Raw genomic sequence first — 71,679 nt, 5'->3', positions numbered from 1 at the left:
GGATCTTATTATATTCAGTGGCATCTGAATACTCACCATATCCAGCAACTCAGGGCCTTGATTAGGTCAGTGTTCCCAAACCTGACTGCTCACTGGAATTCTTTAGGGAGCTTTTAAAAGTTAGGCTCTCCCATTTCCACCTGGACCTAGTTGAAGAACACTGGCCTATAGATCTGCATTTTCTTTACATGCTCCAAGTGGTTCCCTCCTGCTCAGAAGAATCAATGCACCTTCTCTGCAGCTAAGTTACTATCAGAAAGAGATTTGGATGGTAAAGAAAATAAAGCACATGTGTGTTGAGTTTCCAACTTTACAACTGATGCAGTTTTCCTGATAGCAACCCTAAGGCATTCAGTAATGAGACAGTAGGAGTTTGTTTCTTTTTTATACTTACAGTCTATTCATGCATTATTATTAATAGGTCTTATCTCAGAGGGATACATTTTTTCATGCTATGTGAGCTCAATATTAGAAGAGAGATAGGAGTAATTTTTCAAAGTGCCAACCTAGCACTACATTACTATAAGAGATGGCCCCACAATTGTATTCTGGGCAACATACCCTGTATGAAAAAAAATAGTTAACTTTATTTTAATTAGCATTCTCCTTATCATAAGACACATAAAAATAGGTCCCATCCCTCCATGATTGGAGAGAAAATAGTGATTATATTTTCAACCAACTGGATGGGTAATTAACTAGCTATATGCCACACACAAAAGTCAACTTACTCATTTCTTATATTTTCTCCTTATTTATCCCCATTTTTCTACATTTTTCCTTCCATATTTTGCTACTTTTGTTACAGGACATAGATCCAGATATAAATGTATATTCCCTACAGTGACTACACAGATTCAGGTCTAGCTTCCAATGAATAATAGGGTATTAGAGCTGGAAGGGAACCCAGCAGTCATTCAAAATAACAGACTGATTTATTATTAAAAAATGGAAGCCCAGAAGTTAAGTGATTTACCAGAGCCCATAAGAAAGCCAGAATGAAATTAACAGTAGCTGAGCATTCTTCCCACTCACCATTCCATTTATTTGATGCATACAACAAAGCGAACCACAGTATGTGTGAGGAAAATAGAATTCTCCAGAGAAATAGAACCATAGTGCACATATATATATATGTAATATGTGTGTGTATATATATTTTATATATATATTCCTAGTAGATGTAGTATACACAGTAGTACACACAGATGTGTGAGTGTGTTGGGGAGGCAGAGGAGAGAGCAGAGATGTATTGGAAGTGGCTCCACGTAATCATGGAGGCTGAGAAGTTCCACCATCTGCCCTATGCAAGCTGGAGAATCAGGAAAGTGATTTATTCTGTTCAAAGGCCCAAGAACCAGAAGCTCCAATGTTGAAGAGCAGGAGAAGATGGATTCTCAGCTGAGAGAGAGAGAGAGAGATAATTCACCCTTCCTCCACCTTTTTGTTCTTTTGGGTCCTCAGTGGATGGGGTGATGGCTACTCAGATGTTCTTTACTCAGTCTACTGAGGAAAATGCTAATCTCTTTCAGAAATGCCCTCACAGGTAAACCCAGAAATAATTTTACCACCTATGTGGACATCCCTTAGCCCAGTCAACTTAACATACAATGAACCATCACAGTGAGGGTATTTTTTAAATTACTACACACCCACATTTTATTTATTTATTTATTTGAGACAGAGTCTTACTCTGTCATCCTGGCTGGAGTACAGTGTTGTGATCTCAGCTCACTGCAAACTCTGCCTCCGGGGTTCAACTGATTCTCCTGCCTCAGCCTCCCAAGTAGCAGGGATTACAGGTGCATGCCGCCGTGCCTGGCTGAGTTTTGTATTTTTTTTTTTTTTTTTTTAGTAGGGACAGGATTTCACAGGTTGAACACACTGGTCTGGAATGCCTGACCTCATGATCTGCCCACCTTGGCCTCCCAAAGTGCTGGGATTATAGGAGTGAGTCACTGCACCTGGGCCACACCCATATTTTTAGATAACACCTTTATTGAAATATAATTTCGCATATCACAAACTGACCCATTTAAAGTGTGTAGTTCCAAGGTTTCTAGGATTTTTGCAAAGTTGTGCAACAATCACAGTCTCATTTTAGAATTTTCATCACCCCCCAAAGAAACTCTGTACCTACCAGTAGTCATTCCCAATTTGCAGCCCCAATCACCACTAATCTATGATCTGTTTATAGATTTGCCTTTTTTGCACATTTCATGTAAGTGGAGTCACACAATCTGTGGTCCTTTGTGACTACCCTTTTTGACTTAACATAATGTTTACAAGGCTTTTCCATGTTGTAGCATGCGTCAGTACTTCATCTCGTCTTCTTGCCAAATAATGTTCCAGTACATGAATGTACCACATTTTAAAAATTCATTCACCTCTGGCTAGGCACGGTGGCTCATGCCTATAATCCTAGCACCTGGGAGGCCAAGGTGGGCAGATCACTTGAGCCCAGGAGTTCAAGACTAACCTGGCCAACATGGTGAAACCTTGTCTCTACACAAAATATAAAACTTAGTAGAACATGGTGTTGCACACCTGCAGTCCCACCTACTTAGGAGCCTGTGGCAGGAGAATTGCTTGAACTCGGGAGGCAGAGTTTGCAGTTAGCCAAGATCATACCACTGTACTCCAGCCTGGGCAATAGGAGTGAAACCCTGGCTCAAAAAATAAAAATAAAAGTTTATTCACCACTTGATGAAAATTTGTGTTTTTTCTACTCTGGATATTACAAATAACAATGTCTTGAGAATTAATGTAAAAGTTTTTGCATTGACATATGTTTTCATTTCTCCTGGGTATATACCTAGGAGTGAAATTGCTAGGTTATATGTTAACTCTACATTTAACATTTTTTAAAACTGCCAAAAGGTTATTATTATTATTATTTTTTGAAATGGTGCCTTGCCCTATCACCCAGGCTGAAGTGCAGTGGTGCGATCGTGGCTCACCACAACCTCCGCCTCCCAGGTTCAAGTGATTTTCTTGTCTCAGCCTCCAGAGTAGCTGGGATTACAGGCATGCGCCACCATGCCCAGCTGATTTTTGTACTTTTATTAGAGGTGAGGTTTCACCATGTTGGTCAGGCTGGTCTTGAACTCCTAACCTGAGGTGATCCACCCACCTTGGCCTCCCAAAGTGCTGGGATTACAGGCGTAAGCCACCAAGCTGGCCTGCCAAAAAGTTTTCCAAAGCAAATGCACCATTTTACATTCTCACTATTAATGTGTAAGGGCTCCATTTTCCACAACTCATTGACACTTGTTATTGTCTTTTTTCATTATAGCCATCCTAGTGGGGGTAAAGTGGTATTTCACTGTGATTTTCATTTGCATTTCCCTACTGATGAATGATGTGCAGCATCTTTACATGTGCTTATCAGCCATTTGTATATCTTCTTTGGAAAATGTCTATGCAGATCCTTTACCCATATTTAAATTGGTCTATTTGTCTTTTTATTATTCCATTGCGAGAATTCTGTAGGTATTCTAGATGTTAGTCTTTTATTACATTGCTACAGTTTGGATGTTTGTCCCCTCCAAAACTCATGTTCACATGTGGTCTCCAATGTGGGAGGAGGGATCTAGTGGGAGATGTGCGTCATGGGGTTGATCCCTCATGAATGGCTTGGTGCCTTCCTTGTGGTAATGAGTGAGTATTCCCTCTATAAATTCCTGTGTGATCTGATTAAAAAGAATTGGGGACCTCCCCACTCTCTCTCTTGCTCCTTTTCTCACCATGTAATGTACCTGCTCCCCCATTGCTTTCTACCATGAATAAAACTTCCTGAGATTCTGACCAGAAACTGATGCTAGCACCATGCTTGCCAGCACCATGCTTGTACAGCCTGTAGAACCATAAGCCAAAATAAATCTCTTTTCTTTTTATAAATTACCCAGTCTCGGGTATTCCTTTATACCAGAGCAAAATGGACTAATACACACGTATATGATTTGCAAAACAATTCTGTGGGTTTTCTCTTAATTTTTCTGATAGTATTCTTTGAAGCACAAAATTTAAAAAATTTATCCTTTTTTTTCTTTTGTTGCTTGTGCTTTTGGTGGCATATCTAAGAAGATACTGTCTCACCCAAGATTACAAAGACTTATGCCTATGTTTTCTACTAGATTTTAGTTTTAGCTTTTGTTAGGTCTATGGTCCCTTTTGAGTTAATTTTTGTATAAGGTGTGAGAGAGGCATCTAAATTCCTTCTTTTGCTGGATCCAGTTGTCTCAGTACCATCTATTGAAAAGGCTATTCAAAAAAAAAAAAGACTATTCCTTTTTTATTTTACTGTCTTAGCACTCCTGTTGGAAATCAATTGGCCATAAATGTGAGGGCTTATTTCTGGACTCTAAATTGTATTCCACTGATTTATAGATCTGTTCTTATGTTGTTACCACACTGTCTTGATTACTGTAGCTTTGTAGTACATTTTAAGATCAAGAAATGTGATTCCTCACACTTTGATCTTCCTCTCCGAGATTATTTTGGTCACTCTGTCTGTGTTAAATTTTCATGTGAATTTTAGCTTCAGATTGGCTATTTATACCAAGAAGCCAGCTGGAATTTTGATAAGGATTGCAACAAAGTTGCAGATCAATATGGAGAGTATATCATAACAGTATTAAGTTCTCTGATACATAAACATGGGATGTGTTTACATTTATTTAGGTGTTCTTTAATTTCTTTCAAAAATATTTCTAGAGTATATGTCTTGAACCTCTTTTGTTAAATTTATCCCTAATAATTTTACTCCTTTATGTGCTATTTTCGATATAACCATTTTCCTAATTTCATTTTCAGGTTGTTCTTCGCTAGTCTATAAAAATCAATTGTTTTTATATCTTGATCTTATAGCCTGTAATTTTCCTACTCATGTATTAGTTCTAATAGTTTTTTGTGGAGACCTTGGGATTTTTTACAAGCAAGATTATGCCATCTGCAAATAGAGATAGTTTAAGTTCTTCTTTTCCATACGGATGTTTTCTTTTACTTGCCTAATTGTCCTAGCTAGAGCCCCAATAAAATGTTGAAAAAAAACTAATGAAAGCAGAATGTTGAATAGACATGATGAAAACAGACATCATTATCTTTTCCTGATCTCAGAGAGAAAGCTTTCAGTCTTTCCTCATTGATGGTATCTGCAGATTTTTATTGATAATGTTTATCAGGCTGAGGCAGTTCCCTTCTATTCTTAGTTTGTTGCATGTATTTATCATGAAGGGGAGTTAAATTTTGTCAAATGCTTTTTCTGATTCTATTTAGTCATATGATTTTGTCCTTTGTCATACTTACATATGTTAAAGCAACCTTACATTCCTCGGATACAATCCACTTGGCTGTAGTATACAATTATTTAATATGTTGCTGGATTCAGTTTGTTTGTATTCCGTTGAGAGTTTTTGTGTCTATAGTCATAAGAGGTATTGATTTCTTGTTTTCTTATGATGTCTAAATCTGATTTTGGTATCAGGGTAATATTGACCTCACAGAATGGGTTGGGATGTGATATGGTTTGGCTATGCTCCCACCAAATCTCATCTTGAATTATAGCTTACATAATTCCCTCATGTTGTGGGAGGGACCCAGTGGGAGATAATTGAATCATGGGGGCAATTTCCCTCACACTGTTCTGGTGGTAGTGAATAAGTCTAACAAGATCTGATGGTTTTATAAAGGAAAACCCCTTTCGCTTGGCTATCATTCTCTTCTCTTGTCTGCTGCCATGTGAGATATGCCTTTTGTCTTCCAAGGGGATTGTGAGGCCCCCTCAGCTACATGGAACCGTGAGTCCATTAAACCTCTTTCTTTTGTAAATTGCCAAGTCTCGGTTGTGTCTTTATCAGCAGCATGAAAACAGACAAATACAGGATGTATTCCATCTTCTATTTTTTGGAAGAGTTTGTAGAGGACTGGTATTAATTCTTTTTTAAGCGTTTGGAAGGATTTAACAGTGAAGTTAAGTAGGCTGTGTCTTAACTTTGTAGGAAAATTTGAAATTACTAATTCAGTCTCTTGCTTCTTAAGGTTTGATTTGGCTTTTCTATTTCATCTTGAGTTAATTTACCTAATTTGTTTCCCTAGAAATTTGTATATTCCATTAGGTCATCTAATTTGTTGGCATACAATTGATATATAATCTTTTTTGTTTCTGTAGGTTTGTAATAACATTCCTTCTTTCCGTCTTGTTTTAGTAATTTGATTCCTCTTTTTCTTGGTCAGCCTAGGAAAAGGTGTATCAATCTTCTTGATCTTTTCAAAAAACCAGCTTTTTGTTAGTTGATTTTCTCTATTTTTCTATTTTCTCTTTCATTTGTTTCTACTCTACTCTTCATTATTTTCTTTCTTCATCTTGCTTTGAGTTTAGCTTGCTATTCTTTTTACAGTTTCTTAAGGTAAAAGATTAGGTTCGATTTGAGATTTTTTTTCTTTTTAAAAATTGACATTGACAGCTATAGATTTCTGAGCTTTCAGTACATTCCAATACATTGTGGTATGTTGTGCTTTCATTTTCATTCATCTGAAAGTATTTTCTAATGATATGGCTTAGCTCTGTCCCCACCCAAATCTTATCTTGAATTCCCACATGTTATGGGAGGGACCCAGTGGGAGGTAATTGAATCATGGGGGCAAGTCTTTCCCGTGCTGTTCTCCTGATAGTGAATAAGTCTCATGAGATCTGATGGTTTTATAAAGAGGAGTTCCCCTGCATAATTTTCTCTCTTTGCCTGCTGCCATCCATTAAAGATGGGACTTACTCCTCCCTGCCTTCTGTCACGTGAGGCCTCCCAGCCATGTGGAACTATAAGTCCATTAAACCTCTTTCTTTTGTAAATTGACCAGTGTTGGGTATGTCCCTATTAGCAGCATGAAAACAAACTAATATACATCTAATTTTACTTGTGATTTATTTGACCCATTGGTTATTTACGTGTGTTATTTGATTTCTACATTATTTGTAAACTTCCTAGACTTCCTGCTGTTGTTAATTTATTAACAAGTTTAATTTCATTTTGGTTAAAGAATATACTTTGTATGATTTTAATTTTTAAAACTCTACTGGAGCTTATTTTACAGATTAGCCTATAGCATACATATCAGGATAAATGTTCTATGTGTCCTTGAGAAGAATGTATATTTTACTGTTATTGGGTGGAGTATTCTACAGATGTGCATTAGATCTGATTTTTATAGATGAGCAAAATGAGACCCAGATGGGAGTAATGGATTAATTTAATGTCACATACCAAGCTGGTCAGGGGTCACATGAATTACCGGGGTGAATCATGTGAAACTGCCACTTGAACATCAAAAACTGTTAAAAACCAACAAATTCCTATAGTTCAACATCATAAAACACAAGCCTCCTGACTTTCAGTCCAGTATTTTCTTTTTATTTATTTATTTTTTTAGTTTTGGCGTATGTCAAATAGTCCAGTGTTTTCATCACTGAACTGGCATGCTGTATTAAGGCAGGCTGTGCTATGTAAATCATATGTCCTGAACTATCCTTGGCTTAAAACAATAGGTATCAACTACCTGCTCATCACATTCCATGAGAATAATGCAACTTTCCTCCAAATGGTGATGCCGGGATCACAGCTGCTTTCATCTTGTGCATCCACCTTCTAGAACACATGGCACACATCAGAGAAAGAAAACTTCAGGATCACAGGCATGTTCTTAAGGGTGAGCCCTATGGGTGGCTTAGATCACATCTGTGCACATCTCATTGGCCAGAACGCAGTTGCATCCCCAAACCAACTCTGTAGTGTCACCTTACTTAAAGCATAATTTTGTATCCTTAGCCAATTACATTGGGAATGCAGCATAACTTGACAGTGGGAGTTGTCTGTGATCTCACCTCAAGAATTCAGCACTTCTTAAAATTTTCCCATTTTGGTAAGGTTTAAAATATATTTTCAGGAATTTAAAATGTAGGTCTTGGCAGGGCATGGTGGCTCACTCCTGTAATCTCAGCACTTTGGGAAGCCAAGGCAGGAAGATGGCTGGAAGCCAGCTGTTCAAGGTCAGCCTGGGCAACAAAGCAAAACCTCATCTCTATGGAAAATAAAAATTAAGTGTAGGTATTGAAAATGTCTCTTCGGCTTAAAATACAAAATAATTCCTCTTGTTGAATTTTTCCAAATGTGCAGCCCTATTATGTTTTAGATAATCTAGAATTTCTTAACAAGGCAAAACAGCTCCCCATTAAGACCATAATAAACACACCAAAGGTTGCCAAGGACTAGAGCATGGAATCCAGCTTGTTTCATTCAACCTTCTCCTAGTTAAAAACATAAAGTCTTTGAACTGCATTGCCATCTATAAATAGGAAAGGGAAATCAACTTGTGCAGGTTTGTAATCCCTGCCTCTAACACTCCGTCTACTGAAAACAGCCCCCTCTGGCTGAACATTTCTCAGTTATGGTACAACACAGAAATGCCTGTGGCCACTACAGTTCTCCTACAGCTTTATCCTGGACAGAGTTTCATTTAAACTCTGGTAAGTTTTGCTATACCCACCAAGAAAGCCAAATGGAAATTTTCAACGTGCTCAGAGAAAGGAACCAGGATATGTATCCTCTGCAATTTTATATTCCCTTTACTGCCAAGAATGGCCAAGAAGTCATTTCCAAACCCACTTCTTAAAGGAACCCCAAGAAAGCCTGAGTGACCGGTAGCCACTGTGCATACTGAGAGGAGAGTTCAGGACTAAGAGGGCCAGGATTCTAGGAATTGTCCCCTCCCCTGGCTGACACAGAAATGGCAGGAGCTTCTCTGTGGCAGAGCTAGGAGCTGGGGAAGAGGCCAGAGGGAAAACAAGATCAGATTCTAGCACCCAGCACGAAAGGACCCTGAGTTCATACATGTTCAACCCAAAATGAAGAATAGGGAAGATTGGTCAAATCTTCATAGAATGCTCAAGGAAACTGAGAAATTCCTACCTATGGGAGATGGTTCTCCACATGATCCCATCCCTGTAAGAGGCATCTTGTTTTTTCTTAGATGCATCTGTTCTATTATTCCACTTTCAGGAAGTGCGTTGGTTTGGTTCAAAACAGATGGCAGTAGGTCTTGGTTGGCGGTTAACTTGTGTCATTCCCCATTATCACCTCAAGCACAGCTACTTCCAGCCTTGACTTTAGAAATATTCACTTCATGGTGGGTGGGTTGAGAGTAGGGGGTTGTTAAAGAACCTGGTATATTTTCCCTTTACTATGAAGAATTTGGGTTTCTTTGAGAACAGAAGTTTTCATTTTGGCCTGAGAACCCATTTATATTCTTAAAAAGTATCAAGGAACACAAAGAGCTTTTGTTAATCTGGACTATATCCATCTATACTTACGAGAAATTAAAACTGAGAAATTAAAAACCTTTATTTACTATTTTAGAAAATGAATATTCCCATTACATATTACTTTAAATAGCATACTTTAGGGAAAATAGCTATGTTTTTCAAAACAAAACAAAAATGTGGCATTTTTTTCCAAATCTCTTTAATGTCTGGCTTAATAGTAGACAATCAGAATTATATACTTCCCTCTGCACTCAATCTGTTGCAATGTTTTCGTCAAAGAATATGAAGAAACTCCTTCCTTGTACAGATAAGTACAAAAAGGAAGAAATATTTTAATCTTTTCAGATAATTTGGGGGTATTTTGAGTTTCTACACCCAAACCCAACAAGTGGTAGCTGTTTAAAGGTTAGTACAATGTGGAATCCAAAACCCTATCAATGAATATTTTATATTCGGTGACATTAAAATTCATCAGTTTTGTATGTTTTCCAACACCAACAACCATTTCTCTGATTCTCCACACACCAGTTGGCTGTCTTATAATTCACTTTAATCCTGGCACTAACTACCTGGAGTTAGAGTCAGACCCCACAGGTTCAGGACTCAGTCTCAGAAGACTTCCATCACTTCAGATGCCAGTTTTAAGAACTGGGTCCCCAGGTCACCCCCACTTCTCTCCAGCTTGGCTATAAATTGGGGGTTCCATGACTCCCTCCCTCCTGTTTTGGTAATTTGATAGAATAGCTCACAGAACTTGGGAAGACAGTTTATGTCCTATTATGGGTTTATTATAAAGGATACAACTCAGGAACAGCCAGATGGCAGAAATGCATGGGGCAAATTAAGTGGAAAGGGTGCAGACTTCCATGCTGTTGCTGGAAGTAGCGTGTCACTACTCTCCCAGCATCTGAATGTGTTCACCAACCTGGAAACTCTCTGAACTGTGTGGTCTAGGGGTTTTCATGGAGGCTTCATCATGCAGATATGATCCATTATTAACTTAATCTCCAGCCCCTCTCGTCTCCCTAGAGGATGGGGTATAGGGCTGAAAGTTCCAGGCTTCTACACAAGGCCTGGTTTTTCCAGTGACCAGGCCCCATCTGAAACTATCTAGGGGCCCAGCAAGAGTTGATTCACTAGAATAAAAGACCCAGGAAATTCCAAGGGATTTAGGTGCTTTATGTCACTATATTAGTCCAATTTTTTTTTTCTTGAAGTGACAAGCTCATGTCATTCATTTTGGAGGAAATGTCTACTAAATACCCAAATCTGAGTTTGTCAGTCTGCTTTCAAGTAAAAATGGCATTCCATTAAAAGGCACAGCAGCTTGTGCATTGCAGACCATTGCTGAAGGACATGACCTTCAGCAACCATTATTCTTGGGATACAGTAGGAGTGTTTCTGTGCATTTCCCACTCTGAGGGGCATGACTGCTTCACAGGGGACATTCTTCAGTGACACTTTGTGTTTGTTTTTACTGAAAGTGCATGGTGGAGAAGGATGCAGTTACTATTGATTTGGTGTTGTCCCACTGCTGGGATTCATGCTTACTTTTTGCACTATCAGAGCAAATGTCTACATTGTAAAGAGGACAAACAACGTCCTCATACAACTCAGAAAACAGTTTTGTCATTGCAGATCCTCTAACAGGATCTTGGAGACTCCTAAAGATCCACTTCTTGAAGATCACTTTTTGAGAACTGCTATTTTAGAAACTATCCTCTTGCTACAAAGACTAAATACTGGACTCACACTGTAACTGCAGTTTCTTGGGAGGCCAAGACAGGCAGATCACTTGAGGTGAGGAGTTTGAGACTAGCCTGGCCAACATGGTAAAACCCCGTCTCTACTAAAAATACAAAAATTAGCCTAGCGTGGTGACATGTGCGTTAATCCCAGCTACTTGGGAGGCTGAGGCAGGAGAATCCCTTGAACCCAGGAGGCAGAGGTTACAGTGAGCTGGGATGGCGCCACTCCACTCTAGCCTGGGAAAAAAAACCAAACCCAAAAAAAAAAAAAAAAAAAAAAAAAAAAAAGCCTAAATACTAACACTTTCCTAGAAGTTCATTTATAGGAAACAAAAAAGAGGAACTAGAATAATTTGGAAATTGCATGTGTTTGTTGCAATGTTTACTACTGGGGGAGGACTGTGCTTTGTACTTTAAATGCATCCTCTCCAATATTCTTTAGTACCACATTCTTTAAGATGAGGAGACTAGGAAACAGAGAGATAAGACTGTGACAAGGTCACAGCTATATGTGGTGATTCCACGTGATCTGAAGGCTCTGAATCCATGTGGTCTGATTCCAAGAGCCTTTACCCTTAAACCCTGCATAATATGCTGCACCACATCTAAGCTCCACATTTACTTACTTCTTTTCTCCCATGCACATGCATCGGTTCAAATCCTCAAAGGGAAATTCAATGTCTCATCTCAACCAAAGGGCCCAAAAAAAGGACTCAGTAAATATCTTCTGCATGAGGGACAGGACCTTTAAACCATGATTAGTAATGGTGCTAGAAGTGAAATACTCAAACAGCCAGCTCCTTCAATATTATTAACTCAAGGAGGGAACCAACAGAAAAGAAAAAAAAAGTATTGTTCCTTGAAAGCCTTGATGAAAATGTTATGTGTGTGTGCGTGCGTCTGTGTGTGTGTGTATGAGTATCTAAAACAGACACAATTATCTATTTTACCTGTTTGCTAAATAGAGTCAGGTAGTTAACAAACATGCAGGTTGTATAAAAATAAAACTAGTTTATTTTTTGGGGGGGCAATAAATCCCTAGTGCCTTTGAGGTTGACTCAGGCATTATCCATTTCTGCAGGTTAAGAAGTTACGACTCTGCAGGTCTGTAAACTGTTCAGGCCGTCATCATTGTCCTCTGTTAATTCACTATTCCTGGAAAACAGTTACATCCCCAAGACAGGCAGCCAAGGGGGTTCTTTAAAGAACAGAAGGTCCCGCTTTTATTAAGTAGGCTTATTAGAAAATGCTGGAAGTTACCTTTAATGTAAGCAAGTGGCCTTTTTCCAAGTTGAGGATTTAAAAAAATCACTTATCTATTTTTTGCATTTTTCCAAGGTGGTTTTTTTGTGTGTGTTGGGGGGGTTGTTGTTGTTTTGGTTTGCTTTTTGCCTTTTTCCAAGTTTGGGATTTCTTTTGTTCTCAAAAGCAAACCTGTTTCCTGGATGGAGGCCCGGAGAGACTTCTGGCCACACGTCTCGGTCAGAAAGACGGGTTTTGCAGCGGCAGGAGGAGAGGCGCGGGATCCGGGCCTGGGGTCCCCCAGCCGGGCCCCTCCCAACTTCCCGCGGCCCGCCGGAGCGCGCACGGCCAGGGACGGCGGCGGGGACGCGCGCGGGCAGGCGGCGCGGGCAGGTGGCGCGCACGGCCCGGCAGGCGCGCGGGGGCCGCGTGGGGCGGCGGCGGCCTGGCCCCCAGAGCCAGTCTCGCGCGCGGGCCGTCTTCTTTCCTCACGCCGCCGTCGCCGCCGCCGCCACCACATCCCGGGACCCGGCGGGCTGCGACGCGGAGGCCTCGGGGCAAGGCAGGGCGGCCCTCCCGTGCTCTCGGGACGTCGGGACCCGAGCACTTCGCCCACAGGCCCGGCAAGGCCTGAGCCGCGCTGCGCCCCTGGGCCAGGGGAGGAGCCTGGGGACCCGAACTGGCGCCGCTCCAGCAGGGTGAGCTCGGGGACGCGCAGGCGGGTGGATTTCAGCGCCCGGGCCCATGCCCTCGCCGCGGGGCGCGCAGAAACACCGGAGAACCGGGGGTTTTGTCCTGGCGAGCCACATCCCGGTGTGTTTTGGCGACTTGAAGACCTCCCCAGTTCGCGGGAGTAGCGCGAGGAGCCTTCCTCGCGTTAATTATGCAATAAGAAGGCGTCCTTGTGCGGGATGCTGTGAGACGAGGAAATATTGATACTTGGGCGAGCCTACAATTTACTTCTTTCATCCTTGGCTGAGAATTTGCGTTTGTAATTGGCGATGGAGAGAGGAAGAAAGGGTTCCGCTCGGGTCCAAGGAGCATGCAGAGGAGGGCAGGGCAGAAGGAGCATGTGCAGCCCCGGTGCGAGGGGAAGCAGGGGTGGGAATGCACGTTCCCTGCTGAGGGGCTCGGGGATGCCCTGAGCCTTTGATCTTCACTATTAGGAGGCCTGGTGAAGTTGGAGGTTGAGGCATGCAGTTCTGTACTTCTGGCTTGGAAGGTGAACCAGGTTTTCCAAAAACAGTCATTTTTGCTTTCCACGTCTGGGGCAGGAAAGGGCTGGGCAGTGAATGAAAAGCATTGCAGCCAGGTTCTGGTTAGCCCAGCAGCAGGACTGTCATAAAGGCGTTTTGTTTTTTAAAAATATTTATTTATTCATTCATTCATTCATTCATTCATGTCGTCTGAAAAGTAGAGTCTGGGGCTTTGGGCCATGGAGTTGGGTTATTTCATTGCTCAGTTTAAACTGCCAGAGTGAGAAATGTCTCAGACGCTGTTAAAATTAGGCAGCTCAGTTTAGCTCTGGCACCCTGATCACCAACCATCTCCTCCTTCACTCTTCAGTGACTGGGTTCAAAAGAAAAGACACAGAGAGAAGTGGTCTTTGCCCTTCCCTCCCCATTAGAATTAGAGTTTAGTCCATCTTGGCTCAGAATTGGAATTCTGAATTCAGAATTTTTCTTGACCCTGAAGAATACAATCTCAAAGAAATACCTGAGCGGAAAATGCATTCCTTTGTTGGAATGAAAATCGGAGTGCTTGGGAAACCGAGAAAGGAAAGGAAATAATTTGTAAATATCACAGGCAACTTGCAGTTATAGTCAGATCATTTTTCAATGTTTGAGGAGTTTATCCAATAAAAATGTGAGAGAGAGCCAGGAATAGAAACGGGAGAGAGGTGATTGCAGGACCTTAGAGATTGCAGAAACTCAGGAGTTCTTTTTTTTTTTTTCATACATGCCTGGAAAACCTGGATGTGAGGACCATCAAATGCCGTATATGATGTTTCTGACAATGATGGACCACATATGCAACAGTGGTCCGATAAGACTATACTACCTTATTTTTACTCTGCCTTGTCTAATTTTAGATACACAGATACTTACTGTTGTATTACAGATGCTTACAGTATTCGGTACAGTACCAGCAGTACAGGCTAGTATCGCAGGAGCAGTAGACTATTCCATATAGCCTAGGTGTGTATGAGGACACTCTGATGTTTGCAGAAGAACATCACCAAACGACACATTTCTCAGAAAGTATCCCTGTTGTTAAGTGATGAATGACTGTATGTAAAGCTTAATCTTTCTATCGACATAATGGGAAATTGCTTTTAATTTTAGCATTGAGCTCTTAAAAGGAAGCAGAGATAGACCGTGCTGCATGTGTCCCAGTCAGCTGGGGCGGTACTGTATGTTAACTGAGTTGTATGCTTATTTTGCTAGCTCTCCTAAATCCATGATCTCTTTAATTCCATGAATTTGGCTTGTTTCCAGTTATTTATGATATGATATTTGGCTAGAATTTCCCAGGTGCTGAAGGTGTAAGGAATACAAAATCCAGAGAACATTTTGCATTGGAAGAATTGATTATTTTATATAGGAATCTTTTACCTATTTCAAATATGTGAAACAGGCATAATTGGATTTGATTATTTTTGCTACAAAAAAATGATTCCTTTTTCACACTAAGTTACATGGAGGAGTCTTTTAAACAGCTAGTGATTTTGGTACATTTAGAATATTCATTCACCAAGAAATCCAAATATAACCTGTCTCTGTAGGAGACGCATTCTACCAAATATATTTGAATCATCAACGTGATTAACTATTTCTCAAGTATAAACCAAGTTGTGTTAAGTAAGTTGATCTTGTAATTTTCTTTTCTTTTTTTTTTTTTTTTTTTTTTTTTTTTTAGTTTTCTTATCCAGTGATGAGGAACCAAGAACCTCAGTTCGGGGAAACAGCAAGGAAATGTGAGCCCCAGGCCACAGAAGGTACGTGAAGGAGAATGTGAGCTCACCAGTTACTTGAGCATGCCATTCAGTATTGTTACTGCCTTTTTTCTTGCCTGTGCAGATTTTAAACTGTTGATTAGGTCTATGTAAATGTGTGCTTAGAAACGTTTCCTTAAATATGATAATAGGTGCATGCTCTGAGGCTGGAATTACATGAGTTAGTACCTGCTGAGAACTATGCATAGCACACAGTGAGCCCCATACCAGGTGTTTGCTGTGTATTATTATTATTATTGCTCATGAAAATCTGTCTTAAGTGCTGATATATTTCTCACTGGACAGTTAGGAATATGTTTTCATTCTCCTAAGGATGGTTAATCATTCCAAGGCAGTAAATCATAAGTATGACAACAGAGAAAACAAAGGAAATTTCTGAATGCAGATTGAGAGAAGCCTTTATGATGAATTTGAAAATCTCAGTGGCATGCAGAGAACTTTATAGACACTCTGCATTGTGAAGTTGTAATTTAGTGATTCTATTGGTAGGGTCATGCGTTGCAGTTCAGAACATGCTCAGGGTGACGGTGAAATGTCCCTGTTGCTGCAGCCCTGGTCTGTCTAGTTCCCATTTCTTCTATCGTTCTCCTGAAAGGTTACCGGTTCCTTGTACATTGCCAGGTTGTTTTCTGTGTGAAGCTTCTAGAGTCTGGGTGTGTTTTAAAAGTTGAGCCCTGGAGACGTGATCCCCGGTGTGTGTATGAAGTGGTGGTGTCAGTAAAGGGCCATAGACAGGCCTCCTTATCTGACCCACTCCTGTCCCAGCTTGCCCGCTCTGCGTGGGGAATACCGGCCTTCTTGCCACTTTTGGAATTCTGGGACCTAGACCGCAGTCTTTGCCCAGAGGTCTGCATGGCTTGCTCCCACACTGTGTCCTGCCTTTTCTCAACATCCTGCCCATGCCCTTGTTGATTAGCCACTGCACCTGTCACCTGGCTTGATCCTATACATTGATTACTTGATTTGTTTATGGCCCATGATTATCTGTTAAAAAGACGCACTGTGAGAGCAGGGAATGTGTGTTGCTGTCTCCCCAGGGCGTAGAACAGCCCCGGCTTGGAGGAGGACTTTGGTAAATATTGCTGAATGAAAGAACATCTGGAAAAAGGCTGGTTAAACAGTGAAGTGGGCTTATTTACCATGAGGCTTTTCAGAACCTTTAATAAGTGAATACGTGTATTAGAAGTGGGGCCTGGCAGGTGGGAGGCAAACTTGTCAGTAGTGTAAGAAAGGCGCTGTGCTTCTGGATGACAACTCAGACTTGGGGAAAAGCTGCTGGCAGGAATGGTATTGGCAGCTGAGCAAAATGAATTCACAAGTTTCCTTTTCAAAATGCAGGGGAGGAAGGATTTGCATCAAGAGATGGTAATAGTAGCATTTCCATTGTTAGTAATTACAAACATGTAAAATGTGTGCTGTTTTTCTTTTATTTTAGAAGTGGGGAAGGGGGAAGATTAGGGCTTCTTGTAGATTCTTCCTTCCCTGACCCTGCTTTCCCCATCAGGCCTTTAGTTCTTCAGCTGCCAATTTGGCCTTGTGGGTTGAATTGAGGAACCAAACCCTCTGGCTTAGTTTCAGATCCTGACATCTTGACTCGTGAAAATCCCATTGAATGACTGGAAGTAGGAAAGTTCTGAAGATGGATGTGCAGATTCCAGGGGTTAGGGAGGCTCTGTTCAGGGCCTGCGCCATGACTGGAGGGTGTGCGGGGATGGGGGGGTTGGTGGAGCTCGGGTTCACTCCCACCATTAGCTCAACAGGCACTTTGGGAGTTGGCTCCTTGAGCAAAGGGGAGTTAATTACAGAAAATATCAGGCTTTTTTTTTTTTTTTTTTTTTTTTTAGTGATGGTTCTGGGCAGTGGTGGGGGGTGTCTCCATGTTGGCCAGGCTGGTCTCGAACTTCTGACCTCAGGTAATCCGCCCACCTCGGCCTCCCAAAGTGCTGGGATTACAGGCATGAGCCACTATGCCCGGCCTACTAATGTCAGGCTTTTTAAAGGCCATTTGTCACCTGGCTATAGGGAGAGCAGCAGCCCCTGGCAGAGCCCTGAGGAAGTACTCTTCATGTCAGGCCCCAGTCCTCTTATAGACAGAAATAGTGAGCCTTGGCGGTGCCATCCTCAGACAGGAGGCAAACCCCATGCGAACTTCGGTATTCAAGGAAACAGTGCAGAAAATGGGGCAGTCTTAGAAGAGCTGGGGCAAAGTGAATTTGGAATGCCTCTCTTTAAAAAAAAAAGGGGGGGAGGCAGAGTTTTGTGTTGTTTTCCAAAGTCAGACAAAGCCTAATTTTACAGAGTCCAGTTACCCGTAGATGGGGGAGCTGGAAAGGAGAGGAAGCTGAAGGCAGTGATGGAAGGTCCTAGATTCTAATTAAACCTCTTAACTGTGTATTTGGAATGCTCGTAATTCAGAGCATCAATAGACTCTCGTTGATTAGATGCTTTTTTGCTGCCAATTTTCCTTCTTAAGATGGAAGGAGTTGGTGGGAGAATGGCATTTTTGCCAGAATGCCTAGAGTCTGCATTTTAACAAGATCCCCAGGGGGATTCATGTGGGCATTAAAATGTAAAAGGGCTGAGGTCCTGGACCAGCAGTTCTCACTCCCAGCTGCTCATTAGAGTCACGAACAGAGCTTTTAAAAAAATGCCTAGGTACCACCTCCAGATATTTGTGTTGTCTTGGCTGGGGTGTTCTTGGGGCCAGGGTGTCACTCAGTTTCTTCAAAGTTTCTCAGGTGTCCAGCCAGGGCTGTGATCCACTGCCCTGGACATAAAGCCAGACACCATCACGTAGATGTCTAGATTCAGAACCCATGTAATTGCGAAGCAAATGACACCACACTTAGCTGGGCACACCGCTCAAAACCCATCACACCAGGTAATGTGGATCCTTCTAGCTCATCTGCTGGCTTCTAGAGCCAGAGCCAGAGATGATGGGGTGTGGAGCACCTAGCTGGGGTTGCTTGTGCCTGATTAGAATTCTCCCTCCTCCATGAATGAAAATGACCTTGAGACCAGGCAGTTGTTGAGTGGACATTTGCTTTTTGCACCTTTGACTCTGCTGCCGAAGAAATTGTTTCAAAATTTAAATCAGGTCATGACATCACCACCTGTCTTCATGTAACACTCTCTTCAGGAGCTCCCATTGCTTGCAAGGAAAAGACCATAATTGCTCTGGATGGCCCCATATTGTCTGGCCTGCATCTGCCTCTGCCTGTGCCCTGGAACTCCAGCCACATGAGCCTGCCTTTAGTTACTCAGGGGCTGTTCCCTTGGCCTGGAACCCCGCCCTTCACCTTAGGTAACTGCTGGCCTGGGCTGCTCTGCCCAAGATACATCCCCTTTTTTCTTCTCCCCACAGCACCTTGTGCCTCTCACTTCATCAAGAACCTCTCCTCAGATAGATTCTTTCCTTCCTGTGGGCCTGTTAGACAACAAGCTCCGTAAGGACAAGATCTGTGTATGTGTTTGGTTAGGGATGCAGGGTCCTATCGTTGGCAGCTGTTTTACAGGATGAATGAATACACTGGATATGGATAATGAATAATGAGCTTGAAGTCATTATTTTTAGGTTATTTTGTCCTTAAATGTGTACGCACATACACACTACTCACATTTGAGCACTGTATTTTGTAAACTGTAGAGATATTGGACCTGGGGGAAGGAGGTGTTTTGAGAGAGGACCGGGCTGTAGTCTCACCGGTTCTGATTGGCTCATGTAGGGTGTGACTTGCAGAACAAGTGCCAGTTTTCTAAATTTTTAACTAGGCCGGGTGCGGTGGCTCACTCCAGTAATCCCAGCACTTTGGGAGGCCAAGGCAGGTGGATCACTTGAGGTCAGGAGTTCAAGACCAGCCTGGCCAACATGGTGAAACCCCATCTCTACTAAAAATACAAAACTTAGCTGGGCGTGGGGGCACATGTCTGTAATCCCACCCACTTGAGAGGTTGAGGCGGGAGAATTGCTTGAACCCAGGGTGCGGAGGTTGCAGTGAGCCAAGATCTCACCACTGTACTCCATCCAGCCTGGGTGACAGAGAGAGACCCTGCCTCAAAAAAAATGCTTATTGAAAATATTTTAAATATGAATTGTATAAAGTACAAAAAGACCTCTTTCCATCCTCTCATGATTTTATTTTATGTATTGCATATATGTATGTTTGTATGTGTGTGTAATCGTATATATTTTACACATACATGATTTTTATAACAAATGGGATGAAACATTCCATCCTGCAGCGTGTCTTTTTTGTTTACTGGTATATCTTGACACTTTGGATATGGATCTATGTAATTGGCCTGCCTTTCAGCATAGCGTTTTATTGAAAATGAAAATGTATTTTGGACTTTAGCATGATTTCCTAACCCCCCAGTCAATGTGTTTTAAATAGTAAGTGTATCCGAATGTATATACATGCTGTGGTTTATATCATTTTGTTTACAAGCAATACTGAAGTCCTTGTAGCATTTGGTTGTTTTGTAGTCTCAGTTAATGGATATTAAATATGGAACTGCTTGTGGAGATTAGAGAAATATTCTGAGGTTGAAAGGGGGCTTCATACTTGAAAAAGACTGGAGACCCTCGGAGAGGATTGGGCAGCCTGCCTCCTGAAGTAACTTCTATAAGGAAAGTTAGCTGTTGCTGGAATGAGAGTGTGTCTTGTTTTTTTCTCTCTTCTTGGGGCAGACCACACTGAGAAGGGTGTAGATTAAGCTGGAAAATCACAGAGAATGCCAAGGGTTTGGTCAGTTTATGATTACTGGGGGTCTGCAATAAGGCCAGGCAGGTACTGGTTTTTTGTCTGGTTTTTGTCTACATTTAATCCTCATGGGCACCCTGGGAGGAGGAGGGCCTTCTGTTAGAGATGGGACATTGAAGTTTAGAGAGGTTAAGTGACTTGCGGAGTCACAGAGCTAACGGGTGTGAGCAGGGATTTGAACCAAATCTGGGGCTCTTTACTTTGTGCTGCTCTGACAAGTAGTGGCAGAAGCCAGGAGACAGGACAGCTGGCTTCCAAGGAATTTGGCATGCCCCCTGCTGGGCGGTGGTGCTGATAAACCACAGTACGCTCCTATCGAGAACCAGCTAGGTCAGGAGACCCTCACCCAAGGGTGCTGAAGGTATTTGAGAGGCAGACACACAGATAGTACAACAGAGTGGATCTATCCAGAGGACCAGCACCCTGAGAGCCTGCAGGGCTGATAGCTCTCCAGACTGAAGGCCCTGAGCAGACGTTCATCCACGTATTTATTTGCTCTTAAACAAGTGATTCTCATTAATACACAGGTGGTTTATATTTACACATAACTCAAGATTCTACCAAGTAGGCAGCTATTACCTGCCTACCACTGATTACAAACTAAAAGATATCCTCCACAAAGGAGCCATGAGGGCAGGGAAAACTTAATGTTTCTCAACACACTCGGTTAAATCTGAAGTTCAGAAAACAACACATAGGTTTTGTTTTGTTTTTTTAGTATAAGTATATCCCATGCAATATTTAGGACATACTTTATACTAAAGATTAACTGAAATTAAACCTAACTGGGTATCCTGTATTTTTATTTGTCCAACCCGACTTGGGGAACCTAGGAAGCACACTAGGCCTAGTATGTGGGCACAAAATACCGCTTTTGGAGGGGAGTATAAGTATGTCTCATGTAATATTTGGGTTATACTAAAAAAGTTACATATTGTTTATCTTAAATTTAATCTTAACTTGGGGGATGTGCTGTATTTTTATTTGTCTAATCAGGCAACCCTATTGGTGACCCCAGGAAACACACTAAGTCTTTTTTTTTTTTTTTTTTTTTTTTTTTTTTTTTTTTTTTCACTGTTCAAGGTTTATTGGGGGTAATTTTAGTTGGTGTAACACTTGGATAGTTGGTTGCATTGTTTATATGTAGATCTTTTTACATTGCATGGTAATGTACACTACTGATATATATAGTTCACAAAATTAGATCCTTTGGAACAAGACATGCGATATTGGATCTATACACCGAATGCCAGGACGTGACTGACTGGGAAAAAATGTTGGACTAGGCATGTTCAGTGAAGGAGCCAGGAAGTTATATAACACACTAAGTCTTTTACATGGCACCTGAGGGTGGCTCAGGAGCCATTTGGAAAAGGCCCAGGTGGCTTGGCAGGTGGTGAGCTCCCCACTGCAGGCTATATTCAGGTGTGGCCGGGTAACCACATGGTGGGTGTGTCATGGAGGGTATTTGCATTTCAGATGCCTGGTTCCAGTGAGATTCTAGGATGTAAATGTTGAAACAAGGAGGAGAGTGATTTACCTGGGTCTTCATGGAGCTCAGATCTACACGGGGTTAGGAAATTATTTGCCATCAGCACCGTGTTGAGGGGACCACTTCTCCCTCCACGAAGAAGTAAAGGATGGCCTCAGTCAGCTGGTGGGAACCAGCTCAGCCCAGGGTCGGGTCTGTTCGTGAAGCGCTTTGGCTTGAAGAAGCACTGTGTTAAAGATGAAATGAAACACACATCCTTGTGTCACCTGCCAAGAACTGACAGTGACTTCCTGGTTCTTTCTGTGCTCCCTGCAGGAGAGTGTGGCTTCTGTGCCAGGCTGAGGACTGACGTGCCCCGTGTTGCTCCCAGGCTGTGATAGCATGAAAAACACCCCCCTCAGTGTTCTGCCCAGGCCCTTGCTGGTGAGTGGGCAGAGGTGAGAAGCGTGAGTGTTCATTCCTTTCCTTTTTTAGAGCTTCTCTAGGTGTGGCTACATCTTGTCAGCCAATCTAAATTTTAAACACAGCCAGCTCCTAATTGCCCCAGCATGGCTTCTGCCTCCTATGAATGACCCTCAGCTAAGGCCTAGTCCTTGGCAGGCTGTCGTGGGAGCTCATTGGGACCTTAGCCAGGCCCCAACAGGAGTCAGGGGGCAAATGTGTTCCGAGAACACAACAGAGGCGGTCTTCTCTCATTATCACATCTCTCCATTAGGGTGTTCTAAATGTGATTTTATTATTAAATCCATCATTTAATATCATTAATTAAATATGAAACGTTAAGTTAAATGCCAAGTCAGTCTATCTGTTATAGCAGTGGGAAAAACTGGAAATATTTGTGCTGATTCTTACTGACTGAACTCATCTGCTGTCTTCGTTCCTCTTTGTTGAGTTGATGTGTTTGTAAGCAGCAGGGGCATCTCGCTTGTGTTTTCCAGGAAGAGTCAGTGAATGGCTGCAGTGTGACAACATGCACCACCAGTGGCTTCTGTTGGCCGCATGCTTTTGGGTGATTTTCATGTTCATGGTGGCTAGCAAGTTCATCACGTTGACCTTTAAAGACCCGGATGGTAGGTATGCTTCGTGGTGGAATGAATTTTGGCTAATTCAAACCTTGCTGCAACACTTTTCCTAGGTACATGCACAGGTGACTTCTGTCACAGAGTCAAAGGACTTTCATGCCAGCAGGAACCTCGGAAGTCGTGGCCTCCAGCCCTTCATGTTACAGAGGTGTGAGGGGAGGTGGGGTGGGAGGGGCTGGAGGGTCTTTTCAAGCATCCCCTCTGGAGGAAGGAAGTTGCTCTTTGTGGCTGAGGCCTGGGTAGTGCCTGAGGAGCAAGGAGCAGGGCTGCCTCCCAGTAGCACAGCGGCCTTATGCCTTGCAGCACGGTGCCTCTCAGGCTCACAGTTTGGGAGTTCTCTCTGCCTCATGTCATCATGAGAGATACAGCCTTGACTGCTCGGCATGCCCATGTGGTGGCCACATGTTTGAAGGTCACCCTGTGTACAGTGGAGGGGGGTCATTTAAATGTATGTCTTCAGGTTGTCTTAGAGGGTTTCTTAGCTCTTCTTTACTGAACATAGGCATTCAGATGAGGATGGGTAAGAGCGCCAAATTGGGTCTCAGAACGCTGATTCTACTTTGTGCTGTTGTCTTTTGCTTATCTGCACCACAATGATTCTTCCACCAAATGGACACCCGGCCTGCCCTAGCACTGCCCATGATTGCCCTGAGCATGGTGAGATGCTCCGTGGTCTGTGGAGTGCTGTGTATGTGCAAGGAGGTGTGTGATTTGCCCTCCAGCCCCGAGGCCACTTCATTCAGTGGCCAGGCATGAGAAGGCCAGACACATGGAGTCATTGAAGTCCTCATATCCAGCCGTGGATTGGCCCAGCCCATCAGGCTGATGGGGAGATACTGGGGAACATGGTGGGCACAGCATCTTTACTTTGCACTATGCTTTGTGTGTCCTCCTGCCGATGGTAGCCTTGGGAAGGGGCAGTTAGAGATGCCTCTGTGCCAGCAGTTCTTCTGGAGGCTTCACTGACCTGTGCTATCTGTGTGACTGGGGAATGGGCCCCTGCTCCACCCCACAGAGCTCCCAGGCATGCCCCTGGCTGTGTCAAGGACTGCACAGTGCCCTATAACTCCTTCCCCATCCTCTCTCTGGCTCACCCTATCTGGAGAGGGACAGCAAGATTAGGAGGAAGGTCTGCAGGGAAAAGAGGGACACCCTGAAATTAGTCCACCTGGTGGTTCTCCCTGTGACAGTTGTTGGGCCCTGATTGGCGGTCATCACATGTCCCATCTCATCCTCCAGGAGCCCTTGAGAGAAACCTGTGAGGTCTGCACAGCCTCAGGAATGGTATTACACCTGCAAGTATCTGGGCAGGTGTCAGCATGACAGCTCACACCCGGGACTCAGGGTTCGGTCAGCAGAGAAAGGGTCGATTCTTGAAGGGTTGTTGGAATGTGAGACAATGATTTCAGTTTGACAGTTTGAACATTTCCATGGCAGCTTCAGCACAGTGACATGCCACTGAGAGTTCCCTCCTAAAGCCCTAGAGCCGTGGTTCTCATCCCCGCAGCACTTCAGAATCACCTGTGGGACTTTGCAAACCTGCTGCTGCTTGAGACTCAGAGAAGGAGAATCCTTGGGCGTGGGGACAAATTGAGAAGCGCAGGTGTAGATCCTAGCTGGAGAATTGAAGAGAAACAGCTGCTGAGAGTAAGAAATAGGTGTTACTTGGCATTCTCCTAAATGTCATCTCCCGGTACAGAAGGCAGTCAAAAGGCAGGGCATGAGATTAAATTGTTTATGGCTTATTTTTCTTAAAAAAGGAGTATATGTAATACATTTTAGCAGACTTCCATCAATAATAGTTAAATAAAATGTGTGCCTTTGTGTTTTACTATTATCTAGCACAGTGGCCTCTAAAGAACACCTTGTTTCCCAGCAGCATCTGATAAATGAGGTCCCATTCTCCTTTGATATATCAAGTTTCGTGCTGAGTGTTTTCAGTGTAGACACTGATCTGGAAGCTAAGCAGAGGTGGGCCTGGTTAGAAAAAAAGCAAAGCATAGGCATGGAACAGGGTTTTGTGAAGAGGAGAAAAGGAATAGTAGGGAGCGTTAGAAGATAAAATCTATGAAGAAAGACGAAGGGCTTTTGGATTTTACACCAGCAGAGGAGCTCTGCAGCTGTCCTTAATACTGCCTGCCAGATCCTTCCAGCTGGCTGCCTTAAGGCGAGTGGAAGGGGGCGCTTCCCCTGCCCTGTGAGATGTGGTGTGGTGTGTGGGTGCTGGGTCACTGAGATGGGATCGCTGCCCCGACCCAAAGGCGGGGGTGCTGGTGGTGAGGATGCTGTTGACCACAGGGTATGCAGTGAACTCAGCAAGAATCCTCTGTCATGGGCCCTCTGCAGTTGGGGTGGCCACCACAGCACTACCCAGCCTGCTTCAGTCACGTGGGATGCTATCTAATTGTCCCAAAGTACCTGGTTAGAATCCTGAAGGTGGATGTCCGCCGGCTGAGTTCTCGATGCAGGACGCAAGCTGACACGCAGGTGTCTTGCCAGTGCACGAGGGAGCCGGGCTCAAGCATCAAGAGCAGTAACACTCAGAGCCCGCCCCTGCAGAGGCACCCCGGGCTGGGGTGGTGCGGGCGTCTCGCCTGGAGCCTTCCCCTCCAGCACTGTGCTTTAGAGAGTGTGTCCCAGAGCCTGGATCTTGGGCAGCACAGGAAACCCAAAGGGGTTTGTAAGCTCGTGGCCATAAAAGATTTCTCCCATGTTGGAGTTTATTTCACACACATTCATGGTGTTTTTGATTATGAACTAGAAGCCCATTGTGAAGTGTCACAAGGAGGAAATATCAGACGCAATAGTGTCCTCAGTGGGGAGTTCCATTTCCTGGGAATGGCTTGGAGAAGGCTTGGCATCAGCACTCCTAGCTGCTCTTTTCAGCTCTGTCCTCTGGGAAATGCGGCCGGCCTCAGAACTTTCCCGGTTTCTCCTGCCACTGGAGCCCCTAGGAAGAGCATGGTTGTCTTGAGTTGCTGCTTAAAGCAACATTTACTTTTTTTGGTGTTACAGTTTCTGTTCAGCTCAGCAGTGGAGCCAGTGATATTTCTGACAATGATTTATCCTCAGTTAACAAATTTCAGTGTCCTGTTGAACTAGGATCAGGTGTTGTAACTAGACTTTCTCATGGGAAATCAGTCCCCCTCAGCCATGGGAATGTGATGGAATCATAAGGTGAGACTCAAAATGACACCTTGTGGACCTGGTTTGTGTTTGTAGGTGCTGGTTTTTCCTCTCTCCTGGCTGACTTCCTCATCCCATCTGCTTTCCGTGGCAGCCCATCAACTCGGTTCTGAGCTGCTTGAGGGCAGAGCCTGTGATATAAAGGTCTCTGCAGCCTTGACCATCTTTGCATGTGTTTATTTGCCATCTGTGGATCCGCTCCAGTGAAATGTCTGGGTGTGTCTTACCTGTTTTCTAGTTGGGTTGGTTGGCTTTTTAATTGTTGAGTTTTGAGGGTGTTCTTTACAAATGTTAGGTACGAGTCCTTGGTCAGATAGTTTTTCCCTGCCTAGAGCTTGTCTTTTCCTCCTTTTCAAATGGGCTTTCACAGTGCAGATTTTCTTCGTGACTGTTTTTTGAAAAGATCTGTGGTTTTATGTTTCACATTCAGGTCTGTGATCCACTCAGTTCCTTGTTGAATAAGGTGTGAGGTTTGGATCGAGGTTCGTTCTGTGTGTGGATGTCCAGGTGCTCTAGCACCTTTTGTTGGACAGACCGCCCTCCTCCGTTGAATGGCTTTTGTGGCTTTGTCAAGAGGCATTCAGGTGTCTTTGAGAGCTTCTATTTCTGGGGGCCTCTGTCTGTCCCTTCCAGCTGTGTGCCTTTTCCTTTTAAAGAAGACATTTAACCTCTCTGTCTTCCAGTGTACAGTGCCAAACAGGAGTTTCTGTTCCTAACAACCATGCCGGAAGTGGGGAAGTTGCCAGAAGAGAAGCACATTCCTGAGGAACTGAAGGTAGGCACAGCCAGGTCCTTGTCCCCTCGGACACGGCACCCCTGTCGCGGAGAGCTGGCCTTCCCCTCCGAGCTCTTCTTTGTGGCTGGTTCCACTTGTCATCACGTCCGCGTTACAGCCATTCCTTGTGTTACTTCGCCATGTTTAGTTCACTTTGTTAATTTCCATTTGAGGAAGGCACAGGTCATATCTATTTTTGTGCTCCTCACAGCTCTGTGCATCAGGGCTCCTCTGTCACTATTGGTTGTGCCACGTTCCTGACCAGCTGAACAGGAGCCTCACCTGGGGAGCCGAGGGTATTGGGCAGGGTCAGGAGGAAACTGGGAGTGGGAGAAGACATCTCATTCAGCCCTGGGGTTTTAGAATGAAAGGGGGCCCTGGACAGCAGAGCAACTAATTCAGCCTCCAAATTGTATGGATGAGAGAACTGAGCCTAGGAAAAAGGCAGATCCTCTGTGGTCCCATGGGGTTCCTGGCAGAGCTCAAGGCTGCTGACTTCCACCCAGCCCTCACCTGCCTTGGCATTCTGGCTCCGTGGCTTTCTCTGCAGACTTCTTGTGTGAAGTTTCTAGTCATTCCCCAGCTGGAATGACCGGTGCACTCTGGAAGGCCTGTCACTTCCTAAGCCCCATTCTGGATCTGGAGGGTTGAAGTTGCAGTTGTGCCAAAAGGAATGAAATGGGTACAGCAAGCCCTAAAAATATTTGTAAGCCCAGAATCAAGCCGTAGAGATGGGGACAGCTCCTATCCATGGTTCACAGTGTAAGGACGATAAATTAGAACTTAGTAAGCATAGAAAGCATACACCAGTCAGAGTAGAATGCCGCTGGAGGTTACGTCTCGTAGGACATTGATGGAATGGAGGTCAAGTCTGCAGAACTCTGAGACAGCCTAGATGTTTTGCTTTTAGGTTGAGGCAACCCAGGGTAAGAAAAGAATTTGGACGGGCTACAGAAACGAGACCAAAAAACTATGGAAAATAGGAGAGTGGCTTTAATAGGATGGATTAAATAGGAAATCAAAGTTAGATGGATAAAAACAAAGGTAGGGTAAGCCTTTGGCAAAGTGTCACAACAAGGTTCCCATGAGAATTCCACACCCTGTGAGGAAGAGGGTGGTCATCCTGGTGCTCTCTCTCCCCGTCTTCAGGTGGAGGGCACTTCCGGAGAGATTGCCAGCCTGCAGGAGTCATTGCAGATAAAAAGACTGCACCTGAATGTGCTGTACAGTTTGCAGAGTACTTTACTGGGTTTCAATCTCACTGGTCTTCCGAGCCACCCTCTGGGGGGTGTGTGTGTGTGTGTGTGTGTGTGTTTTATTTATTTATTTTGAGACAGGGTCTCCCTCTGTCACCAGGCTCTAGTGCAGTGGCACAATTTTGGCTCACTGCAACCTCTGCCTCCCAGTTTCAAGTGATTCTCATGCCTTAGCCTCCCAAGCAGCTGGGATTACAGGTGCATGCCACCATGCCCAGCTAATTTTTAGTATTTTTTAGTAGAGATGGGGTTTCCCCATGTTGGCCGGCATGGTCTCAATCCCCAGCTTAGGTGTATTTTTATTCTCAGTTTGCATTTGGGAAATATAAGGCTCAAGGAACTGTGCTCACTGGATCAGTATCCCCTGGATAGCGAGTAGTGGGCCTGGGCTTTGAACTCAGTGCCCTCTGTGCCCTTCTCTTTCCCACCTGGCCCATTCATATTCATGAGACTCAGATGCGAGGTGAGGGTAGTGGGGGATGTCAGAGGGGATGTCAGCACTCCTTGAGGCCACGTGTCCTTAGGTGACACTAAAACTCAGCGTGTGTTTTCTCACAAGAAAAGTGATTTATCAACATGATCAGGTTCTGTAGCTCACCTTTAAAAGTTTATTTTGTGCATGAGGTAGCTGAATGTTTGGCTGGAAAATAGAAAATAATATCTATCTTTAAATCGGTTTTGTATATTTGCAAAGGGAAAAAAGAAAATGCTAGTTCAGAGACACAATTGAACAAGAAATCTTTTTTTTTTGGCTGGGCATGGTGGCTCATGCCTGTAATCCCAGCACTTTGGTAGGCTAAAGCATTAAAATCGATTGAGCCCAGGAGTTCGAGACCAGCCTGGGCAATATACCGAGACCTCATCTCTACAAAACATACAAAAATTAGCTGGTTATGGTGGTGTGTGCCTGTAATCCCAGCTACTTGGGAGGCTGAGATGGGAGAATCACTTGAGCCTAGGAGTTGGAGGTTATAGTGAGCCATGATCGTGCAACTGCACTCCACCCTGGGTGGCAGAACGAGACCTCATCTCTTAGAAGAAGATTTTTTTTCTTCGTCTTTAATGCTTTGCTTAAAAGCAGTATCTAAAAGTGCAGTTTTCTCTGCATTTTCTAAAGGAAATTTGCTGGGAGGTGCTCTCCCCTGACATGCTGCTCTTGAGTGCTATCCATGATCGGGGTTCGGTTTGGAACAGAGGGAGGAGAAGGCAGACTCTTTTGGGATAAGTGAGCAAAAGGTGGGATGGATGAGGAAATGAGGTCAAATGAGATCCATTCTTGTAAGAGCGAGGAGAGTGCCTGGCATGGCTGCTGGTTTTCCGTGGTGGGTGGAGAGCCCAGGAAGCGGGCAGCCGCTGATGCCCCATAGGGAGGAACAGAGGCCATTCTGCGAAGGGGCCTCTCTCACTTCCTCAGTGTCTTCATCTCAGAAAGCAGGCAGTCAGGAACCCCAGGACATTCTTCCCGCCACCAGGGAATCCCAGGAAATTCACTTAAACACACGAGGTTGAAAGCATCCTAGCCAGAGGTCATGAGTGTAAGCAAGTGTATTTACAGTAGATCCCCGAAGAAAGAGCTGGGTGGGGGGATGCCGAGGGGGGAAACTTTGTCATCCTGATAGTTCCAGGGTCCTGGTTCTAGTGTGTTCTAGAAGGCTTACGTCCTTCCCATTTTGTAACTGACACAGTCCCCTGGGACGACAGGTTTTTAAACTACCCTATAAATGGATTTCCTGGCAAGCCTAGTGCTTTTTAAAAGATTTAACAAGGACATTTGGGTCCATTCAATACAATTATTTGGAAGGATCATCTGCTTTCAAATCTTGGGAAGTTCTGTGTGGCTGTAAGAAATAGATGTAGCAGCGGAAGCCTTTAATCACAATGCTAAGAAACAGGGCCACAGCTAGAGGGGGGCTAATGGAATGGGGTTGGGGGAAACAGCCCTGCTATTCTGGAATGCCCTCAGGATGCCCCCGGGGAACAAGTAGGTGTGAGCAGCAAGGGGATTTTAACTCACCAAGGACAGGGGGTCCCTGAACAACTTCTGTGTGTGCTGGTTCATCTCCGTCTGCCCCTCCAACCCACGTACACACAAGGCCTCGCACGTTACAGATATTCTCTTAGGTTCTAAAGTGGCCCTGTGAAGAATCGACCAGCATGTAGAATTTGAGCTTTTTCATCTTTTTTTCCCCCTATCCAGAGGACTCCAAACTTCTTGTTTTTGTTTTTAATTTTTTTTTTTTCCCCAAGACAGAGTCTTGCTCTTTTGCCCAGGCTGGAGTACAGTGGTACAATCTTGACTCACTGCAGTCTCCACCTCCCAGGTTCAGGTGATTCTCCTGCCTCAGCCTCCCCAGTAGCTGGTATTACAGGCATGCACCACCACACCCAGCTATTTTTTGTATTTTTAGTAGAGACAGGGTGTTACTATGTTGGCCAGGCTGGTCTCGAACTCCTGACCTCATGATACCCTGACTTTGGCCTCCCAAAGTACTGGGGTTACAGACATGAGCCACTGCGCCTGGCCTTATTTTGTTTTTTAAAGTCAAACATTTCTCCAAAGACGTCCGAGGAACCAAGCTTGCATTCATTTTTGTTGCCCACCCCGCCGATCAGGCTGGTGGAGAAGCCCAGAGGGAGGCCTCTGGAGGGGGCTGGGGGCAGTGGATGTCACCTGTAGAAAGGGAAGGAAAAGAGGAAGGAAGGGATAGGCCAGCAGGAGTGGCTGTGCTTGACTCAGTCCTGCCTTCTTTAATGGTCCTGGGCCTCTTCTGCTCCATGTCACTTGCAGCCAACTGGGAAGGCGCTTCCAGACAGCCGGCCCATTCAGCCCCTGGTCTACATGGAACGCCTGGAACTCATCAGAAACGTCTGCAGGGATGAGGCCCTAAAGAATCTCTCGCATACTCCTGTCTCCAAGTTTGTCCTGGACCGAATATTTGTCTGTGACAAGCACAAGATTCTTTTCTGCCAGACTCCGAAAGTGGGCAACACCCAGTGGAAGAAAGTGCTGATCGTTCTAAACGGTGCGTGCGGGGCCGCTGAATGTCCGTCTGGGAAGGGTCTCGATGGCCGGCGCTGTGGAGGCTGGGGAGGACGGTAGGGAGGAGTCACAGGAGGGCTGGTTTCTCCTGAAAGGACTGGTGGCCCTCCAGACAAGCCTGCTTTTGTTGTTTCCTGTTAGTGTTGTGCCTTCTAAGTTAGTGGGGCTCTTTTAGACACCGATTCTTTTCAAAGGGACATAGCCACAGTCTAGCTCTCCTCACCTGTGACAGCAGATCCCCACTTCAGGCGCCTTGTCCACCCCTAGGACCTCCCCACTTCTTCTCTTCAGGTTCCCTGTGTCAGTGGTTATAGTCACCCACTCTGTCCCACGTCCGCCAGGGCCCCACCCTCACTGAGCCACCAGGAAGCCTCACTGTCGCCCCCTCTGCAGTGAGAAGGGCCCACACCATAGAGCCTGGGAGGGGAGCCCCATCCCGGAGCCCAGTGCCTCTTTACCGGCAGTCCAAGCATTCTGTGCCAGTGGGCAGGAAGAAATTGTACCCCATTTCACACTAAGCGTCTGTGTTCAGAGGATTGAGTCAGCTTGCTTCAGGAAAGCTGAATGTTTGCTAGGGAGCAAATGAGATCATCGCAAAGTGACCTCATACACTGCAGTTTTGATTACTGACTACTCTTTTTAGACATGTTTATTTATTTAAATTCCAATTAGTCTGAACCAATCCTGATAATTATGGGTTCTGCCTATGAAATTTAGCTTCAGACAGGAGATAGTTACAGTCAACAGCAGTGGGATTCCTGGATCAGGAATCAGATTTTGGGGTACCATGGGTGGGTGGCCCTGGGGCTCCATGCCCTGCCTACCACTCCTGATGCTGCCCGCAGAGTCGGAGGTCCCTGCTGGCCACTCTTTGGCCTTCACATGGGTTGACTGGGAGAGACAATAGCGGCACCTCATCTTGTGGTTGTCACATATAATTAATGTGCTTTCCTGGTAATTGGATAGCATATTGGGTTTTCAGAAGCAGAATGAGGCTGCAAATCAAATTGAAAACAAGGAATATACAAAAGGCTGACAAATCAGCCACCACAGTGTGACGCAGCATTCTTTAAGAAGTAAACACCCACTTACGAGGACAGTATAGAAATGGGAGTGGGCTTGCTGGGTCATGTAATACAGAAGCGGGTTGTCCTCGTGGCTGTTTCGGTCATCACTAGTACACCTGGACAGGGACAGGTATGTGAGTATGTCCATATGTGAACCCACAGAGCTGGTTCTGTCGCCGTTCCCTTGAGAGCAGTGCTCCCCCCGCACCTAGTTTACAGACATCCATAGCACGTAGCACAGAGTTCTGGACTGGGCCTTAAATACTCAGGGGAGGAAGGAGTAAAACAGACAAGGCTGTGTCCACTGCTCAGACGGCCCAGGAAGATTCTTCCCTGCCTGGACTCCAATCTTAACCCTACAGTATTAACACAAAGATGGATGTTAAGGCTTGCAGAGGCTTGGAGAAAACCTCCTCAGCATACTGACAGTGTATTTCCATTTGTCTGCATTGAGAAAAGAATGAAAACACTTGCTCAGCCAACCATCCCTAGGATGGCCCCTGCCCAAGTTCCATTCAGCAGCCTGGACCCAGCGCTGGTCCCTGATGACACACCCTGGCTGCTAGCACTGCCCTGCCTTCTCAGCACGCCTTGTCCTCTTTTGACTCCGTCTTAGATGTATCACAGCTTAGCCAGAATTTTCCAGCATCAAATGGTCTTTGCTCCGTGCCAGCCTGGGATGCTGAAAGGGTACCTGAGAGCCACTGTGGGCTGAGGGGCATGAGGTGCTGGGCAAGCTCAGCCTGTCCATGGGATGGGGCTGTGAAGCTGCTGCAGGCATCTCAGCACGATGTTCCAAAGTCCTGCTTCTCTGGCATTTTCCCCCAGTCTCAGAGTAGAGTGAGTGTTGCTGGTGTTAGGAATTCTGTTTGCATTCAGCGATCTTCCTCTAATGGTAGATTTAGCCCAGTTAGGTCCATTGCCAGGGGTAGGCACTGCCAACATTTCTACTCCTGCTCCCTCCTGCTTCCTCCCAGAAATCATCAGTTTCCTCCGGTTGGCTTATGGATTCCCAGAAGCTTTTCTTCACTCTCTCTTCCTGCTGGCAGAAGCAGTTGAAATTTAAAGACCTAAACTTGGATATTGGGGGTGGGCTTGTTGCACACTCCAGGGAAGCATGGGGGCCAAGGTAAGGACATGCCCTTCTCTAAGGGGTGCACCAGAGCAGCCAACATGCCTTTCCTTCTGTTTACATCCCAGGAGCCTTTCCTTCCATTGAGGAGATCCCTGAAAATGTGGTGCATGACCACGAGAAGAACGGCCTGCCTCGGCTCTCTTCCTTCAGTGATGCAGAAATTCAGAAGCGGTGAGAACAGCTTCCTCAAAGGGAAGGGGGGAGTTTTTGTAAACCTGAGAAGAAATTTGGGAAAAACCCCAGGCTCAGTTCTGTACTTGCCAGATTGATCTCAGGACCACACAGGGCTATGGGTTTGCATCGGTGAGTGGCAGCTGAGCAGCTACACCCCGCATTTGGTGACTCTGAACTCCCAGTCACTTCTGAGAATTTCCAGCCTTACGGTCACACAGTCCACTAACATGAAGGATATGTAATTTTATTAATAGAAATGAGCAGCCAACTTTGTTCTGCTTTCCTAAAGCTTTATAGACGGCTTGCTGAATATGATCTTTTCTTCTTAGGAAAAAGATTTGGATTGCAGTGACCTGAGTATTTCGTTCTCCCAGAGGCATTGTGCCCCCTGCCATGGGGGCTGCACCTGGAGTGATGGTGTGGGCTGTACCCAGCATGGGCAGGGCAGAGAGACACAACCCCTGATCACAGCGAGGGTGGAGTCCAGGCTGGGCATGGTGGCTCATGCCTGTAATACCAGCACTTTGGGAGGCAGAGGCGGGTGGATCATTTGAGGTCAGGAGTTCAAGACCAGTGTAACCGACATGGTAAAACCCTGTCTCTATTTTTAAAAAGACAACAGAATTAGCTGGGCATGGTGGCGCACACCTGTAGTCCCAGGTACTCGGGAGGCTGAGGCAGGAGAATCACTTAAATCCGGGCGGCAGAGGTTACAGTGAGCCAAGATCTTGCCAATGCACTCTAGCCTGGGCAGAAAAAAAAAGGATGGAGTCCTTAGCTAATAAATGAGAAAGTTCTTGAGTAGTAGTTCTCAGGTGGCCCGGGAGAGCAAGGCTGAAAAGGAGTAAGGATGAGAAGCAGCAGCTGATGTCAGGTCACCAGCTGGAGTTTGCCTCCTGGCTCTGCAGCCACCTGCCTTGCATGACACCTACCTGCCTTACATGGCACCTGCCTACCTTTATGACACTTACCATAGATGTTCCTGGTGAAGACTGTCCTGCTGTCACCCTGAGCACTCGTGGGGCTTTTGTGAGACTCAGAGAGTGAAGATGCGCAAAGCACAGAAAGCAGTTTCTGGCCTGTCGTAAGCAGGCCGTGCTCCGTGATGTCACTGTTGTCATCGTCTTCGTCCTTGTCACTCCTGCCGCCCCGCTCCCCAGGACCATGATCTGCTGCTGCCCGCTGGCAGCTCCCCTAGACCTGCTCCTGCCCACTGGAGCGTGAAGCCTGGCACTCCATTATCTCTTGCCCCTCTTCCCCTGGCAAATTTAAATTGAATTTTTAAAAATATGCCCTTAACGTAACTTTTTTTCCTGACGCATTCATAGCTCCTGCCCTTATGATTTCCTGCCCAGGAGCAAAATTTGTAAACGTTCTTGAAGTTTTGAATCATTCAAGTAAAACAGAACATAGATTAAATGAGAACTGTGGCCTTGGACAGGTAAGGTTTTCCAAGCCTCCATTTCCTCACCTGCAAAGTGGGCTAATAGGATTCATCCTCAGGATCTTGAAGTAGATTAAGTAAGAGACACGTGGAATGCGTTCCCAGCAGGCGCGGCCCGTGAGGGGTCCATACACAGTGCTGCGCTCCTGTCACTCCTCCCTCTCCCGCCATCTCTCTCTGCTGTGACCTCCCGTGGCGGCAGGTTAACCTCTTGTTCATTTTTTTCCTCAGATTGAAAACATACTTCAAGTTTTTTATTGTAAGAGATCCCTTCGAAAGGCTCATTTCTGCATTTAAGGATAAATTTGTTCACAATCCTCGGTTTGAGCCTTGGTACAGGCATGAGATTGCCCCTGGCATCATCAGAAAATACAGGAGGAACCGAACAGAGACCCGAGGGATCCAATTTGAAGATTTTGTGCGCTACCTGGGCGATCCGAACCACAGATGGCTAGACCTTCAGTTTGGGGACCACATCATTCACTGGGTGACGTATGTAGAGCTCTGCGCTCCCTGTGAGATAATGTACAGTGTGATTGGACACCATGAGACCCTGGAGGATGATGCTCCATACATCTTAAAAGAAGCCGGCATTGACCACCTGGTGTCATACCCGACCATTCCTCCAGGCATTACCGTGTATAACAGAACCAAGGTGGAACACTATTTCCTGGGCATCAGCAAACGAGACATCCGACGCCTATATGCACGTTTCGAAGGGGACTTTAAGCTCTTTGGGTACCAGAAACCAGATTTTTTGCTAAACTAATGCATAAGACCTATGCAGATATCTTTGTTAGTCCTAGGGCTAACCAGGTGGAGATCTGAGCCCAGAAATGACCCTTCCTCCACCACATCCCTCCTTTTAGGATGCCTGAGGTCTCCCATGTGCCTGTGAGTGCCTCAGCATATGACACAAGACCCCGACTGTTAGGACTTAGTTTGGATGTAAGATGCTCTGAGAACCTGCCCCCACCCCTGCCATCGTCGTTAGGATGTCGCTGGCCTTTGCGCACCTCAGAGGGTAGAAAAGTTTGAGAGCCCAGCAGGGAGGAAGCATTACACAGGCTTAGGAGCCATTTCCCTCAGGTGACAAGAAAGGGGATGCCCCCGAGGCTCTCCTGGCCAGTCGGGGTTGGCCTCACCTGTCACTGGTGGGTCACAGGAACAGCACCCAGCACTCTGAGGAGGGACAGAGAAGCAAGGAGACTGCCAAAATCAGAGACTCGTGCAGCATCAGATCTGAGGCGTAAAACGACACCTCTGGCCTTCGTTTTGGTGCTGCTGTGATTGTAGAGGCAAAGCATTCTTTCTGTGACTGTTTTGTTCTTGTGGACACTCATCGATGGCCAGAGGGTGGTGTGGTGTCCAGGGGTCCATCTCTTCAGAATCCATAACCCGTGTAATGCTCGTCCATACTTCTGAACCTGTCTGCCAGGCGCCCACTTCATTTGGCACAAGAAATACGATTTTAAAAAGTGAATTGAGGGGAGGCTTTTTCTACCTGAGAAGGGGATGTCTTTGGGGGCCTTACAAGGGACATGGCCCAGGAATGGGAGGGCTGGTTAGGCTTGGAGCTCAGGCTACTTTAGATTCGGGCACATCAGTTCTGACTTGCCTTGCCTGGGTGGTCAGCAGTGAGCCTCCAGCTGTCTCCTCCAGGGAGCTCTCCCTTTGGAGCTGAAGACTAGCAGGGGCAACTTGCCAGCATCACAGAATTCAGTGTAGTTTACACATATCGATTCTTTTCATCTCAGCAAAATGGGCACCACCAGAGCCATTCTGATCATGCCACCATCCTGGACCGTGTGACTGGAAGGTGGGTGACCAAGTTCACCAGCAATAAAACCTGGGGCCCAGGTAGCCTCCAGCAGCGCCGATTCCTGGCAACGACGTAGGCCCTGGTGCAGGGAGAGCCACAGCGACTGTTTCAGATGCCATCCACAGCGAGGGCCACTGAGACCCGGGACAGTTTCCTGTGGTGTGTGCCAGCCCGAGCCTGTACAGTGCTCCTGAGCCCAGGGTGGAGGAGGGAGCCAGGCTTTGCTTCAAGGCAACCTCCACCTTCCTTTTCTCAGAATGGTTTCCTGAATGTGTCAATGTGAAAGTCAAATAAAATTTATGTGCCAAACCTAACATGAGTTGCGGTTCTGGGAAGGGTGCCTGTGGCCACGCCCATCCCAGGCAGGTGGGGTAGGCAGGTGCGTGCACAGCTGCTCAGGGCAGGCGGACCCCAGGAGGCCCAGCCTTCAGCCACATGGATGCACAGTGCCGAGGACGTCAACGCTGGGTTATTTTTCTGTAACATTTAGCAGTCCTGTTAAAATTTCAGACCAGATGAGCTGATTTGATTACCTCTTTGCTGTTTGAAATCTAACTGGATGTGTATATGAATGAAAGGCCTTAAAGCTAGTCCTAATTAAAATAGTGTTTTCTCTCAGAAACAAACAGTTGGCCGCTGAGGTGGTTCTTCCTCCCCTTTGGCATTTGGGTAATTTTCCTAACATATTTTGCCAAACAAGTGGAGATTGCTACCATAGTATCTCCTGGACATCTCACTGTGTCCAGAACCAGTGTGCCCTGAGCACGGCAGCCCACCCCGTTCATTTCTGCACAGCCAACGCCCCCACTCCCCTGTCCCCTGACCTCCTTCCAAGTCTCCAAATATACCTCCTCCTCAGCTGACAGCAGGTGGTGCGCCTTCTGTACCCTGCGGCACCGCCACTGGAGGGGCTCTGCTGCCCCTGGCTGGGTGCCCCTTAGGACTGGGCTCAGTGGGGGCACAGCTCATTCCCAGGCAGGGACACCAGGGTGCAGGCGGCTGGAGCAGGCCGGCCTAGGGAACCTCTGCACTAACAAACAGCCTGGGTTTGAGAGAAACATAAGCAGCGACCCTGCCTGCAAGAAGTGGTGTTAGGGCCAGGACGGCAGTTACTAAATAAGAACGTTTAATAATACAAGGTTGACTTAACCGGCTTCTCTTCTACTGGGTTTCACTCCTCCTGGCCTGTGTAAGGTTTATCGTTCTTCTGCTGAGAATCATTACAGAGAAATGCCCAGAGCTGAGACGAGATTTGATTTTCAGTGGCTGACTGGGTGCACAGGAAGGTGTGAGCTCACGGCCTACAGGGGACCCAGGTGGCTTCTGCCCCAAGTTCCTGGAAAGATGAGCTTCTGAACCAGCCAGGGGGAGGGGCATTTGCCCCTTCACCCCCCAGCTTTCCCACTCTTAAACCCCAGCATGGTTTGTTCAACTGGAATCTCCAGAAGCAGGGAACAGAAAGGAAAAACTCAAGACAGCAGCTAAATGTGAGGTGAAGTCAGCCTGTTGAACTAAACTCAAATTATGCAGCACAGTTTCCCAAGCCCCTGCCGAAACCCTCAGCAGGGTGGTGCAGTTCCAGGTCTGAGCAGAACCGCAGGGTCACGGGAAATGAGAGGCCTGGGAAGTGCAAGACAAGGCTGTATCGGTCCAGCCTGAGTCAGGAGGCTTCTGGCAGGCGAGGCAGCCACACTGGGGAGCATTACAGAATGGTTGGCCAGAGGAGAGGATGCCCAGGGGACTGAAGCTGCATTCAAGGCATGGTGGGTTGGCTCTGGTTAACATGGGCGACCAGACAGGAAGGCTGGGCAGCATCACAGAGGATTTCCAGGGGTGTTCTCCACTCTGGGAGGAGGGGCCAGCACAAGGCCATCAACAGTTGTGATGATGGAGGTGATGAGGGGTGTCCCCAAGGCTGAGGGAAGAGCATGCACGCGTACAAGCACACCCCCACAGGGCACAGTTGGTGCCTGGTGGGAAAGGTCAAGTAGCTTAATGTGACCAGGAATGGCTGTGCTCTGCAAGATTGGGTGTCATCTGAGTAATAGGGGCTCTGGAGGATTTGTCTTTTCTTTTTATTTTAGAAATTTAAAAATATATGTCCAAGTGATCACCGAACTGCAAGTGGCTCTTAGCTTCAACAGTTTGCTTTTTTGTTTTGTTTGTTTTGTTTTTGGAGACGGAGCCTCACTCGGTCACCCAGTCTGGAGTGCAGTGGTGCAATCTCGGCTCACTGCAACCTCTGCCTCCTGGGTTCTAAAGGTCCTCATGCCTCAGCCTCCCGAGTAGCTGGGACTACAGGTGGGCACCACCATGCCCAGCTAAGTTTTGTAGTTTTACTAGAGATGGGGTTTCACCATGTTGGTCAGGCAGGTCTCGAACTCCTGAGCTCAGGTAATCTGCCTACCTCGGCCTCTCAAGGTGCTGGGATTGCAGATGTGAGCCACCACACCTGGCCCAACAGTTTTTATATAACAAGTTCCCTTTTTCATTTAATCTGCGCCTTGCTCCACTCACTTACCGTGACTTGTGTGGTGCACACACCTGAGAAGCTCAGACTGGGGATTTGAGCCCCAGTTACTTGACACAAGAGCCCTCGGCATTGACTGCCAGCAACATTCTACTGACTCAAATCCATTGTTTAAACACTGCTATTCCTCAGTTCATTGCCCTTCATTCATCCGACCGGCCAGTGAGGCTCCCAACCCAGTGCCTCCCAGCAGCTCCCCTTGGCTTCTCAGCTTGCTCTCCCCATTCACCATGGTGTCTTTCAACCTTGTCCATTTTTCTCAGACTTCCACTCCACTCTCATTTACTGTAGGCAGATAACCTTGTCCCCAATAGTGGGAACAGGTGCTGTCAGATAAGCACTTCTCCAACGTCTTGCAAACTTTCTGCATCCACACATCCTCTCCCCTTTCCCGTGTTCTAGTGCAGTGGGTGGGGCTTGCCTCCTGCCTCCTGTCTTACTCTGCACCTCCCTACTTCTGCTCCAAATTAACCTTCTGCTCTAGCACCAGCTCCTGTATCTGCACCCATTCTCCCCACCAGGCTCTTTCCAGTGGCATTCAAGCATTCAGGACTCCCGAATCCTAAGACCACCCTGCCTTAGCTCTCTCTCCGTCCCACACGGGGCCCTGCCCTGACCCAGTCGCCCCCATTCCATCTTGAATCTGGCAGTTTTCAGGGCCATCAGTCTATTTTCCAGATTCCTTTCTTCGGCACATCGTTTACTTTCTAGTGCTTCCCAGTATTCTTAGCTCAGTTCTTTTCTGTCGCCGCCCTGTCTGGGTAAGGAGGCCTACTTGTTGCAGATCTTCACTTACCATTTCTATGGAAATAAGCCCCATGGGGACCCGAGAACTTTAGTGTGTTTTGTCTGCTGTGGTAGCACAGCCGTCTAAAACAGTGTCTGGCACAAAGACAGTTCTCAAAGAAGACTTTTCAATTGCTGATTTAGACCCAAGCTTGTGCCTCTGTCTCCAGGTCTTTTCTGAGCTTTGGACTCTTACACCGCCATTAGGTATTTTCTCCTGGTTGCCCCACACTCATTTTAAACGTACTCATTCTTGAGCAGAACCTTCATCTTCCCCTTCTAACCTGTTGGTTTTTATGTGGCTGTGATCTCAGGGAACAGTGTCACAAACCATCTGGGTGTCTGAACCAGAAATCCGGGTCAGAATCTTGGACTTCTTCTTATTCACCCCTCACATCCAATCAGTCACCGCATCCTGTAGATTCAACTATCTACAAGGTTCGGGTCCCCGGCCACTTCTTTCCATCCCCATTGCCACCTCCCCAGTCTGGGCCACTGGACGTCCCACGTGGGCCACGCCCACAGCCACAGATGCCTGCCCTGCTGCTCTCCCCTGCCTCTCCCTCTGCCTCTTATTTAGCCTACCTGCAATCATTTCTTTTTTTTTAATTTTCTTTTTCTTTTTTTCTTTTTTTTTTTTAAGACAGAGTTTCACTCTTGCTATCTTGTTGCTCAGGCGGGAGTGCAAGGTGCTGTCTCTGCTCACCACAACTTCTACCTCCTGGGTTCAAGGGATTCTCCTGCCTCAGCCTCCTGAGTAGCTGGGATTACATTACAGGTATATACCTGGCTAATTTTGTATTTTTTAGTGGAGACAGGGTTTCTCCATGTTGGTCAGGCTGGTGTTGAACTCCCAACCTTGAGTGATCCACCTGCCTCAGCCTCCCAAAGTGCTGGGATTACAGGCATGAGCCACCATGCCCAGCCCCACCCGCAATCATTTCTATACCCCACAGCTAGAGTGGGTTTTTTCAAATAGAAATCGAATTATGTTACTCCCTACCTGAAACTGGCTCCCCATTGCTCTCAGAAGAAAGTCCGATTTCTTCAACATGAAGTACAAGGTCTTTAAGGATTTGGGCTCTGGTTCCTCTGCAATCTCGTCTCTCCCCATTTCCTTCTCTTCCACTCCATGCCCCACCCATAGGCTTTGGCTATACCCACCTGTTCTCATTTCCAGGAATTTGCCATGGCCTCTTGTCATCTCCAGGCCTTGTCACAGGCTGTTCCCTGCACCTGGGATTCTCTCCCCTCCTCTTCACATAGCTAACTGCTATTCATCCCTTAATATCCAGCTCAGAAAGCCTTTAGGGACTCTTACGCTTAAGATATCCTTCCTTTAATACAATTCATCCTGGGGCAAAATTTCTCTCACCTGTGAATCTATGAGACCACATAAGTTATGTGCTTCCAAAATACAATGCTGTGACAGGCAAGACATCCTCATGCCAAAAGGGAGCGAGCAGAGGAAAAGAAGGGATGATGGGTCCCAAGCAGTTTCAAAACATAGTAAAGCAAATCACAGTAGGGTTTATGGCTTAAGATTAATCTTTTTTGGTTTGATGCTCTGCCCTCCAGACTCACTGGAGCAGTGGTCTCACCTTCTAGAACCACTGGGGTGGCAAAGTCACTCCCATAGGTTGGCCTGGGTGGCCCCACCTCCTATGTTGCCCCTGCTGGTCTCAAACTCCTGGGTTCAAGTGATCTTCCCACCTTGGCCTCTCAAAGTGCTGGGATTACAGGCGTGAGCTACTGCACCCGGCCTCTGTTGCCCTTAGTGTCAGCTGGCAGTGTTTCTGTTGGTGTCATCCCATCTCTGTTCCTGGCCATCTCTGTTGAGATGACTGGTTAGGTCCATGCTTCACATCCACACTAATCTCCTTATCAAATGGTAGGTCAGCTGTACCCTTATTCTCTTCTGAACATGTTTTCTTATTTTTTGCGACATGGACAGGCTGAGAATCTCAAAATCTTTAGGCTCTGGTTCATTTTTGGCTAATAATTCAGTCTTCAAGTCATTTCTCTCTTCTTGCCTTTTACTACAACAAGTCAGGATAAACAAAACTGCTTCTTCTTCCTCAACACGACTTAGAAATTGCATCAGCTAAGTATTTAATGTCATTGCTTGCAAGTTGTGCCTTCCAGAAAACACTGGAACGTCAACATAAGTCAGACAAGTCCTTTGCTGCTGTATAACACAGATAACCCTTTCTGCATTGTGCGATGTCATTTTCCTCACTTCTGTCTGTGACCTCACTAGAATGGTCTTTACCATCCATAGTTCCCATAGTTCTACCAACATTCTGTTCATAATTATGTATATATTCTCTTCTAAGAAGATGGATGCTTTCTTTACAGCTCTCCTCTTTTCCTTTTTTTTTTTTTTTTTTTTTTTTTTTTTTTTTTTTTTTTTTTGTGATGGAGCCTTGTTAAGTCACCCAGGCTGGAGGGTAATGGTATGATCTCAGCTTACTGCAACCTCCATCTCTTGGGTTCAAGTGATTCTCCTGCCTCAGTCTCCCAAGTAGCTGGGATTATGGGCACCGACCACTCTGCTCAGCTAATTTTTGTATTTTTAGTAGAGACAGGGTTTCACCATGTTGGCCAGGCTGGTCTCAAACTTCTGACCTCAGGTGATCCACCCACTTCAGCCTCCCAAAGTGCTGAGATTACAGGTATGAGCCACCATGCCCAGCTTCTCTTTTCCGTCTGAGTCCCCATCCAAATCACATTTCATGTTCATATTGTTAGCATGTATCTCAAAACTTCTCCATTCTCTACACATCATTCATTTCCAAAGCTGATTCCACATTATTTGTTACAGTAGCACCCACTTCTTGGTAGTAATTTCTTAGTCTACTTGGATTGCTGCAATAAAATACTCTGGACTGAGTGGCTTAAACAGCAGTTCTGGAGGCTGAGAAGCCCAAGATCATGGGGTTGGCAGATTGGGTGCTTGGCAAGGGCTCTCTTTCTGGTTTGCAGTCAGCTACCTTCTCATCATGTCCTCATGTGGCAGAGAGAGAAAAAATGCTCTGGTCTCTCTTCCTCCTCTTACAAGGATACTAATCCCATCATGGGGTCCTATTCTTGTGACCTCATCTAAACCTAATTACCTCTCCGAGGCCCCACTTTCAACTACCATTGCACTGAGGATTAGAGCTTCAACACAGGAATTCTGGGGAGCAGAAGCATTCGCTCTATAACACTATGTTGATCGTCAGTGAAGGGAATGTTTCCATCTACCACTGCAGCACCCAAGCCTGAAAACACTAGGTGCTTCATAAATGTTGAGATTACTTGTTATGGTCATGCTAATATGGCATTTTCTAACTGGACATTCATTGACCTCCTTGGTTACCCATATGTTGTATACCTTGGTATGGTCGCAGTAACCACTGGATCTTCCTACCTCCCTCCCGTGCTGCCAGGATTCAACTAGGGGATAAGTTACTAGCCAAAACTCCTTGTACTCTCACCCTGTTCCAAAACCCTATCATGAACAGCTCTCACCCACCCTCCCTGCCCCATAATTCGAGGGTGGGGATGAGGATAAATAAAGGAGCATTCCCCCAAAAATATGGTTGCCAATTTCTAAATGTGTATTTTCTTTTTGTGGGCCAACTATTACCTTTTCCCTTAGAAAAGTGCCAGATGTAAAACAACAATAGCAATTTGCACTTTCATTAATCTCAAAGTAAGTATAAGATATACTTTAGAGACTTTTGCACATCATATCAAAGCGATCTATGAACGTGGAGCAGCTCAGCTCATGTCTGGCCCCACTGCTTTGGGAATAAGGACTCTCATCTTGAGCCAGCCAGTTTGGCTGTGCTCCACCTTAAGACCTGGATGCCCAGTGAGTTCCTCCAGGCCCAGAGGTTCTACAGGAAGAGGTAGCTATGCCTGCAAGCTAAGCTGGCATGGAATGGGCTGAGCATAAGCAGGAAGAAGAAGGTATGGCTACCTGTCTCCTGGTAATAAAATTTGGCTACATGTGGAGAAGAAGGTATGGCCACTGTTCCTGGCAATAAAATTTGGCTACATGTAGAGGTTAGAAATGGTGCTTTATGACTGAATGAGAATACCATTTAATAAGCATTGATTCAAGGACTTCATTGAAAACCCACTGAGAACCCAGGAGGTAAGGAAAAGAGAATTCCTTTTACCTTCCTCCTAGATCCCTTATGCAAGAAATAGACTTGGAGCATCTGGCTTCTGGGCCATTTGGTTCTACACCAATACATTTGCTCCATTTTCTAAATTCAGAACTAGTACCCATGACCCTACACGAATAAGTGAATGGGCTCTGGGCCTTGGATTTTTCAGAAAGTGAATTGCCCACAGACCCTCAGTTTTCACCAAGATGTTGATGAGGAATTACAAGTTAAAATATTTGCTTAATACTCAAGTTTGAAAGTAAAAATTCACATAGAATGGAATGTACCAAGTTAACGACCAGGGAAGTAGATCCTGTCCTGTTATCCAGGACCAGTTTTTATTAAGGAATTCATAGAATGAGATCCATTTATTCCAAGTAGACTGGAAATACTCAGGTCCTGATCCTTTTTGTATTGTTGAAACCACTTCATTAGACATGTTGCAATAGTAAAAACCCATTAGCTTAGTCTTTACCCATTTTATTTCTATTATTTAATATTATGTTTTCCTTAATACCCATCATGTTTGTCTTTGGTGTTCTAATGTAAAATCATAGTATGTATTTTTGACACTAATGTTGAAATCTGAAATATATTCACCCATCTTTTTTTTTTTTTTTTTTTGAGATGGAGTCTTGATCTGTCGTCCAGGCTGGAGTGCAGCAGCTCGATCTCGGCTCACTGCAATCTCTGCCTCTCAGGTTCAAGTGATTCTCCTGCCTCAGCCTCCTGAGTAGCTGGGATTACCGGCTGGCACCACTACCCCCAGCTAATTTTTGTATTTTTAGCAGAGACAGGGTTTCACCATGTTGGTCAAGCTGGTCTCAAACTCCTGACCTCATGATCCACCTGCCTTGGCCTCCCAAAGTGCTGGCATTATAGGAATGAGCCACTGCACCCAGCCTGAACCCATCTTTAATTTTGCATGATGTGTTTTGAGTGCTATTCCTTTTCAGTGACAGAAATAAACGGACCAGAATTTTTTGGATTTGGGTACAGGGTCCATAAGCCGAAAATTCCCCTCTTGCTGTTGCTGCCAGACTTTCGGAGGCTCTGTGGCCAAGCCCCAGACTTCTTCCTGTTTGGATACTGACATGGGCTCTGGCTTCTGCACGTTCCAGAACACCAGAAAGACCTGGAAACTCATTCTTGGCCTCCGTTCCCGGTCACATATGATAATGTAGAACTGGCCTTAGTGATCTTTCCTGGGCTCTGGCTTTCTACCACCTTGGACTTTGCTTCTTTCTCTGGGGCTTAGTGGCACCTGCCATACTCTGTCACTCCCGCCCTTCTAGGCAGAGCCCTGTCTCACAGACCCTGAACAATACGATGCTTTTGCTGCCCAAATTTTGATTTAAACTAGCATGCCAAAAATAAATTCCTAGAAGTCAGTAAGTCAACTTAATAACTGCAAAGTTCTATTATCAAAAACTTACATTTTTTAAAAACAAAATTTTAATAAGCTGGATAGATTTTTTTTAATTAGTTTTTGTTCTTCAGCTTAATTAACATGTAATTTACAAACTGTAAACTTTACCTTTTGTAAGTATGCAGTTCTATGTTTTAGTAAATGTAGTTTTGTGACTATTACTAATATCTAGTTTTAGAACACATTTGTTACTGTAAAAAGCTTCTGAATACCCATTTGAGGTAGGTCCAGATTTAGGCCCAGGCAACCACTGATCTTCCTCCTGTGTCTTTTTTTGCCTTTATTAAAAATTTCACATAAATGAATTCATACGATGTGTAAATTCTTGAGTGTGGCTTCTTTCCCTTAGTATAGTCCTTTAGGTCCATCCGTATTGCTGTAATATGGCTCATACCTATAATCCCAGCACTTTGGGAGGCCAAGGCAGGCGGATCTTGAGGAACATTTGAGGTCAGGTTTTCAAGACAAGCCTGGCCAACGTGATGAAATCCAATCTCTACTAAAAATACAAAAATTACCTGGGCATAGTGGCAGGTGCCTATAAACCCAGCTACTCAGAAGCTGAGGCAGGAGAATTACTTGAACCCAGAAGGCAGAGGTTGTGGTAAGCCAACATCACACCACGCACTCCCGCCTGGGTGACAGAGTGAGACCCTGTATCAAAAAAAAAATTAGTTCATTTTTACTTCTGTGGGAATTCCATCATATGGAGATACCAATTTTATCTGTTCACCATTGGATAGACATTTGGGTTGTTTCCCACATTTGGCTCTTACAAATAATGCTGCTATGAACACTTGCACACAAGTCTTGGTGTACGTACATGTTTTCATTTCTATGGGATATCTAGGCGTGGAATTGCTGGGTAACAAATAGATTTTTTTTCCTAATGAAAAGAAAAATTAACGTTTTCCAAATGGCAAAACTAGGCCCAACTTCCATGTTACAGAGAGGATAAAACTAAAGAATTAGCCACAGGCAAATTACATTGATAAATTATCTGAAAACTAAAAGGTTAGTTATAAAAATAGCAGCAATACGTTTTCTAGTCTCCAGCTGATCCATAAAGATTAGACAGGTATGGCCGGATGTGGTGGTTCATGTCTGTAATCCCAGCACTCTGGGAGGCCAAACAAAGCATGTGGATCACCTGAGGTCAGGAGTTCACAACCAGCCTGGCCAATATGGTGAAACCCCATCTCTACTAAAAATAAAAAATAAAAAAATTAGCTGAGTGTAGTGGCATGTGCCTGTAATCTCAGCTAAGAAGCAGGAGAATCACTTGAACCCAGGAGGTGGAGGTTGCAGTGAGTGGAGATTGTGCCACTGCACTCCAGCCTAAGCAACAGAGTGAGACTCCATCTCAAAGAAAAAATATATATATATTAGATAATTATGAACAAAAGCTGTAGAATTCTAGACCAGGTTCTAGAAGGGTGTGGCCGTGCTTGCCCTGGGCAGCCTCATGACGGCTGATGTGGAAAGCGGGAAGAGGTTGACAGCCTTTCTTCTCCCCAGCATGTCTGCATGAAGCCTTGTGATTCACTTTAACCAAGTACCTGATGTTTCACAATTCCAGCATTCCCATTAATGTTATCTCCCATTGATCCTAAAATGAGGCAGATATGAAGATGTATATAATTTTGGATAAATCAAAAGTGGTTCCTGAGAAGGAAAGTGCCGAGAACCTCTGATCTGCATAGTATTTTACACACTTTAAAGCGGAAGAAGATGAACAGAATGGCAGAAGTGAGAATACCCATTTCACAGTTAGGGGCGTCAAAGAACAGGAACTCCAACAAGCGAAGGAAGTTCTTGGCCACCTTTCAAAGCCATCCGCATGCAAGTTTCTCTGCCAGCTTCATTTCCCCATGTTCCACCAGGGGGCACTGTTTCCTATTTTAGCTCCTGCTAAAGCCAGGCTCCCTTCGATAAACTCACTTCCGGAAACTCACTAAGGTACTCTCCCAAGCTACAGTGATGACAGTCACAAAACACCACTGTTCAGAGATTAGGCCTAGGATGTATATGGTCAGATTTTCTCTGTTGAAGAGCAGGTAGAGAATGGGAAAACAAGTGTACAGAGATAGCCGAAAATCTCAAAGCTATGGAAACAGAAGTTTTGTCTGTTTTATTAAATCATAAGTTCTAAAACAAACAATGCAAAGCTTCCTAGAAGATAATTCTTAGTAAAAGACTGCTAAAGCTCACAGGGCTTTGTTGGTGGTGGTGATGGTGGTTTGTTTGAAACCTGGAACACCTTGCTTTGGTCTTTGTATGGTTTCACCATGATTTTACGTCTCCTGGAGCCTGCCCCAGCAATAGTTGGGGCAAGTCACACTAACTATGTATGTCTTTCTCTGGAAGGAATGGTGACCTGTGGTGGGCCCTGAGCAGCTGTTCCAGTTACAAAGGGCTATCATCACCTGCAGTGAAGAAAGCAACTATCAGCCACAGGGGGTTTAGCCCACCTTGGCCTGAATAGAGGCTCCTCAGAGCTTTGGAGGGAGTTTTAGAAAAAGAGGCCTCTCGAAGCCTGCCAGAATTGCGCCCATTAGCTGCTTCAACAAAACCCATCTAACTAAATGCATGTTCAACAATTGCTCAAAGTTGCAGATTATTCTCCAGAAAGATGTTCTTTCTTGATAAGAACACAGCAAACAATAAAAATCAAGATATGCAGAAAAACCTTTATATGTGTGTGTACTTGTATATACATACCTATATAACTCAGGTTGGTTTCAGTAGGCCTACAGCTATAGCTTCCATTCTTGGCAAAGAGATATAAAATGTATACTTTGCTTTTATGTAATGCAGTGGGTTGTGTTTTTTTCCCTATAAAAGCCTTCTGCTCCACAAATTGACTGCTTTCTTGCTTCCCATGTTATTGTGTATACACTTCACTGACAATCTTCAGTCTGTATCACCTGAGATATGGTTCTCCTTCACAAAGCCACAGCATACTGATGATTCTGTCTTTGTGGTTTTAATGGCAGATGGCTTTAAAAATGCTCCTGGGCGTCAGGTGCAGTGGCTCATGCCTGTAATTCCAGCACTTTGGAAGGCCAAGGTAGGATGCCAAGGTGGATCAGTTGAGGTCAGGAGTTCAAGACCAGCCCGGCCAGCATGGCGAAACCCTGTCTCTACTAAAAATACTAAAAATTAGCTGGGCATGGTGGCAGGCACCTGTAATTCCAGCTACTTGGGAGGCTGAGGCAAGACAATCACTTGAGCCCAGGGGATAGTGGTTGCAGTGAGCCAAGATCTCGCTACTGCACTCCAGCCTGGGCGACAATTACTTGTGGGAATCTGCATGAGAATGTACCTACCTGGGAACACCCTGGCAGATACAGTTCACTGATGCCAGGAATAAAGGATAGGAAGGTGTATAATGAGGGAATCTGAGAAATGTGCACCAGGTGTGAAAAGAACAGTGAAGGTGAAGTAGAAATGGATAGACTTGCTTTATGTCTTTCATTTCTTTTCAGCCTCCTTGCCTTCTTTTTTTCCCACGTGATTCTGGAGAATGCAAACCGATATCTAGGACATCTGCGAAACTGAGTTATACATTTAAGAGCTACTTTGTGAAGAAGATTTACCAGGAGACATGCAAAGGATTTATTTAGATAAATTTCTATTGCAGTGCTGTACATGCTCAGATTCAGGGACTTCCAAAAGGGAAAAAAGGCCATGGAGCTTTTGTCCAATCAATAGCCTCATTACCACTCAGCCAATAACTCCATTAACACTAATGATAGCTTGTTTCCACTTCTGGCAACAAGGTCTGTGCTTGTAGAATGACTAATGGCCACTTCGTACAGAAATCCACGCCATCTCGTGTTCAGTGTGCATCTGTGTCCTAGGCAGGTGGGATGTTGTTCATGGTTTATTTTTATACTCTTTGAATCACGTAAACCTGGGCCCGATTGTAAAAACTTGTATGCCAAGAGACAGTGTGTAAAGACAGTGATAGTGATGTTAATTTTGGGGGCCGCGTTCATAGCATTCCACAAGGATTCCTCATCCATCATTCAGTTTTAACATTCAGTGAGTGCTGCTCATTTGAGAATCAGCATGTCTTCTTGATGTCATTGTAGGTAAGTTCGATTGTGAAAATGAGGAACAGGCATGCTCAGTGCTTGCTGAAGGGCTGGCATCGAGTCTGCTAGTAGAACAGAGGTTTCTACATCTAAAACATGTCATTGCGGTCCTTTCACTCTCTTGGCATATGATTGATTACTTCACCTTTGTGCGTTCCTTAGTATTTTTCAGTAGACACAATAATGCCATCCACCGTCCTGGGATGGTATGCTATAAAAACTAATTATATTTCCTTGAATGTTTATGTTTAGAAGGTGATACAGGCTAAAAATGTGCTTAAGATCAAGAACTTAGATGCTGTAGTAAATAATAAAATATAGAATGTAAAGACGAGAGTAGAATATTTTGGCTTTACTCATCACTTTGAGGTTGATAAACGGCTCTTCTTCAGAAGGATACATTGCATAGAGCATCACCATCACCCCTGCCACCATCACCATCAAACAACACTCCAAGCCAATTAAGTCCAAAGTGGGTGGAGAACTGCAGCTGCAAGCGAAGCAAATTTTGTGGGTGCCACAGAGTACATTTAGCCTCTGAGATGGGTGGAAGGGAATGGGCTTTCTCAGACCATGATGAGGTCTTGTGAGTGATGAGATGCACAAAGCTTGTTCTTATTTTTTAATATTTCTATAGTGAACATGGATTACTTATACAAAACATACATGGGATACTTATTTATGTATTTATTTATTTGAGGCAGGGTCTCCCTCCGTCACCCATGCTAGAGTGCTGTGGTGCGATCTCGGCTCACTGCAGCCTCAACCTCCTGGGCTCAAGCGATCCTCCCACATCAGCCTCTGGGGTGGCTGGGACCACACGCATGCACTATCATGCCCAGCTAATTTTATTTTTTTGTAGAGACAGGGTCTGGCTATGTTGTCCAGGCGGTCTTGAACTACTGGCTCAAGCGATCCTCCTGCCTCAGCTTCCCAAAGTGCACAGGCACGAGCCACCACACCCGGCCCTAAATATACTTCCATAATATGTTCTAGAAAACATATCTATTGGTGTTGGTGTTGTGTTTGTGTGTAACATGTGCATGCGTGTGCAGATGCATCACTCAGGAAGGGGTAACCTTTGATGTGGTAACAAATAATTCCAAAACTTCAGTGGCTCCGCAAGCATTTATTTCTCACTCCAACACATGGTTGACAAGTGTTGACAACAGGGATCTGTTCTTTGGAGCCACTAAGAGACTCAGCACGAGAGGCTGAGAAAGGAAGAAAAAAAAAAGAGTGGATTGTCCCTTCATGCTTCCACACAGAAGTGATTCATATCGCTTCTCACATATCCATGGCCAGAAAAACTCATGTGGAATTGTTAACCGGAGGAGCAAGGGAGTCCTCCAGTGCTTGTTCTTTTTGAAGGAAAGAATTCAGACCAGAGATGTGCAGAAAGAAAGCTACCCATGCCTGGCTACCTGCCTCCTCTAACAAAATCGCCTAGCTCTAAGGAATGGAAAATTTTGTGCCTGGGGGAACTGGAAATATTTGGTAGACAGCACTGGTGATCACTCCTGTAGATTCCGCGTGTCATTTGCCACTTCTTATTATTCAGCAATGCTTTGGGATGTATCCAAGTTGATACACATGGATGGAGTTCATTATGATGAAGTCATTAAGCTGGACACAAGAGAGGACTGTGTTGGAATGCTGTATAATTCCAACAACATCCCGCAGACATTTTTTTTTAGAGACTGTCTTGCTATGTTACCCAGGCTGGCCTCAAACTCCTGGGCTCAAGGTTTCCTCCAGTTTCCTGAGGAGCTGAGACTACAGGCATGCACAATCTTGCCCTGGCCCTGAGGCTTTTTATCACTTGTTAAGCTCTCCTTACAATTCTTCTTGGCCTCCAGTCCAGCAACTGAGCAACTAATCAGCCCATGAAGAATGAGTTATTCAGTTGGTACCTAAGGAGTGCCCTGTGCCAGAAGATATCATGGCCGGGGGAGGAGCAGGCCTGGGGAGCAGGAGCTAAGAGTCTGGTTTGGACATATTGGGTTTCAGAGGCCTGATGGGCTTCCACACGGAGATGTGACATGAGCTGCTACAGAGTGGCTCGGACAGATGTCAGGACAGGAGGTAACCTGGGAGTCATCAGGCATGGAGGAACACACTGTCACGTGCTGTGAGTTGCCTGGGAGTCTGTTAAAACGCAGATGCTGATTCAATAGAACCAGGCAGTACCTGGGAATCTGCATTTTGAACATGCTCCCAGGTGCTGGTGCTGGTCCACAGGGAAGGCTTTGAGGAGTGAAAATGTAGATGGAGCTTAAATTCACAGGACTGGGTGGGACTAACTAAGGCTCAGGTATGGGTTGAGAAGAAAAGAAACCCTTTGTCCTAAAGAAAACAATGCCGGGGAAGATCCAAGATGGCCGTTTAGGAACAGCTCAGAGTTGCAGCTCACAGAGAAAGTGCAGAGGGTGAGTGGATGCTGCATTTTTATTGCGCACGGACCAGGAGATTCCCAGGTGGAGGTGCCCCACTGGTCGCCAGTGTGGCTGTTGTAGCCGGCGCAGCTCATTTGGTCGGGGCGGCTGCTTTATTGGCACCCTGGCCGACGGTTCTCCATACAAAATACACTGGTCTGGGTGCCCTTTTGGCTGGTGATTGGAGACCCAGGAAGTCAACCATTCATCTGATTAAAGAGGGGACTGAACAAGGAACCAGGCCAGGAGATTCCTGGTTAAAAAAAGTGCCACGAATCTCAGCGCCACTGTTTAAGCTAGCACAGTGAGTCGCCACATGGGAAATCACACAGATCCCAGCGCCCTTTCAACAGGCCACTGGGATAGAGTCGACTCTTCAACTAAAAAAGAAAAAAAAGACTCTGAGGCAGGGAGCCAGGTGATCAGTCTGGGTCCCACCCCCACAAAAGAACAGCAATCAGAAACTCTCTGGATTGAGAGTTTCACAGCAAGCACAGGGGACAGTCCAGCTCTGTGGGGGAGGGGCGTCCGCCATTACCGAGGCACTCCAACACTACGGAGGTAGTCAGCCAATGATGCGGCAGCCTGCCATTGCCAAGGCAACCCGCCATTGCCAAGGCAACCTGCCATTACAGACAGAGTCCACCAATACAGAGGTGGGCCACCATTGCCGAGGCAACTACACCCATATAAACAAGACTGCAGGGAAGTTCACATGGCAGCTGGGCAGAGGCCACAGCAGCTCAGCAAAGCCCCTGCAGGAAGACTGTGACCAGGCTGCCTCCTTGCTGGGCAGGGCAGCCCTGAAAAAAAAAAAGGCAGCAGCACAACGGAAACTCATAAATAAAGCCCTAACTCCCTGGGACAGAGCACCTGGGAACAAAAAGCGGTTTATGAGTTCTGCTGCAGCAGACCTAAACACACCTGCCCAGCAGCTCTGAAGGAACAACGGAGCTCACAGTTCAGCACTTGAGCCCCTATAAAGGACAGACTGTCTCCTCAAGCAGCTCCCTGACCCCTGTATATCCAAAGAGTCACCTCATAAAGGAGAGATCAGACAGACATTTCGCGGTATCCTTCTGGGACAAAGATAGCAGGAGAAGAAACTGGTAACAACCCATACTGTTCTACAGATCCCCAGGCAAGCAGGGCCTAGTGTGGACCTCAGCAGTCCTACAGCAGAGGGGCCAGACTGTTAGAAGGAAAACTAAGAAATGCAAATAACTTCATCATCAATAAACAGAACATCCACTCAGAGACCCAATCTGAAAGTCAGCAACTACAAAGACGACAGGTGGATAAATCCATAAAGATGGGAAGAAACCAGCGCAAAAATGATGAAAACACCTGAAACCAGAACACCTCTCCTCCTACAAGGGATCACAGCTCCCCACCAGCAAGGGAACAAGGTTGCATGGAGAACGAGTGTGATGAAATGACAGAATCAGACTTCAGAAGGTGGGTAGTAAGAAAATTCTGTGAACTAAAAGAACATGCACTAACCCAATGCAAAAAAACTAAGAACCTTGAAAAAAGATTTGATGAAGTGCTAACGATAATGGACAAATTAGAAAGGAATATAAGTGAATTGATGAAGCTGAAAAACACAACACGAGAACTTCGCAAAGCATGCACAAGTATCAAGAGCCAAATTGACCAAGCAGAAGAAAGGATATCAGAGGTTGAAGATCAACTCAATGAAATAAAATGAAAAGGCATGATTAGAGAAAAAAGGGGAAAAAGGAATGAACAAAGTCTTCAAGGAATGTGGGACTATGTGAAAAGATCTAATCTATGTTTGATAGGTGTACCTGAATGCGACGAAGAGAATGAACCCAAGCTGGAAAATACTCTTCAGGATATTATCCAGGAAAACTTCCCCAACCAAGCAAGGCAGGCCAATATTCAAGTCCAGGAAATACAGAGAACGCCACAAAGATATTCCTCACGAAGAGCAACCCCAAGGCACATAATCGTCGGATTCACCAGGGTTGAAATGAAGGAGAAAATACTAAGGGCAGCCAGAGAGAAAGGTCGGGTTACCCACAAAGGGAAGCCCATCAGACTCACAGCAGATCTCTCAGCAGAAACCCTACAAGCCAGAAGAGAGTGGGGGCCAATATTCAACATCCTTAAAGAAAAGAACTTTCAACCCAGAATCTCATACCCAGCCAAACTAAGCTTCATGAGTGAAGGAAAAATAAAATCCTTTGTGAACAAGCAAGTACTCAGAGATTTTGTCACCACCAGGCCAGCTTTACAAGAGCTCCTGAAAGAGGCTCTACACATAGAAAGGAACAACCAGTACCAGCCACTCCAAAAACATGCCAAATGGTAAAGAGCATCAACACAATCAAGAATCTGCATCAACTAATGGGCAAAACAGCCAGCTAGCACCAAAACGGCAGTATCAAATTCACACATAACAATATTAACCCTAAATGTAAATGGACTAAATGCCCCAGTAAAAAGACACAGACAGGCAAATTGGATAAAAAACCAAAACCCATCGGCGTGCTGTATCCAGGAAACCCATCTCACATGCAAGGATACACAAAGCCTTAAAATAAAGGGATGGAGGAAGATTTACCAAGCAAATGGAGAGCAAAAAAAAGCAGGAGTTGCAATTCTCATCTCTGATAAAATAGACTTTAAAGCAACAAAGATCAAAAGAGACAAAGAAGGACATTACATAATGGTAAAAGGATCAATGCAAAAAGAAGAGCTAACGAAACTAAATATATATGCACACAATACAGGAGCACCCAGATACATAAGGCAAGTTCTTAATGACTTACAAAGAGACTTAGACTCCCACACAATTATAGTGGGAGACTTTAACACCCCATTGTCAATATTAGACAGATCAACGAGACAGAAAATTAACAGGGATATCCAAGACTTGAACTCAGACCTGGACCAAGCAAACCTAATAGACATTTAAAGAACCCTCCACCCCAAATAAACAGAATATACATTCTTCTCAGCACCACCTCACACCTACTCTAAAATTGACCACATAATTGGGAGTAAATCACTCCTCAGCAAATGCAAAAAAATGGAAATCATAACAAACAGCCTCTCAGACCACAGTGCAATCAAGTTAGAACTCAGAATTCAAAAGCTAACTCAGAACCACACAGCTTCATGGAAACTGAACAACTTGCTCTTGAATGTTGACTGGATAAACAATGAAATGAAGGCAGAAATAAAGATGTTCTTCGAAACCAATGAGAATGAAGACACAACATACCAGAATCTCTGGGACACATTTAAAGCAGTCTCTAGAGGAAAATATATAGCAATAAGTGCCCACATGAGAAACAAGGAGAGATCAAAAATTGACACCCTATCGTCAAAATTGAAAGAGCTAGAGGAGCAAGATCAAAAAACCTCAAAGTCTAGCAGAAGACAAGAAATAGCTAAGATCAGAGCAAAACCGAAGGAGATAGAGATGCAAAAAACCCTTCAAAAAAATCAATAAATCCAGGAGCTGGTTTTTTGAAAAGATCAACAAAACAGACAGACCACTAGCCAGATAAATAAAAAAGAAAAGAGAGAATAAACAAATTGATGCAATAAAAAATGATAAAGGGGATATCACCACAGATTCCACAGAAATTTAAACCATCATCAGAGATTATTACAAACAACTCTATGCACATAAACTAGTAAACCTGGGAGAAATGGATAAATACCTGGACACTTCCCAAGCCTAAGGAAGGAAGAGGCCGAAACCCTGAACAGACCCATAACAAGGTCTGAAGTTGAGGCAGCAATTAAGAGCCTACCACCCAAAAAAAGCCCAGGTCCAGACGGGTTCACAACTGAATTCTACCAGACATACAAAGAGGAGCTGGTGCCACTCCTTCTGAAACTATTCCAAATAATCCAAAAAGAGGGAATCCTTCCCAAATCATTTTATGAGACCAACATCATCCTGATACCAAAACCCAGCAGAGACTCAACATAAGATAAAACTGCAGGCCAATATCCATGATGAACATAGATGCAAAAGTCTTTAATAAAATACTGGCAGGCCAATTGCAACAGCACATCAAAAAGCTTATCCATCATGATCAAGTAGGCTTCATCCCAGGGATGCAAGGCTGGTTCAACATACGCAAGTCTATAAACGTAATTCACCACATAAACAGAACCAAAGACAAAAACCACATGATTATGTCAATTGAGGCAGAGAAGGCCTTTGACAAAATTCAACAGTGCTTTATGCTGAAAACCCTCAATAAGCTAGGTATAGACAGAACATATCTCAAAATAATAAAAGTTATTTACGACAAACCAGCAGCCAATATCATACTGAATGGGCAAAAACTGGAAGCATTCCCTTTGAAATCTGGCACTAGACAAGGATGCCCTCTCTCACCGCTCCTATTCAATATAGTACTGGAAGTTCTAGCCAGAGCAATCAGGTAAGAAAAAGAAATAAAGGGTATTCAAATAGGAAAGGAGGAAGTCAAATTGTCTCTATTTGCGGACAACATGATTGTATATCTAGAAGACCCCATCGTCTCAGCCCAAAATCCTCTGAAACTGATAAGCAACTTCAGCAAAGTCTCAGGATACAAAATCCATGTGCAAAAATCACAAGCATTCCTATACACGAATAACAGACTTAAAGTGAGCCAAATCAAGAACGAACTGCCATTCACAATTGCCACAAAGAGAATAAAATACCTAGGAATACAACTAACAAGGAACGTAAAGGACCTCTTCAAGGAGAACTACAAGCCACTGCTCAGCGAAATAAGAGAGGACACAGATGGAGAAACATTCCATGTTCATGGTTAGGAAGAATCAATATCGTGAAAATGGTCATACTGCCCAAAGTAATCTACAGATTCTACGCTATCCCCATCAAGCTACCAATGACCTTCTTCACAGAACTGGGAAAAAAAACACCTTAAACTTCATATGGAACCAAAAGAGAGCCCGCATAGCCAAGTCAATTCTAAGCAAAAAGAACAAATCGGGAGGCATCACACTACCGGACTTCAAACTATCCTATAAGGCTACAGTAATCAAAAGAGCATGGTACTGGTACCAAAACAGAGATATAGACCAATGGAACAGAACAGAGGCCTCAGAGGCAACTCAACCTATCTACAACCATCTGATCTTTGACAAACCTGACAAAAACAAGCAATAGGGAAAGGATTCCCTGTTTAATAAATGGTGTTGGGAAAACTGGCTAGCCATGTGCAGAAAGCAGAAACTGGACCCCTTCCTGACACCTCACACTAAAATTAACTCAAGATAGATTAAAGACTTAAACACAAGACCTAACACCATAAAAACCCTAGAAGAAAATCTAGGCAAAACCACTCACGACATAGGTGTAGGCAAGGACTTCATGACCAAGACACCAAAAGCATTGGCAACAAAAGCCAAAATAGACAAATGGGACCTAATCAAACTCCACAGCTTCTGCATGGCAAAAGAAACAGTCATTAGAGTGAATTGGCAACCAACAGAATGGGAAAAATTTTTTGCAGTTTACCCATCTGACAAAGGGCTGATATCCAGAATTTATAAAGAACTAAAACAGATTTACAAGAAAAAATCAAACAAGCCCATTCAAAAGTGGGCGAAGGATATGAACAGATACTTTACAAAAGAAGACATACATGAGGTCAACAAGCATACGAAAAAATGCTCATCATCACTGGTCATCAGAGAAATGCAAATCAAAACAACATTGAGATACCATCTCACGCCAGTTAGAATGGCGATCGTTAAAAAATCTGGAGACAACAGGTGCTGGAGAGGATGTGGAGAAATAGGAACACATTTGCACTGTTGGTGGGAGTGTACATTAGTTCAACCATCCTGGAAGACAGTGTGGCGATTCCTCAAGGACCTAGAAATAGAAATTCCATTTGACCCAGCAATCCCATTACTGGGTATATATCCAAAGGATTATAAATTGTTCTACTATAAGGACACGTGCACACGAATGTTCATTGCAGCACTGTTTACAATAGCAAAGACCTGGAAGCAACCCAAATGTCCATCAATGATAGACTGGACAGGGAAAATGTGGCATATATACACCATGGAATATTATGCAGCCATCAAAAATGATGAGTTTGTGTCCTTTGTAGGGACATGGATGAACCTGGAAACCATCATTCTCAGCAAACTGACAGAAGAGCAGAAAATCAAACACTGCATGTTCTCACTCATAGGTGGGTGTTGAACAATGAGAACACATGGACACAGGGAGGGGAGCAATACACACTTGGGTCTGTTGGGGGGAAATAGGGGAGGGATAGTTGGGGGTGGGGAGTTGGGGAGAGATAGCATGGGGAGAAATGTCAAATATGGGGTGATGGGGAGGAAGGCAGCAAATCAAGCTGCCACGTGTGTACCTATGCAACAATCTTGCTTGTCCTTCACATGTACCCCAAAACCTAAAACGCAATAAAATAAATTTAAAAAAAAAAGAAAAGAAAACAATGCCTTTCCCAGGGCACCATCACCCTAGCTGTTCAAGAGTGTCCTCTGAGGGAGAATAAAATGTGAGGCTCCCCCAGACAGAAAGGCTGGGAGGCTTCCCAAGGGAGAGGCTGTTCCATTCTAGGGACCTTAGGAGGCCAGGCGGAAAGTCTGGGTGACAGCAATGTTGGGGGTAAGTCCGAGGTGATGGGGAGAACAGGCCTCCTTGCATCATGAACCTGCCAGCCCAGCTGTGCTGTGTGTGCAAATGCTCACTGGGATAGCTGGAATTCTTAGCAGATATTTCAAGAAGCCAGGAGATTTCTGGGCAGTTTAGTGAGAATTGAAGCAGAAATATCACATTTCTTCCAATTTCTGAGAAAGTGCCTATTTTTTTTGGAACTGGTTGTTTAATGAGGCCAAGAGAACTTTCCATGCATCCTTTCATCCACTCAAGAAATATTTATTAGGCTCCAGCCAGATTCCAGGCTCTGTACTGGGTATTGAGGAGCTGTTAGTGGACAGAACATCGTCCTCATAGTTCTCATCCTCACGGGGAGACCATACAAACAAATGGAGAAAGAAATTCATAATTATAGATTTTGAAAATGCTCTGCAGGAAACTAACTGGGTGTGATGCTGGAGGAAGATGGGATGATGGGGTGAGATCTAGTTTAGATTGGGTAGTCAGGAAAGGCCTTTCTGAGAAGGGACATTAATCAAAAACCAAATAGAATTCCACTATACACGGAGGCACATGTGTGATCCTGAGAAGAAGTTGCTGGTAAATTAAACACTTGCAAATCAAAGTGCTTGGGAGGTGCAATGCGGAGAGCCTCTCTGTTGAAAGGAGCCTGCTGGAAAGGTGGCAACGGGCCTGGTCCTCAGCATTATGCATGCTATGTCTGATTTCCTCACTAACGAATTCTATGAACATTTAACGTGTCAGCTAGTGTGCAGGGCACTGGGACAAGATGATAAGAAAGCACACCTCGGGAGCTGCAGTGGCTCTGGCCACTTGTCCTGGCGCTTGAGGAGGCGAGGCTATGCGTTCAAGCCCAACCTGGGCAACATAAGAACCTCTCACTCATTTAAAAAAAAAAAAAAATTTAAATAAAAAAAATAAAAAAAGAAAGCACACCTCACTCTTGTCCTCATGGAGCTCACTGTTTTTTCTTTTTGTTTGTTTGTTTGTTTTTAAGAGTTGAGGGTCCTGCTCTGTCACCCAGGCTGGAGTGCAGTTGTGCAATCATAACTGGCTGCAGCCTCGAACTCCTGGGCTCCAAGCTGCCCTCTCACCTCAGCCTCCTGAGTAGCTGAGACTAGAGTTGCAGGCCACCTTGCCTGGCTGATTTTCAAATTTTTAGTAGAGATGGTTTTGCTATCTCGCCCAAGCTGGTCTCAAACTCCTGGCCTTAAGTGATCCTCCTACTTTGGTCTCCCAAAAACACTGGACTTCCTGGTGTTTTTGAAGCTACCGGGCTTGCAGTGCTACCTGTTAAAGGGGAGGCAGGAAAACCAGAAAAGTGTAAATTGTGACAAGAGCTGCGTAGGAAGAATGCAGGGGGCTATAAGAATAGTGGATCATTTACTCTAGGCTGGGGAGAAAGAGACCAATTAAGAGGTAGCTGCAGTTGCCCAGAAAAGGGATAATCATGGTTTGGAATAGGGATGATTGCAGAGGAGTGAGAAGTGTTAAGAATTTGGTATAGGCTTTGGAAGTTGGATTACAAGACTTGCTGATGGATTGGATGTAGAGAGGTGACTCCTTTATTTTTCTCTTGAGAAACTGGATAGTTGACGGTATCATGTATTCAAGTGGAGAATCCTGGATGGAGGTCAAGTTTGAGGGGACTGATAAAGAGTTTAGATTTGGACATGCTGACCTTAAAATATGGTCAATTGGATATGGAGAGTTGGTGCTAAGACAAATGGTTTATACATGTTAGGGTTGTAGTAAGATGATGAAATTGCCCAGTGAAAGAACAGAGAGATGAAGGAGAAGTGGATCCAACCCCGAAGACTCTAAAATGTATAGATCTGATAGGCACTGAGCTGATTTCTTTCCTCCCTCCCTCCCTCCCTCCCTCCCTCCCTTCCTTCCTTCCTTCTTTCCTGTCTGCCTGATACTTTCACTCTTGGTGTTGTGCATTCTATAGGTTTTGACAAATGTATACTGTAACATGTATCCATGATTATAGTGTCATACAGAAAAGACTCACTGTCCTAAAAATCCTCCGTGCTCTGCCTGTTCATCCCACTCTCTCCCCCAACCCTTGGCAACCACTGATCTTTTTAGGTTCCATAGTGTTGCCTTCTCTAGAGTGTCATGTAATTGGAATAATACAGTATTCACACTCTGTAAATTTATATGAAACCTGGAAAAGACACATCTATCGTGACAGTAGATCAGGGTTACTAGGGTTTAGAAGCAGGGATATTACAGGGAGGGTGGTTGACCGGGAAGAGATACAAGGAATCTTTCAGGATGATGAAAATATTCTACACCTCTTTTTTGTGGTGGCGATCATATGATTGTATACATTTGTCAAAACATAGAAGTGTACCCTTAAAAAACAAAATCATTCATAATTCAGGCATCCAGAGTCCGTCTCGGTAGCATTCCGGTGTGTGGAGTCCTCCTGCATTCTCTAGGGCCCCCAAAGCCTTGTTTGTTCTCTTCAAGTGTAGATAAATTCAGTGGCTTTGCTTGTTAAATGCAGTTACTGCTTTCATTTACTCAAAGACTCATCTGTAGACAGTGAGAGTTATTTCTTACAACTTTGTCTCTGTGGTTTTGTTTTACAATGGAAGTCAACCGAGTTCTTTAGCTTTCTGATACTCTAGTTTTTTGTAAGCCCACTCAGCTGTTTAGCCTGCATTATTGATTTAAGATTTTTTGAGATCTGATGCTTTTTTTTTTTTTTTTTTGAGATGGTGTCTCGCTCTGTTGCCCAGGCTGGAGTGCAGTGGTGTGATTTCAGCTCACTGCAACCTCTGCCTCCCGACGTTTTTTTTTTTTTTTTTTTTAATACAAAAATTGGCTGTGTTTGGTGGCTGGCTCTAACCCCCGCTAATTTTTGTATTTTTGTTAGAGGTGGGTTTTACCATGTTGTCCAGGATGCTCTCGAACTCCTGACCTCAAGTGATCCACTTGCATCAGCTTCCCAAAGTGCTGGGATTACAGCCATCATGCCCAGCTTCTATCTGATGCTTATTATTTGTTAATGAGGTAGACTGTTTTTTTCTAGTAAGTAGTCGGTTTGTCAGATTTTAAGTTAACTGTTTAAGAGAATATTAAAATTAGATCATCTTGAGAACTGCTTAGGTTTATTCAAATGTAATTTATATTAGAATCATAGAATGTTAGAAGCAAACTTCTAAGGGTGAATGCTTTAAAGTTCTTTGACTCAGCTGTAAGTCCATTCATTCATTCATTCATTCATTTGAGACCAGGTCTCATTCTGTCACCCAGAGTAAAGGCTGGAGTACAATGGCATGATCATAGCTTACTGTAGCCTTAACATTTTGGGATCAAGTGACCCTCCCACTTTAGTCTCCTTGAGTAGTGAGTAATTGGTGCATGCAACCACGCCTGACTAATTTTTTTTTTTTTTCACTTTTTGTAGAGATGGAGTCTCACTGGGTTGCCTAAGCTGGTTTTGAACATTATTTATTTTTTATAGCAATTTTGTAAGTGAATTTAGTGATGAGCTGATGTGAGATAGTTGACAGGGTAGTCATCTTGATATGGGGACTAGTCAGAGAGTGGCGATTGTTAAAAATTGGATACCATGGTTTAAATCAAACAGAATATGTAGAGAGAGATTTTATTTAAGTACAACATGGTTGACTGGTCTCATCATCTGCAGTCATTTGAACTAGAGAAACCTGTTCTAGAGTGTTCTTATTTAGATGTTTTTCCTCACCCATCTTGAGTGTTCTTGTTCTGTCTTAGGATATGGTCTACCAGATGACATTGTGATAGAAAAGAGGGGCAAAGGTGACACTTTTGTGGACTGCACGGGTGCTGATATTAAAATCTCAGGCATAAAATTTGTTCAGCACAATGTTGTAGAGGGAATCTTAAGTAAGTATCTGAATGTTTGATGTATTGTTTCTTCTAAGCTTTGAAGGAAAACCGTACTCTCTATGGAAGACAGAATTTAACGAAATGCCACTCGAGTACAGACATACCTTGTTTTGTTCCACTTCACAGATCCTGAGTTTTATACAAATTGAAGGTTGTGGCAACCCTGTTTCCAGCCAGTCTGTTGGGACCATTTTTCTGATAGCATGTGCTCACCTTGTGTCTCTGTGTCACATTTTGGTGACTCTCACAGTATTGTAAGCCTTTTTAAAGCACTATAGATGATATGCTGATCTGTGCCTGGTGATCTTTGATGTTACTACTGTAATTGTTTTGGGGTGCCATGAACTACATCCATATAAGATGGTGAATTTAACTGACAATTGTGTGGGTTCTGACTGTTCCACCAATCAGCCATTCCCCTATCTCTCTCCTTCTGTTTGGACCACTCTATTCCTTGAGACACAGCAATGTTGAAATTAGACCGGCTAATAAACATGAAAGGAAGAGTCACCTGTCTCTCACATTAAATTAAAAAACTAGAAATGTTTAACTAAGTGAAGAAGGCACGTTGAAACCTGAGATAAGCTGAAACCTAGGTCTCTTGTGTCAGTTGGCCAAGTTAAGAATGTGAATGAAAAGTTCATAGAGGAAATTAAAGGCACTACTCTGGTGGACATATAAATGATAAGAAAGTAAAACAGCCTTATTGCTGATATGGAGAAAGTTTCTGTAGTCTGGATAGAAGATTAAATCAGTTACCACGTTCCTTTAATCAAAGCCTATTCCAGAGCAAAACCCTAACTTTTTCAATTCTATGAAGGCTGAGAGAGGTGAGGAAGCTGTAGAGGAAGAGTTTGAAGCTAGTAGAGGTTGGTTCATGAGGTTTAAGGAAAGAAGCCATCTCTATAACATAAAAGCACAAGGTGAAGCAGCAAGTGCTGATGAAGAAGCTACAGCAAGTTACAGAAGATCTAGCTAAGGTAATTGATGAAGGTGGATATACTAAACAACACATTTTCAATGTAGATGAAATAAACTTCTATTGGAAGAAGATGCCATCTAGTACTTTTCATAGCTAGAGAGAAGTCAGTGCTTGGCTTCACAACTTCAAAGGACAGACTGACTCGTTAGGAGCGAATGTAACTGGTGACTTTAAGTTGAAGCCAGTGCTCATTTACCATTCAGAAAATCCTAGAGCCCTTAAGAATTATGCCAGATCTACTCTGCCTGTGCCTTAGAAATGGAACAACAGAGCCTGAATGGTAGCACATCTGTTTATAACATGGTTTACTGAATATTTTAGGCCCGTTATTGAGACTTACTACTGAAAACAAAAAGATTCCTTTAAAAATATGATTGCTCCTGTAATCCCAGCACTTTGGGAGGCCGAGGCGGGTGGATCACAAGGTCAAGAGATAGAGACCATCCTGGTCAACATGGTGAAACCCTGTCTCTACTAAAAATACAAAAAATCAGCTGGGCATGGTGGCACATGCCTGTAATCCCAGCTACTCAGGAGGCTGAAGCAGGAGAATTGCCTGAACCCAGGAGGCGGAGGTTGCGGGGAGCCGAGATCGCACCATTGCACTCCAGCCTGGGCAATAAGAGCGAAACTCTGTCTCAAAAAAATATATATATGATTGCTTATTGACAATGTACCTGGCCATCTGAGAGCTGTGATGGAGGTGTATCAGGAGATTAATGTTTTCATGCCTGCTAATAACATCTATTCTGCAGCCCATGGATCAAGGAGTAAGTTCGACTTCCAACCTTACTACATAAGAAATATACTTCCTAAGGCTATAGCAGCTATTGATAGTGATTCCTCTGATGGGTCTGGGCAAAGTCAATTGAAAACTTTCTGGGAGGGATTCATCATTCTAGATGTCATTAAGAACATTTATGATTCATGGGAGAAGGTCAAAATATCAACATTAAGAGGAGTTCTGGAGAAGTTGATTCCAGCCCTCATGGATGATTGAGGGGTTCAAGACTTGAATGGAGGAAGTAACTGCAGATGTGGTGGAAATAGCAAGAGCCTGATGATAGCAAGTAGAGCCTCAAGACGTGACTGAATTGCTACAATCTCACAAAAATTGGAACAGATGAGGAGTTGCTTCTTATGGATGAGTGAAGAAGGTGGTTTCTTGAGATGGGATCTCCTGGGGAGGATGCTGTGAGCATGGTGGAATGACAACAAAGGATTTAGAATATTATGTAAACTTGGTAAAGCAGAGACAGACTTTGAGGGATTGATTCCAATTTTGAACAACTTTCTACTGTGGGTAAAGTGCTATCAAACAAGATCATATGCTACAAAGAAGTCTTTTCATGAAAGGAAGAGTCAATGTGGCAAACTTCACCGTCTTACTTTTAAAAATTGTCACAGCCACCTTAACCTTCAGCAAACACCATTCTGATCAGTCAGCAGCCATCAACATTGTGACAAGACCCTCCACCAGCAAAAAGATTATGTCTTGCTGAAGGCTTAGAGGAGTGTTAGCATGTTTTAGCAAAATAAAGTATTTTAAATTAAGATGTGCGCATTTTAAAAAATATAATGCTTTTTGTACACTTAATAGACACATTAGAAACATACTACTTATTAGTATAAATGCACATGCTCATCAGTGTAAATACAAATTATTAATTTTTTGAGACAGAGTCTTGGTCTGTTGCCCAGGTTGGAGTACGGTGGTGCGATCTCAGCTCACTGCAACCTCTGCCTCCCTGGTTCAAGCGATACTCCTGCCTCAGCCTCCCTACTAGCTGGGATCACAGGCTCCTGCCATCTTGTGTGGCTAATTTTTGTATTTTTAGTAGAGACAGGCTTTTACCACATTGGCAAGGTTGGTCTCGCACTTCTGATCTTGGGTGATCTGCCCGCCTCGGCCTCCCAAAGTGCTGGGAATACAGGTGTCAGCCACCATGCATGGCCTAAAAAATTATTTTTTTATGTACAGTGTGACGACTTAGCAAACTTAACCCTGAAGTGAAAAATAACCTATTCATAATTTGTTAATGTTAGTTTCTTTTCTGTGCGGTGATTTTTTCTTTGAAAACTTTCCAGTGTTGTGGTCTGTGTTCTCTATATTCAAGGTAGCACTAGAGCGAAGTTATCTCCACATGGCAGTAGTGTTTGTTTACTGGAATCTTTGTATCCCCTTTCTTGGTTCGAGGTCTTTTTCTTCCGAGATACTCAGCAAAATTGCTCTCTGATACTTTTTTTTCTAGTAATGAAAAATGCTTTTGTATCTGAGGTCAAGTCATTCTTTTTAAAGAATGTTGCTTTTAGATTGTAGAAAATAATTCAAAATAGTCATTTTTTATTTTATGAATTTGTAATTTAGGTAAGAAAATTTAAATGGTAGCTTTTGAGAAATATTTAGTCCACATCTAATGTCAGCACCAGGCTATCTCTAATACTGGAAAAGGCACATTACTTCTTAAAGCAGTCAGCATGTGTTTTTGTCACAGTCGTTCACCGTGGTAAGACTACGCTGGAAAACTGTGTGCTGCAGTGTGAGACGGCTGGAGTCACAGTGCGGACGTCAGCAGAGTTTCTGATGAAGAACTCGGATTTATATGGTGCCAAGGTAGAAACACTTGTCCTCTTAGGGAAATAGTTTGGGTTTAAGTTGTAAATGAATATATGAAATACGGGACCAAGATATGTGTGCGTATTCCTACTCTCCGGTCATCTCTACCAAGTCAGTCAAATTTAACTGTGCAAGGGTCTTCTCATGTAGCATTTTCAAATCATAGGAACAGAAGTAATAAATCTCACAATTTCTTTATTTAGGTTTAAGGGAGGGTTAGACCATTAAAATTATAACTTTGCAATTGTAGATTCACACAGTATTGTAAGAAATAGCAGGGAGAGGTCCTGCATGATGCCCTTCACCAGTGTCCCCTAACAGTAACATCTTGTGAAACTGTCATGCAACATCACAACCAGAATACTGACATCAGTCCAGTCAAGTGGAAGAATATTCCCATCACCAAAGGAGCTCTTCATGCTGCCAAACTCACCTGCCTCTCTCCCACCAACCTCTTTCTTAACTGCAGGCACACCTTAAGCTGTTTTTTTTTGTTGTTGTTGTTTTGTTTTTTTGTTTTTGAGACGAAGTCTTGTTCTTTTGCCAGGCTGGAGTGCAGTGGCACAATCTTGGCTCACTGCAACCTCCGTCTCCTGGATTCAAGCAATTCCCCTGCCTCAGCCTCCTGAGTAGCTGGGACTACAGATGCACTCCACCGTGCCTAGCTAATTTTTTGTATTTAGTAGAGATGGGGTTTTACCATGGCCAGGATGGTCTCGATCTCCTGACCTCATGATCTGCCTGCCTCGGCCTCCCAAAGTGCTGGGATTACAGGCGTGAGCCACCACGCCCGGCGCTGTTTTTCATTTCTATTTATTTCATAATTTCAAAAGTGTAAAAATGGCATCGCACAGTATGTATGTGACTCTTTGGGACTGGCTTTTCTCACTTAGTGTAGTTCTCTGGAGCTTCACTTAGGTCCTTGTAGGTACCAGTAGCTTGCTCCTTTTTACTGTTGAGGAATAGTCCAATGTGTGGACTATTCCTCAGTTTGTGTAGTGACTTGTAGAAGGATGTCTAGATTGTTTCCAGTTTTTGCCTATTGTCAGTAAAGCTGCCATAAACATTTGGGTATAGGTTTTTTGTGAACCCAGTTTTTATTTAAAAAAAAATTTTTTTTTATTTTTTTTTTTTTTTTTTTTTTTTTTGAGATGGAGTCTCGCTTTGTTGCCCAGGCTGGGGTGCAGTGGTGCAATCTGGGCTCACTGCAACCTCCACCTCCCAGGTTCCTGCAATTTTCCTACCTCAGCCTCCCAGTAGCTGGGACTACAGGCACACGCTGCCACACCTGGCTAATTTTTTTTTTTTTTTTTTGTATTTTAGTAGAGATGGGGTTTTACTGTGCTGCCCAAGCTGGTCTCAAACTCCCAAGCTCAGGCAATCCGCCTGCCTCCGCCTCCCAACGGGCTGCGATTACAGGCACAAGCCACTGCACCCAGCTGACAGTTTTAACTTTTTTAAATTAATTAGTTAATTAATTTTTTCTTATAGATTACTCAGTCTTGGATACGTCAGTTTTTATTTTTTAAGGAGTAAATGCCCAGGGATGCAGCTGTAGGTCATATATATTTAGTTTTTTTTTAAAGAAACTGCTGAAATGTTTTCCAGGGTAGTTGTACCATTTACATTCCCACTAGCAATGTTTGAGTGGTTCAGTTTCGCCATATCTTCAAGAGCATTTGATGTTTTGACTATTTTTTGTTTTAGCCATTCTGATAAGTGTGTAGTAATATCTCATTGTTGTTTTAATTGTCATTTCCTCAGTTGTTAATAATGTCAAGGATTTTCTCATATGCTTATTTCTCACTCTTATATCCTCTTTACTGAAATAGCAATGACTTTTGCCCCATTTTCTGATTGGATTGTTTGTTCTTTACTGTAGAGGTTTGAGAATTCTCTGTATATTCTAGATACTAGTCCGTTGTCAGGTATGTGGTTGGCAGATATTTTTTGCCACTCTGTGGCTGGTCTTTTCACCTTCTTCATATGGGCTTTTATGGAGAAGAGTATTTTATTTTCATGAAGTCCAGTACATCAGTTTTTCCTTTTATGAGTTGAGCTTTTGCTGATAAGATCTCTTTGCCTAGCCATAGATCCTGATTTTATCCTATTTTTTTTTCAAAAATTTTTATAGCTTTGTATTTTACATAAGGTTGTGATCCATTTTCTAGTTAATTTCGGTATAAGGTGTGAGGTTTAGGTCATAGTTCATTGCTTTTCCCATTTCGTTTCACTCACCTCCACCCATACCTGTAGCTGTACATTAAGTCTTAAAATCAGGTAAAGTGATTTGTCCTACTTTGTTTTTTCCAGAATTGTTCTGGCCACTCTAGTTCTTTCGCTATTCAGTTCAAATGTTTGTTAGAATAATTTTGTCTATATCCACAAAAGATCATGCTGAGATTTTGATAGGAATTTTAATAAACCCATATGTCAATTTGAGAAGGATTAACACTTTCCGGTCTTTTAACACAACGTATTTCTCCATTTATTTGAAATCTCTGATGTCCTTTTTTTTTGTTTTTTCGAGATAGAATCTTGTTCTGTCACCCAGCCTGGAGTGTAGTGGCATGAACATGGCTCATGGCATAGCTTCAGTCTCCTGGACTCAAGCCATCTTCTCACTGCAGCCTCTCAAGTAGCTGGGACCACAGGTGCATGCCACTACACCAAGCTAATTTTTTTTACTTTATTTTTTGTAGAGATGGGGTCTTGCCATGTTGCCCAGGCTGTTCTCCAACTCGAAATCCTCCTGCTTCAGACTCCCAGAGTGCTGGCATTGTAAGCATGAGGCACCGCACCTAGCCACATCTTTGTTTTCTTTCATCAGCATTGTGTAGTCTTCAGCATACAAATGCTGTATGTGTTTTGTTATGTATGCACCGAATTATTTCAATTTTTGGAGTGATTGTAAGTGATATATATATTTTTTGAGATGGAGTCTTGCTCTATTGCTCAGGCTGGAGTGCAATGGTGTGGTCTCTGCTTACTGCAACCTCTGCCTCCTGGGTTCAAGTGATTCTCCTGCCTCAGCCTCCTGGGTAGCTGGGATTATAGGCATGCACCACCACACTCAGCTAATTTTTGTATTTTTAGTAGAGACAGGGTTTTACCATGTTGGTCAGGCTGGTCTTGAACTCCTGACCTTTTAGTCTGACCGCCTCGGCCTCCCAAAGTGCTGAGATTACAGGCCTGCGCCACCACACCTGGCCGTAAGTGATATTTTTAATTTCAGTGTCCCTGGTATATAGAAATATAATTGATTTTTATATGTTTATCCTATATCCTATGACTTTGTTGAACTGTACTTATAGGAATGTTTTTTTAGCTTCCTTGGGATTTTCTATATAGAGAGAGTAATGTTACCTGCAAATAGGGGGAGGTTTTTTTTTTCATAATCTTTATGCCTTTTTTTCCCTCTTTGCCTTATTGCACTGGCTAGAATTTCCAGCACAAGGAAAGCAGACTTTCTTACCTTATTTTTGATATTAGAGAGAATATATTTAGTATTCCATCAAAAAGAATAAGGCTGACTAGGTTCTTAGATATTCTTTATCGAGCTGAAGAATTTCCGCTCTCTTTCTTTCTTTCTTTTTTTCTTTTTTTGAGAATTTTTATCATAAGTGGATGTTGACTTCTTTTTTTTCTGAGTTCCTTTCTCAGGAATATACTGACTTTTAAGGTTTTTTTCTGGATAGATTGATATGATCACATGATTTTTCTTACTGGGAAAAAGAAAATGGGGAGTTACATTAGTTGATTTTCAAATTTTGAGCCAGCCTTGACTCTGTGGCATAAACCCCTCTTGGTCATGGTATAGAATTCTTTTTATATATTGCTGAATTATATTTCCTAATCTTTTGGGAGGAAATTTTGCATCTATATTCATGAATATTGGTCTCTAGTTTTGGTTTTCTGTACTGCGGTTTTTATCTGGTTTTATAATAATAACTTCATAAAATGAATGCCGAAGTGTTCCCTTCTCTTCTATTTTGTAGAAGAGATTGTGTAGAATTGCTGTTCATTCTTTAGATGCTTGATGGATCTCACCAATGAAATCATCTGGGCCTGGAGAGTTCTCTTTTGGAATTTTTAAAATTATGAATTCAATTTCTTTAATAGTTAAAAGGGTATTCAAATGATCTATTTCATATTAAGTACATTTTGGTAGTTTGTGCTTTTTGTGGTATTGGACTACTTCTAAGTTGTCAGATTTATATGTATAGACTTGTTTGTAGTACTTCCTTATTCTTCTGATATCTGCAGGGTCTATAGTAATGATCCCTGTTTTATGTTGATAGTTTGTGTTTTCTCTCTTTAAAGAACCAACTCTTTGTTTCATTGTTTTGTGTTTTTTTTCTTATCGTAATTGTTTTGTTTTCAATTTCCTTTTTTTTAGTTCTCGTTTTTTTAAATTTATTTTTTATTTTTATTTTTACTTTTTTATGTTCTTTTTATGATTTCATTCCTTCTGCTTGTTTTGGGTTTATTTTACTTGTTTTGGGTTTTCCATCTGAGATATTAGATTATTGATTTGAGACTTTTTTCTCATGTAAGCATTTAATGCTATAAATTTCCCTCTCAACATTGCTCTAGCTATTCTGTAAATTTTGGTACTTTTAATTTTTATTCTTTAGTCCATGCAGAATTTAGAAGTGTGTTGTTTAGTTTTTAAATATTTGGAGTTTTACTATTATCTTTCTATTATTGATTTCTAGTTTGATTTTATTGTGATCAGAAAACACACTATATGATTTCAATTCTTTTACATTTTTAGAGGTTTCTTTTATGGCCCAGGATATGGTCTATTTAGATACATGTTCTGCAAGCAAATGAAAAGAATGTGTATTCTGTTGTTGGGTGGTATATCCAATAAAATGTCAACTAGATCATATTGGTTGGTGGTGGTACTGAGTTCTTTTGTATTCTTTCTGATTTTTTTCTTCTGTCAATTGTTGGGAGAGGGGTGTTTAAGTCTCTCATTATAACTAATTTTGTTTATTTGCCTTTTCAGTGCTATTAGTTTTTGCTTCACATATTTTGCAGTTCTGTTATTTGATGTACGCTCATGTAGGATTGCTATATCTTTTTGGTGAGCCAGCATGATTATAATTATTTTATGTCTACCTCTGGTAATTTTCTTTGCCCTAAAGTCTACTTTATCTGATATTAATGTAGCCACAGCTGGTTTCCTTTGATTATTGTTTGCATGATATATCTTTGTTTATTGTTCTAATTTCAACTTGCCTGTATTCTTCTGTTTGAAGTGAGTTATAGACAGCGTATAGTTGAGTCATGTTTTTAATCCACTTTGGCAATCTTGATCTTTTAGTTGTATTTAGATCACTTACACTTAATTATTAATGTTAAGTCTTTAGTCTGCTATTTTATGTTTTCTGTTTGTTCTGTTTTTCACTTCTTGATTTGCTTTTTACTGCCATCCTGTGGATACCCGAACATTTTTCAGAATTTTATTTGTTTTTGAAAATATCTCTTTGTATAGCTTTTTTAGTGGTTGCTCTAGGTTTTATAT

The 71,679-nt window shown here is 43.8% G+C and overlaps 1 protein-coding gene and 1 long non-coding RNA gene across 8 annotated transcripts; one reads left to right on the top strand and one right to left on the bottom strand.

Moving 5' to 3' along the window:
• The first annotated feature begins 12,694 nt into the window (after positions 1 to 12,694).
• On the top strand, positions 12,695 to 36,867 carry CHST10 (carbohydrate sulfotransferase 10). 7 transcript variants are annotated; one of them, XM_032255463.1, is made up of 8 exons: positions 12,828 to 13,001; positions 15,236 to 15,301; positions 21,890 to 21,997; positions 22,513 to 22,644; positions 26,526 to 26,617; positions 30,662 to 30,896; positions 33,181 to 33,286; positions 34,965 to 36,867. In XM_032255463.1, exons 4-8 carry the CDS (start codon positions 22,545 to 22,547, stop codon positions 35,500 to 35,502), a joined length of 1,071 nt encoding a protein of 356 aa, XP_032111354.1. In that variant the 5' UTR covers positions 12,828 to 13,001; positions 15,236 to 15,301; positions 21,890 to 21,997; positions 22,513 to 22,544; the 3' UTR covers positions 35,503 to 36,867. The 7 variants fall into 7 exon arrangements, with proteins under 7 accessions (XP_032111350.1, XP_032111354.1, XP_032111355.1 ...); XM_032255464.1 differs by having other exon boundaries at positions 21,890 to 22,011; XM_032255462.1 differs by having other exon boundaries at positions 21,890 to 22,020.
• A 25,819-nt stretch (positions 36,868 to 62,686) lies between these two features.
• LOC116534782 lies at positions 62,687 to 63,048 on the bottom strand. Its single transcript, XR_004261872.1, has 2 exons — positions 62,821 to 63,048; positions 62,687 to 62,790 (listed from the first exon to the last, which is right to left on the bottom strand). It is a non-coding gene; the product is annotated as an uncharacterized LOC116534782 (long non-coding RNA).
• Between the last annotated feature and the right edge of the window lie 8,631 nt (positions 63,049 to 71,679).

This window comes from Sapajus apella, unplaced genomic scaffold (assembly GCF_009761245.1).
Source record: "Sapajus apella isolate SASKATOON/1434 unplaced genomic scaffold, GSC_monkey_1.0 scaffold89, whole genome shotgun sequence".
Classification (NCBI taxonomy): Eukaryota; Metazoa; Chordata; class Mammalia; order Primates; family Cebidae; genus Sapajus; species Sapajus apella.
The sequence above is the reverse complement of the archived record's forward strand: the minus strand, read 5'-3'. Positions and strand labels throughout refer to the sequence as shown.

Bases quoted from the DNA above. Each gene is read 5' to 3' on its own strand.
- CHST10 (XM_032255458.1), top strand. The intron at 22,645-26,525 runs GTAGGTATGCTT...TCTGTCTTCCAG, and splicing joins GACCTTTAAAGACCCGGATG to TGTACAGTGCCAAACAGGAG. The intron at 30,897-33,180 runs GTGCGTGCGGGG...TTTACATCCCAG, and splicing joins AGTGCTGATCGTTCTAAACG to GAGCCTTTCCTTCCATTGAG.